Source organism: Dermacentor variabilis, chromosome 11 (assembly GCF_050947875.1).
Source record: "Dermacentor variabilis isolate Ectoservices chromosome 11, ASM5094787v1, whole genome shotgun sequence".
In the NCBI taxonomy this organism is placed as follows: domain Eukaryota; kingdom Metazoa; phylum Arthropoda; class Arachnida; order Ixodida; family Ixodidae; genus Dermacentor; species Dermacentor variabilis.
The window spans coordinates 110,836,569-110,908,657 of NC_134578.1; the positions used below are offsets into that span (position 1 = coordinate 110,836,569).

The 72,089-nt window shown below is 44.7% G+C and overlaps 1 protein-coding gene across 1 annotated transcript; it reads right to left on the minus strand.

The window, feature by feature from the left end:
* Positions 1-33,246: 33,246 nt before the first annotated feature.
* On the minus strand, positions 33,247-34,380 carry LOC142563427 (uncharacterized). The gene has a single exon (XM_075673982.1). The coding sequence runs from the start codon at positions 34,378-34,380 to the stop codon at positions 33,247-33,249; it is 1,134 nt and encodes a 377-aa protein (XP_075530097.1).
* Positions 34,381-72,089: the final 37,709 nt, after the last annotated feature.

The window sequence follows — 72,089 nt, forward strand, 5'->3', positions numbered from 1 at the left end:
GGCAACGCAGACCACCATCCGTTCATTGCAAGACAGTACAGTGTCGATGCATACGGATCACACAAGGTTAACGTTTCATGATGTTATGTCTTATGCGAATGGGACACAACATTGGTTAAGATGCATGACATTGGCAATAAAACCTCATTAGTCTGTGTTAACGGAGAGCGATCGTCAACATGTTCAGAGGTGGTGCAGCTTCATGTAAACACACATGGACATGGCGCTCCCTGAATACGTGCATGCAACGGGATACAGCTGTTCAAGCAGGACAGATAAGGAACTTTTAATGTTTGTCGGTCATTGCAAAACAAGACGCCAACACGTCCTTAATGCGACATGAAACGTCCACCGGTCATGCGAAACGCACAGAGATGATGTATGACTGCTCCCACCTCGCCGGGCTGTTTACGGGGAGGTGGGGCCAATCAAGGTGGCATTATGCTGCTTTTATCCTGCCACCCCCACTGCTTGCATGCATCTGTGCACTTATGTGGTAAGCGAACGTCTCACTTCAAAATGCTGCCAAAGCAAAATTACTAGCTCATGCGACATGTGAATATGTGTGCATACATGTTCATTGCTGCACAAATATAGGCACCGTGGTTTGCATTGATACATAGTGGCAATAACAAATGCAAGGGTTAAAACCGGTACGTACAGTGTGTAATAGTGTGCGCGAATGAATGCAAACTTCACGAAATAATCACAAAGTACAACGAAGTACTCCAAAGCGTCCCGCGCATATGCTACAAACACGCGCGCATGTAAGGCGAAAACTGATTTCATTCATAAAGAAATAATTGCATTTCTGCGGCGCACTGCAGAACAACGTCTATCAGCGATACAAACATTGCATACTCATACCGACCGCTGGGCAATAACACGCTGTTGTTGTGCAGTAATGCAATGTCATTGAGCAGTGTGTACATTGAAAAAACAAACACACTACATGATCGTGCAGCACGAAACTTTTCCACTGCTGTGCCTTCACAAAAATTGTGCGCACGCAATAAACGAAGCGTTACATGGCATGACACATCGCAGACCCTCTTTGCTGCGAATATGGCCCGTGTCTGTGCATTTAGAATTCATTACGAATCTGCAAATCCCTATACGGAAATCTCGTAATGCTGTCACACTAACATGACAAAAACGGGGTGAGCGCGAGACATGGACATTCAATTCAATGAGCATAATGAGAACAAGGTGAGCACAGGAGGCAACATTTTGGCAAGTGGTCGCGTCTTTTTCCAGTACACATATGTTGAAAGCGGAAGCCAACATTTCGACAAGTGCATTTGTCTTTGGTCAGGGCATCATCGGTTTTATATGTTGCACTGCTGTGTACACACACCGCTGTTGTGCAGCGAAAAGGCTCATCCAAGCACTTTATAGTAAAGAACCAACACTAACGTCTGTTTCCAACAATACAAACAGTACAGGCCTATTCGATGTGATACATGAACGAACGAACACGCAAGCAGTGAACAAGGAACTAGTAACACGAAACGAAAAGAAACAATAAGCAATCAATAAATACATAACAAAGTGCTTCGATTCATTGGTAACAAGAATTGGCAAATAAATGGTAAATAAATAAATAAAGCAAATAAATGGCCTCCTGCGTCAGGTCCTGCTGACGCAGGAGGAATGAACGGAAAAGAAAATTACTGGGGCTGCTGCGGCTGGTTCCCCTGCGGCAGGTTCTGTTGCCGCAGGAAAACTGTCAGTGCCGCAGCGAGCGTGCTCACTGGGGCGAGCTGCTCCTGGAGCAGTTGGAGTTGACTTCCCTGCCGCCCCAGGACGTTGCCCAGTCTTTCCAGAGAGTCTGCGATTCTCTCCATCGCGGCAGTTTGCTGTGAAAGGAGGGGGAAAAAAAGGCACTTCACATACGGTGTGTCCTCACGCGGGTTCACTGCTAAGTTCGTTTGGTTTGCAGAACCTATGTAATGTTACGTCATGCTCTTAAAAGTCTACCTTGTCCGATTTGTTGCATTCACACAGAACTAACTTGCACTGTTCCATCTTGCGGCCTCACAGTTATGTTACACGTGTCGTAGTGGGCGTACTTCTGGAAATGCCAGTGTGAACTTTTAGTCACATGTTTTTGCTGTACGGATACCAGTGTGTTCTCCTAAGCGGTACGCAGGTTAAGGTAGCAGGTGTAATACGAAATTTATTCGTGCCACATTTACAGACCGCATCGCAATATTTCACTTCGCTAGGTGCGTATAGGACCACACTTGCCAATGTAAGTTGTTGAACATGTCTGGCACACTTCGGCCAGTAGTTCTGGTTATATGGGGGTCCTGCATATCAAAGGAGCGCTAGTACAGAATTATATTTCATGTTTTTGTTTCGTTTGCAACAACAGCGTTCGTCCAAATGTGAATCGCACATACCAACCCCACTCTACCACAACAGCACAAACTCATTCAGGCGCTGCCCTCAGATGTATCCTGCAGTCTACATAACGTGCTTACAAGTGTACGGCTTGTGGGATACATAAAACAGCAATACAAGCTCCTCGTACAGTGCAACTAACCGCCTAATGCATTCATTCCATGCAGCAAAATAACAGTGCCGTCCTCACACTGCAGCACATCCCGCCATCCAACCTCTCATGCACGCACATACTTCGGTGCCTGTAATTTCACTAACCTCACAGATCTGCTAAACACTGCGCGATGAGAGCACATGTTACGGCTATCCCTGTGGTCTTTCACTTGCCGAATGCCACTACAACCTATTGGCCGCACCACCTACCAATCTTTACGGCACTACTACTGCTCATTACGAACCACTACACTGCCAGTCACTGTCATCCTCCTTCCAGCACACATTCCCTTAAAGAATTGTGCCCAAGGCAGGCACCTAACGAAAGCACTGCTTATGATGGCTGACAATACTGAATGAACCGTTACTCATGAGAAGTGCATACCTTTCTTGACTCCGCAAGCAATTCGCGCTGGATGGTGGCTTGGCTTTGCGCAACATGCACAGTTCGCGCACCATCGAGCATTGCCTGCTGGAGCGGATCGCCTTCTGACCTCGGTCCCCTGCTCCGTGCGCCAGCTGCTTTAAAAACAAAAGTGAAACATGTGGTGAATGCTTGCAAATATAGGGAAAATGAGCATGCGTGGTACATCAGAGGCTCACACAGTGACAGGACATATTTAATCCTTCCAACTGTCGATGCGCATTACTTCTACTGCAAGCGCGACACAAGCGAATTATTTGGTGCCTCGGCTCAGTAGTCCGTTGCTATATGTAGGCAGCGTAGTTCCCTAGCACAAGAGTGTATACAATAACTGAACTTCTTTCTAGCCTGTCAAGGTGGTCGGAAAGCGAAAATGTAATCAACAGTGGCAGTTCCTGCACATTGTTCGGTATCCGGAAAATTGTGTCATCTGCACTGCTACATAGGTTCTTTCATTAAGTGGTGGTTGTGCAAAGCTAACGAGGCTCAAGTTACTCCGACAGTTACTCCTCCCTAGGCTGTCCGCGTTGTTGCAATAAACAGTGTATAATATTGAAGCGTTTCTGAAGAAACAAGTTCCATGCTAAACCATGTACACTATACAAGACTTCATTTTTTGCACTTAACAGATTATCACGATGTGAGCGGCGGCAGTATGAATGAGGCTTTGGCTGTCATGTCCATTTTTTTAAACATTTCCAATTTATACTTTGTGTGCACTCTTCGGTTTGCGCCTACCTCATCTTGGACAGCGGACAACAACTACACATATTGCTAAAGCAAAACTTTTTGCTTCATTTTAACTTCCTCAATATCACTACCCTTTCAGGCTTTTCCTCCAAACAATGCAGCTGTTAGTCGTGCCTGCCGGCATCAAGCACTGCTGGAGCATGCACGACACTGTGCGTACATTTCGTGTAATGCATTGTGCGGACTTCACCATAAGCTCTCCTCTCGCGCAACTGCACCCTACGGCTTGGCCTGGCGAAAAAAAAATTGCATACGACAGCTACGCTTGTGTTACTCATTCTATGTGTCCACAAGTGATACGTATAGTGGCTTACCCTCGCTGGGCCTTGACCTTCGTGGCCGGGCGGGTCTTGACGAACGACGCCTCCCTGTTGCCCCACTGGGGCCCGGCTGCGGCTCTTCGGCTGTGCTGCTGTCCAGCGCCGCAGATGGTGTTTCGCTGGCCTAGTAATATGCCAACATAAAGAAGGAGACTTTATAGCACCTGTACACTGCATTTCACATGGGATATGCTACTACTTTGCACTGTGTAAGACCTGAACCCTCTCTTGGAAAGTGTACAGCTACAGACAACACAATTTCAATTTCAACACAAGGTCGAGTTGCTTCACCCTGCACTACCACTTCATTGGTCGCGTAGTTAAGAGGATCTAGACGGCACTACGCAGGGCATGTGTTGTCCACCACGATGGCATAATGTGCACACCTCAGGCTGCTCTGTTTTTTCTGCTGTATGCAACCACAGTGCACTTCCCTGACCTTCTTAGGCACTGGCATCACCATCGAAAAGCAAAACGCAAGAGTACACTTGCAAAATAGCATCCTCACCTCAGAGCTGCTCGAGACGAGAAAGGGCTCTCCGAGCCCTGTTGCGCAGCCGCCCCCAACAAGTTGGAGGACGCGGCCTCTTATGCCCCCGAGTCGGCCGCCGCCGGTTGCCCTGCAAGGAAACAGTGCGCTCGCAAGAATACGAACCGCATTCATTAAAGCCTACTTTTCACTCACCTCTGCTCGGCCGAAAGATTGCCCGAGTCACGCCTGCATTCGTACACGAACTTGCACCACCGCAGCCTCTACTTTCGCTCTGTCTTAACTGGCGGCCCTTCTGCATTGAGAAGTGCCGCCAGTTGTTTCCATAAATCCTGCCTTTTAGCGGCCGAAAATTCCCCACCGAATTCCCCCGACCTACTAGCAAGCCCGGGGTTACTTTACATAAAATTTACCGCAATTTCCTCTTGCCGAATGGTGATTTGACGCGCAGGCATGGTGCTGTGATGATCTTTGTCCATGTACAAACAGGCAATCTGGCCGTCTGCGAGCAAGACCGCCAAGTAAATGAACACATTTTCTGGGATGGTAGCCTTTATTTCCGACAAATAATTAGCCGCCTGTTATTTCTTCTTACGAAACCTGCAATTTAGCAGAAAAACAACGCTTTAGAACACTGCCGTCTGTTCACAACTCAACGCTTGCAACGCACACTTGCCAAATTTTCGGACGGCAGCAGAAGGGCAGCAGACGACTATACAGCGGGGTCCCGCGCGTCTTCTGCGAGGGCTCCGCTGAAGCTTTGCCATTCTTTGCATGACCTTGGCGGTGCGCGAAAACATTCCACACACCCATTCTCAAGATGAAACGGCCACAATAAAACTGGCACACGCGCTGCGCTGGTTCCTTTCGTGTTTTCTCAGCTCTACCCATTTTCAAAATAGGGCGCCATGTTGACACGGCGCCCCTCTGGCGGTGCTTTATGACTGACATACACACGCAGAAACAAAGACCGTCGGTTTATGATATCACCCAAATGTTGCTTCGCAACTATGTCAGTTGTAGCACAATTTATTCATTGAAATATAACATTTCTCACTTTTTTCTCCCATTCCCTTTACATAAAGCGACCGGGGCCAGTGCCCAGAACCGAGCGACGGCCACTGCACTCGATTACGACACACCCGAGTCGTTCTACACTCGCCAGGCGCGATCTCTCGTGCGATGTGAAGCGTTCGAGAGCGCGCGCTGGTAGTGCACGCTGACGTCACGAGTGAGCAGGCGGTCGGCTTATTGAATGTGACTTTCGCGGCGGCGAACGTTTCAGAATACGTCCCTCACATTGTCACTGCCTAATCACGCCCTCAGTAAACCTCGTCACACGCGGATAAGTCGTTCCCACGGCGCTGTGTGTTAGGCTTAGTGTGTTCTGGAATTTGACTAGTTATGATGAAAGATAGCTGGAAGAGGGCATATATTTGACTCCCTCATTTCCTAAGATAACTTAAATAAATGTGAGGCAAACCTGCACCACCAAAGGTTTAGCATGTTAATAGCCAATTAAAAAAGTCGCAGTTTTTTCCGCAAGGCAAAACACCGTTTGCGATAAGGAATTACTACATACCTATACAAAACAAGGATAGTAGTTTCGTCGGCCATATCAACTTGTAAACATTCGCTTCCTAACTAAATTATTGCGACTGAACGAGCACGTGTAAAAAACAGACACACTGAGACAGCGCTGTCTCTGTGTGACTGTTCCTTTCTACGTCTTCGTTCAATCGCGCTTACGAAATCAACCATAAATTCAAACAAGGTAGCCCGACAATGTCTTTTAACTAAATTAACAAGCACGGTGCCATGCGCGCACAGGTCAACATGAACACATTTCACTCGATGAAATCTCGCTGTAAAAATACTGGAGTGAAGAACCGCAGCAGCAGCCATCGGATTAACTTTCGTGGATCTCTCGCTTCATCGCGAACCAAACATCAAACGCACAGCGCATACGACGGTACCGGCACTACGCGCACTCTGCAAATATGGCAGATCGCTTTGAAGATGAGCCCCGCGCGGTGCGCTCGGGCCTCGTCGCACATTGCTTTCAAGATATGTGCTCGCACGGCCGCACCGTAAGCTACAGCCGCCGCAAAACGCCCCCTCCTCGCCTCACCCTACCTAGCGCGCGACAGGACAGGGCGGGCTTCCGGCCCGCCTTCCTCGCACGCGCCACTGAGCCCAAGCATCCGCATGGGCCGGCTCACCCTCGCACGCTTTCATTCGCGCGTACAACACACACACTAAGGAAAAATTTTACCCTTAAGGGTGTCTTAGTGTCTTTAACTCACTCCCTTACACCATTAGAGAAGGGTGTTTTAGAATACTAATGCACCCGCATGAAAGGTTTAGTTGGAAGTACACCCTTTTTACCAGTGGGTGTTACGCCAGAGTTACATCCTTTCCACCAAATAGGTGTCCTGGCAGAATTGCCGCCAGGTTGATCGATGTTGTTTTTATGAACATAACACCCTTTTTACGTAAGAGTCAATTATGCAGCATTTCACCTATTCATAAAGGTTGTGTATGCGTGAATCAGGCATAAAATAACTATGCATTTACGCACAACCGACATAGCGGTGCAGATATCACATGAGAATGTTCAATTCTTTGATGACGGTCGTCAGATAGCTTGTGACTGCAATACTAACTGCATGCAAACAGAATTGTTCTATGTGGAATGAACAAATGAAAGTGTTTGTTTCGTATGCATGCATAGATGTGCAAAGATCAGGTAGGTCACCCTCAAAAAGGAGGCAATTATTTATTTCTCTCCGTTATAAAATTAACAAATACACAACGATATAAATAAACGGAAAGTGCCTTCGGAGTAGGCATTCGGACAGTGGCATAGGCTGAACTTGCAAGCCACGAAAAAACCCTAGTAAGACACTTTGGCTTGAAAACAACAATGTTTATCTTGCAACAGAGGCCATGTTGCTTTAGCGCAGCCTTATACACGCGCACTGAAATCTCCTTCGTGAAGAGCAATGAAATGATCTGCAGCGCACTTTGGTCTGGATACATCGACATCAGCAAAAAGCTTCTCGAAAACACAGCACAAGCTTTACGCTGTCTTGTCATATCTTATGTCAGAAATCCAATATCCATCCATGACGGCCGTCAATCTTTCTATGTCCATGATGCAAAGCAATCGGTGCTTGTCGATTGAAGGAAATAAATCGTCCGCTTTTTCTGTGCTTTTTCCGATGAAGTTCAGGCATGGTGTACAAGGCGCCTCTATACTCTGCGTAAAGGGGAATGACAGCATTTTCCCATCACAAGATTTCAACAGGCAAATTCATGTATGCTTCCTAATCCCTCTCGATGAATACATCTACAAAATCATCTTCTAAGAATGGCCACAATACAAATACAACTTTTTAAGAAAATTAAGCACAAATGAAATTATCATTTGCAAAAATTACAAAAATACTGACTGGACTTACTATCAGTTGAATGCATTAGGGATTATCACAGAGTATGCTATACACTGCCATTACCACTTTAAAAACTGACACTTTACGGCAATCTGAAAAAAAAAATAGAAATGTGTTCAATGGGGCTGGTTAATTGTTCAGCTTCAGGACAGAGCGCTGTGACAGGGCTCTGTCCTGTGCGCTTTACTCGCTTGTCCTGTGTTTTGCTGTTCCTGTTTTTATTCTGATAAAAAGAAAGCCTATCTATGTATGCAACCTCATACTACCACATAAGCCCAATCGTCACGACAGATTTCATAGTCAACTAGGTTGACAGAAGAAATATAAATGCAAAATTCAATTTTTTTATGTGGAGAGTCTCGATGATGTCACATACATTTTAACTTTTGTTCCTGATTATGACTGTTTTACAAAAATGGCTTTAAACCACATGCGACAATGCGCTTATGGATGTGAAACTGCAGTTTATATTGTGTTGGCACTATCTCTCATTAAGGCAGGCATCACTTTGACGAATGTACATTTTCCACAGGAACGGTGTGCACCTAGCAATAGGCATCGGTGACAAAACCACTGTCATGGTTTACACAGCACAGATTTCTCCCTCACTCTGCTACCTTCTTTGTGTGTGTGTGTGTGTGTGTGTGTGTGTGTGTGTGTGTGTGTGTGTGTGTGTGTGTGTGTGTGTGTGTGTGTGTGTGTGTGTGTGTGTGTGTGTGTGTGTGTGTGTGTGTGTGTGTGTGTGTGTGTGTGTGTGTTTGTGCTGCGGCACAGGCATTTTAGACTATGCCCAGAGCTGAAAAAACAACAGGCAAATCTTCCGCATGCGTGTTTTTCAGCTTGGGCCAAACTAGAAGGTTTTGTGCTTTTGCAGAAAAAAGAGGGCAATTCACTCAGGTAAAAATCTGTTCTCTACAAAGCATTGCAACTGTTTTAGCCCCGTGTCTGTTGAATGGTGTACAACAATCCGATATATTGCGGCAAAACGTTTGATGTTTAGGCTGGTGCCTGTCTTATTAACAGGTTACACTACACAAGCTTTAAAGAGCACGCCTTTGTCACTTTGTTAGTGCATTGTCGGTTATGTGGCTGTAATCTCTCATTGAAAGACGTCATAATCAGGATCATAACCCAAAGCATAACCCAAAGAACCCAAGATGAATTTTGCATTTGTTCCTCCCATGAATCTGCTTGAACGCGAAATCAGTATTCTTGACAAATTTGGCTTACATGAGGTTGTGCATGCAGTCGACATGTTTCTTGCATTTATTCCTTGCAGATAGCAAGGAATAAAGTTCAGCTGTTGTTCTCCCTGCTTTTCTCGGTGTGTTCATCCCTTTTCGATGGCCATCATAAAGAACTTGAATAAACTCGCCCAATTTTATACTCTTTAGCTTAGATTTGTGTCCTACGTATTATTATTGAACCTTTAGTTTAGTGCATGATCAATTCAGTAAGGCCTCTTGAAAAGCCCGAAATTCCTCTTACAAGGTCAAAAGAGGTTTATTTATAAAATGTTTCGCAAGTATCACTTATGTTATAAATTCGAAGAAATTCAAGCATTTTATTATGTTATACTCTAACGTGAGAGAAAGATTCAGCATCTTATCCATTAGTAAAAGCAGCATATGCATTCTTGCAAAATACTTCACTGCTTTTATAAACGCACCAGTGGAAAGAACATTCCGCCTTCAGTTCATGTGGAGGCTTTGCAATCAGTATAACAATGCACACTATTTGGATAGCTGCAATAGAAACCAAAACAATGATTTGTTACCTTGAATGTCGTATGTTTATGATGTATTCCTATGCGAAAATAATGGCTTCACGGGATATGTAAACAGGAATAATTCAATGCTGCGTAGCCACTTTCAGTGAAAGGGCTTTCTTGTAAGTTGAAATGTAAATTTAGTTAGCATCTAACGGCTATATATGGCATATGATTCAGTGTTATTGCAAATACATGGGCTGATTATGTTCACACAAATACTAACTGACTGCGCACATCAGATTGTACACTTAAGTATGTTTATTTAAAACTAGCAAGGAATAAAAGGGCCAAGATGTGAGGTTGATATGTCGCCTTCCGATGCCACAGATATGAAGAAAAACATAAGGGAAATTATTTGTAGTTATTGCTTGATTTATACAAATGATAAGGTAATAACAGTGGGCAAGAAAACAACTTTAGCCATTGGAAGCCAAGTTTACATCCTCTGCACTAGGCGTGTGTTGCACCTCCTATTGTGCTACGGTGGTGGCTGTTCCTGCGTCCAAGGATATGGCCTAGGGAATGCTACTTGGAATGAACGCCTTTTTACATTTACCACAATTTGTGCCGTTTTCTGGTGTAATCGTGAAAGAAGGCAAGTGGACAAATTTTACGAAGGCAATAGTTTTACATATTTCCTTAACTGCAGATGTACTCATGGATCAAAACTTTAATTCCAGTGTTGCAAGCACAGGCAAATCTGAGCAAGACAAATTTATTAGAAGATCATCCATATGTTCTGGAACACAGTATGAAAACAAAGTACAGCCTCAGCCAAATGCAAAATTTTCAAAGGGGCTCTCTTGAAGTGCTACATAAATGACGGTCAAGTTCATGTTATTTTCTTGTTCTCCCAGACTGAACTTCGAACTTTTGCTGAGTTCGAGTGGCATAATTCGCAATTTCTATACCGCGCCCCGCTTACATTTAAAAACAGTCGATTGTGCCGACATCCATAGTACGTTTCTGGCGCCTTGCCCCAAACATTTTGTCGACCACATCCAGCAGAGGAATCAGTTTTTTTTTCTTGGCACCGAAGGCATCCCTTAGGTCTAGGATGATGATCTGTCGGAACCCCTGCTCCATTGCTTTCTTTCTATCTTCCTAATTAGAAAATAAAATCACGAAGAAGCTGTTAAGATGGAGGCACTGTATATATACATATATAGAAACATTACATCTGTTAGTGCTAATACAGTAAAACACTCACTAATAGAGATTTTGCGAACGATAAAAATGTAGATATTGAATAGACAAAAAAGAAAACACATTAGATACAAGTTTTCCGAAATGGAGATGCAGTTCTCAGAAACGAGCATATTCAAGAATATTTCAGTACCCTATCTTCAGCAATATTTCAGCAACACTATTATTCATCACTAGTCAGCAATGCAAGGCGAAACTGAAATGTCGCTTTCTTCATTGGAATGGCCTTCAAAATTGCCTGCCGCTACAGTCGGTGAAACCGAGAAAACTGCTTGCTGTTCTCATTGCGTGCTAGTCGCGCAATGCACGACAGGGAAAGCAAGAGCAAAAAAAAGGGCACTCCTCGGGTTCTTTTTTGCGGGTTGATTGCAGTAACATGCATTGCGCCTTTTCTTATCACATGGACGCAAACGTTGCCTGTATGGCGCAGATCCGCAGCCTTGACTTTTTCTCCACCCTTTTGTTCTTTGCCAAACTACTTGCTGTCGTGTCAATAACCGATGTGAAGATCTCACTCAATCACCGAGACAAATATATGGGAGACTTAGTGCTCATTCAGACAAATTGACAACTTGACAAAGGAAGAAACTAGAAGTTACGGTAATTTAGCCATCTTAAACTAATGATATGCAAGGCAGGACACGAGTAAAAGCAACAACAAATATGAGAAAGCGAGATAAAGGCAGAAGGAGCAGATGGCAAACTGTTGCATCATAGGTGGTGGCCTGTCAAGCACAAATATCATCAGACCACCTACAAACAATTCATCCATTCAATGTTTTGAATGTATGGCTATTAACAGCTGCGTCAACAAGAATTCCGCACCGCGTTTTCACACTTAAAGCATGTGTCAGCTTCAGCCTGCACTGCATTTGCTCAACACTGGGGGTTCTGCTTCAGGTACTCCTCAATAAGCCACGTTTAGTGTTGTGCCAGGCTACACTTGTCCTCTGCGCTAGGTCCCAGCGTTTCTGCCTGTGTTGCGAGTTAAAGTGCGTTCGTCATGGAAGCATGAAAAAATGCACTTCAAATGCATTTGTTTAATTCTATCTGAAGTAAATCATTAGTGGAGAGGCTAAATAAATTGTACACTAAAATATGTTTTCCAACCTTGGCTTGTATCCCGCGCACGGACATTGCCAGTTGTCTTGCTTGCGTTTCCTTTCGCAAAAAAACCTTACACTTGCTATTTTGCTGTCAAGAGTACTATGTCACGCTGATAATGCACTTGTTCGTGATCTGGAGTTGCTGGTTCCACATCGTTGGAGAAAGTATAGGTTGCTTATAAGTTGTAAGTTGCGGTGTGCTTGTAATGAAACACAGGTGTTGCCCTAACGAAGCTATGTGCAACTGCTTTGACCCCTATTGCTTCACACAATTTTCCGGCTTAACAGGCAATGCTCATTCGTCACTGCTTGACGGTTGTCATAAGTACTTTGAGTGGCCAATGCTTGCTTATTTGTCTGCACATCAATGCCTCCCAAATATTTCGCAGTGCACAGCATCATGCCACATGACACAGCCTGACGGTGGTCATATGTACCTAGAGTGGCGAATGCGCGCTTCTTTGTCTGCACATCAGTGCCTCCCGATTATTTAGCAGTGTACAGCTTCATGCAACATGACACAGCATATACCAGGTAATCGCCAGTACAGTTCACTTTTGCGTTTACGCCACAGACAGGTATGCGTGCCTCAATGGGGACTAGTCTATATTGAGAAAGCCAAAATGCACCATTCTGAGGGAACATCACTAAGTATCGCCCCCTTCAGAGGCCAATGGTGCTTGCTCTTAAAGTGTGCCATACTCCTCTTCGCACTATGTGGTCACCAATACTATGGCATCTCCTCACGATAAAAATTTCCTCAATGAGCCGCACGCACTTGTGCACCTTTCCTCATGTCCCGGTTGTGAAACCATATAGGAGTTCATACAAGAATGTCACGTACAATATGTGTGCCGAAATGATCTTTCCATGAGCTTCCAGTTTGCCCCAATTAGCAAATGTACGAAGAGCTTCACACACGCTTGGATGGAAATGTCTGTCTCGCATGTTCTGTACACCTGCTGAAAACAACAATCTGTGGAAACGCATGCATTTGCACAGTGTGCGTTTCCAAACTTATTATGGTATAGGATATGAGCAATCGTGCAATGTTTATGCGCTTCACAAAGTATACATGTAAAGCTGCTGAATGCTGTTGCAATTGATCCCAGCTCGGTTCTGTTTTCTCAGCTATTACAAAACGTCGCATGGGTGGTGTGCCTTCATGATGTCAGATACGTGTCGTGTAGAGGCACGTTTGTTCAAGTAACGTCTGCAGAACCACAAAGCGCCTTCGTCTCCAGGAACTATGGTCGTCGAGGTAGGTGCGGCAGAATTCGAGAGGACAAACGCATTGCTCATTTCCACAGTTTCCTGCAAGTGTGCCATCGTCATGTCCGTGTTGATGTGCTTGAACTCAAGGCAGAAGTTTGTGAGCATCACTTTCGCTTTCCCTCCGTGCAGTTAAGCGATCCGTCTTGCGACGCTAATTTCACGGTCGAGCAGTAGGCGCTGGTCGTCCTCGATGACGCCTTCTACATCTGCGGGTGTTTCGGGACCGACCGAAATAATGCTGGAGCGAAACGGGATGCTTACTTGATCTTCGAGCACACTCAAGGCGCGGTGACTGGGATAGCTCTCCGGCAGTTTCACTTGATCTTGGCTTATAGTTATCGACTTCAGGTCCGTGATAGCGCTGTGTTAGTTCAGGAAGTCCATGCCAAGAATTACGTCTCCTGAACACTGTCGGAAGATAACGAAGGTGACCGGGTAGGTTCGGTCATGAGCGGTAATTCTTGCGGTGCAGCGGTCGGTCTTGTTAGGTGTCCTCCAGCTGTCCGGATTTGAGCGCCTTTCCTTGCAGTCTTAACTTCCTTCAATTAGGCCGCAATGGGCTCACTAATCACGGTGTCCCGAGCTCCTGTGTCGACTAAGGCAGTGACTGCGTGGCCATCGAGAAGCACGTCGAGGTCCGTGGTTGTTTGTCTTTCGTGGCAGTTAGGTCTTGACGCTGGATCACGGCTGCGTAGTGTTGACGTGTGACTGGAACGTCGGCTCGTCAAGATTTCTTTTGTCGGCGTATTCTTTGGTTCTAGGCTTCGCCTTGATGCCGCTTTTCAGCATCTTCGCAGCATCTTTCAGCAAATAGTCTTTTCAGCACCTTCGTCGGCGGTGGGGAATTTTTGACGAAGAGTATCCGTACCTCCATCGGTTGTTACTTTTAGTTTCCGGATATGAGCCGACGAACCAGTCCCAGACTGTTCCAACGTAGGGTTGGTGCTGCGCCAAAAGGCAGCGGCCTGGTGACGGCGCACGGGATGGCCGTCGAGGGCTCCACTGAGTGGCGCCGCGGTAGTCGACGATATCGCGAGGGCGTTTACCTTGCTGCGGGCTGGGAGCGTTGACTGCGAACCCTCGTAGTCCTATTTCGTGGTATAGGCGCCGCCGGTAGACGTGGCCCGCTTCTCCGCAGTGATAGCAGAGTGGCCGATGGTTGAGGGCGGGCCAAATTTCGGCCTTCCTTCGAACGCTGCGCAGTTCAGGCGTGCCGGCAGCTGCGGCGGTGGACGACGGAACTGCGGGGCGCAGAGGGGGATCATGGCGACGGGTGATGGCGGCGTTTGTCATAATCTGGCTGGGGTTGCGGCGATTGCGGCTGACCCTGAGGGACGCCAACTGATCGCTGCACTCACTCTACCATATCAGTGACCGAGGCCACTGGAGATTGCTACGAAGGCAAGATCTTACGCAGTTCTTCGCGCACAATGGCCCTGATGATCTCTTAGGGGTCGTCAGAGCCCGGTGCTTAGATGTCGCACTGCGTCGTATGCGCTTGGCTGTTTCATTGCCTGGTACGCATTTCCAAAGTTTTCTTAATCTTTGATGCTTCTGTCGGAACCTCAGCTACAGTCTTCGGCAGGTTGCGGATCACTCCGCCAAAAAGCTGTTGCTTCACACCACGCATAAGGCAGCGAACATTATTTTCCTCAGACATGTCCGTATCGGCGTGGCGGAATGGGCGGTCCATCTTTTTTAGGTGTGTTGCAATGCTCTTCTTTGGTAGAAACGCACGGCATTCCAGTATCGCCTCATTCCCCTTTTTGCGGACTACACTCGTGAAATTGTTGAAGAAGTAGCCGCGGAAGAGGTAGCACGTTGTCAGGGTGGACTCACGGTTCTCGAACCACGTCCTGGCGCCGCCTTCCAAGAACAAGTAAACATGGCGCAGCTTGTCATCCTAGCATACGTTTCCGGGTCTTTAAGTGACCGCCCGCGGCAGGGCCGTGGTGCCCGGGGCTGCTGCAACACGATCGGATTAGGTGGAACTGGAGCTGTAATCGTGGCTGCTGTTGTGGCCTTGCACTTCCTGGTCTTCTCGCGAGGAAGTCCGTGCACGGTGGATAAGTTTCGAAGGCTGAGGATAGCTTGATTATACGGGTCGACGTTGGTGGTGTCCTCGGGTGTCGGGCTTGGTTCGCGGCTTTGCGGGTGCGTTCGGCACATGAACGCACGAGCAGCTCTACCAGATGTCAGGTTGTAGTGACGGTTAAGAACACAGTAGTAAAACTGTGAATGGTGAAGCTAACCTTTATTGGGCGAACGTGTACCCACAAAAGCAAGTGACAATGAAACTACAACGAAAGCGGCGAACACAGTCGGCGATCATCGTATATCTGATGAGCTGGTGAGGCGCGTCGGCTTTTGTAAATGAGTCAACAAATATGCCAGAGAAATCGCTGGTGCCCGCGTGTCTTCCGGAAAGCACTACACAATTCGCGTCGCGCATGCATGCAAATCAGATTACACAGGGTTCGTTGACTACAGACAGCGGATGAACCATCGATAACATCCCGCAAAGTTCGGATACATGCTATCGCGTCCTGCGCCGACTGACAACATTTACTGGACGGTGAAATGTGGTCACCCGACGAAAGATAAACAAGCATACACATGTCAATATAATTACACGCCCGGGGGATGCAAAGTTAGTGCCTTCATTTCTGGTGTGTACCTCCTTCCACAGGGGTTTTCTACCGCATTAGTCTGCCGATTCGCAACAGTTCCTTAAGGTAGGTTTTCAAGCTGGTGCTCCTTTTTTGCTGCTTCTTGTATATGTGTGCAGTGCTCACGTAGTTCTCCTGCGACACTTCCCATAGCTTCATTCTTCTTGCTATAGCGACTTGCTTTTACAGCAAAGCTGTTTATTGGACGCAGCTGTATGAGTGAGCCGTGTGCCTGGTCACGTTGTGAGCGAGGAGCTATGAGGGGCACCGATAGGCCGCATGGTACACGTGCGTTTGCCTTTTCGAATGGTTTCACTCACCTGCGGTACGATGGCATGCGGCTTCGTCGCTCGAATTTACTTGAGCAAAACCGGTAAGTTCAAAGCGAAGACATCATTGGTGACGTTGACAGTTGGCTGCACGCATCCAGTCTGAATATTTCGTAAAGCTATTGACGTCTACACGCGCACTAAGTTTCCTGAAGGGCCGGCAATTTGCAACTCGCTTGCCGAAGTATCGGTCCCAATATAAATGGTGCGCTCGTTGCTGCCCTCGTGGCCGCACCAGCAGACATGCACGACTGCACAGGCACCAACTGACGCCGTGCTAACGTGACGAGCAGATATGGAGCAAACGTAATCGCGGGTTAGGTTCAAAACGTGACACAGGAAATATTTCCCAATGTAATTAAATACATTCGAATATATTTCATTTGAAAAAGTATTTTTGTAATGCAAGCTGTTTTATGGAACGAGACACGCTGGTTAATTGATGCATGGCATACACGCGAAGAATATCAAAACATACAGGTCGTAATCGCACGTGCTTGTCTACTGTTTATATGCATGGGGAAACATTAAAATTCAGTGCCATTTCACTCTGTGTAGGTGGATGACCAGCGAAGCTTTGTGGGCCCTTTAATGGCAAACTGTCCAGGGCCGTACGTCAAACGCCGTATGCACATAAATGGAAGGCGAGGCGCGACCAGTGGCTCCTCCACGTTGTTGAGCCTCGGAAGATGAGGCACCGGGTGCGGGGGGAGGGGATATAGATGCCCACGTATTGTTGTAGAACGCGGCCCAATGCGCATCTCATCGCACTCCGAGGGAAAACACTGTTTCGCCGTAGCCAAAGCGATCGCGCGTTGGTCGACGTCCCGCAGTGCAGTAATGGTTCTGAGGTCGCTCGAAAAGTACAAGCGGTGACACAAAACACAGGCCAAATGAAATTGATTCCCCACAAATTCCGTGGGAAACCTCGCCGTTGATCCGGTGAAACCTTCTAAGTTTGCGTGATCGGGGCCGCATGGACGGCTCGCATTTGTTTCCGCCTCGCGGTCTTGGCGAGCAGCACGCTTACGGGACGGCCACCACGGGAGAGCAGAAGGAAAGATACGGAAGTGCTTGGAACGCGAGAAAGAGAGGGCGGTGGGAACGTAGACATGGCCGACGCGGGTGAAAGTGTAGTATTTAGTTTTATCATCTGAATAGCTGATACGATTTGTATTTGGACCTGAGATATTAAACCTATTTTTGCAGTTTGGCTTAGAGCTTAAAGCATCCTTTGCCTCCGCCGCTGCTCGGCCGGGTAAAGCACAATCTTCGGTATCGGTCCACGTATGGGGGGAAATTGAATGTCCATCTTAGACTGAAGACTGTCCAAGACTGAAGCTATCCGCGTATTAAAGTAATTCACTGTAGTGTGTGTGGTAGATCTTAGTATATTCGTAGGCCTTGAACTCGCAGAACGTAGGATTTCCATGTACTCATCGCTGTCTTCGATATTGTGATGCATCGACATTAGTTCGATACTGTCATACACAGTATGTTCCAATGCTTCATGAATTACATTGTGTGTTTGCTTTTGGTGGATATGTGCAAGAGCTGTTCTGTACCATTTCGGGGTGGAAACAAAAGTTACGGGAGTAGTTTCCGGCGTAGCCCAGGAAAGTGCATTGAATCGGCACTTGGTTCTGCCATTCTTGAAGCACCTATGTTTATGTGCATTCGTTTGACAATGTGGTCTTTGCGCAAAACCAATGTCGTACGATATTAACTGTTCAACCATTACGATGGTTGCTGATATATCTGGATTGAAATGTTCGTTAGGCGCATCATTTAGCCTCAGAACAAATGAACAAATGACAATTACACTTCCACGATGCTGGAACTGTATGCCGTTTGAAGTACTCCTTCACATAGCACTTTCCAAACGGAGAGATCTGCTTGTTCACGAATATCGACGTGACTCTCACTCATATCCAGCTTTTCCGTACATTGACAACAAGTTGTTGTCAATGTACAGCGCAAAGGTTATGGGATCCTCGCTCACCATTCACATTTGGCAGTAATGGTCAATTCAGCTATGGTCTTCATCACTTAGCCACGATTGATTTTGAAGTTTTTGCAGTAATTCGAGGAGCCCAGTCCAATGGATTTCTGAAGCTGGCAAAATCCGAAAACACTGCGGGTTTGCCTAATTGATGAATCATATCGAACACCTGTTGCTTGCGTCTATGCTAGTAGGTAACCCTATTCCTTATGCCATACATCAATGCCACGTCATGGTGCGCAGCATTCTCCACGAACTCCTTGTCCTGAAGCTGGGCTCCTGTAATGGCTTTCGTTGTCTCACCGCTTCGAAACATCATAGCCATAGATGAAGCAATTTTGCATCGTGTGACCTTCAATCAACGCCATGTAAAGAACGTGACGAGGTGTTGCGCCTCTTCGATCTCGACGCCGACATTCGCTGTATGCAATTGTCACAGTAGTCGGTTTGGCTTCATTGATCTTACCAGCTGGGCTTGCGCGAGATATGTTTGCGAGAATGAGAGCTCCTCAGCATCTCCATCAAAGTAGTATTTAATACTTGCATTCCTTCTCCGGGCGCATTCCTTCAAGAGCGGTTGCTATGCTGAACCTCACACCGTGCTCTATTCTTTTTCATTCTATTTCAGAATTTCATACCCAGATTACTTTAATTCCCTTGATATTACTTTTGTCCCAGTCAAACGGATCCTCTGGTGTTTGAATTTAGTCGTAGATATGGTCGCTGCCAGCTAGCTTTTGCTGCCAGACGTCTCATGGTGCCGCCGACACCATCGCATGCACTTTTGCCATGTGAAGTGGCGAAGAGATTCCATTCTGCCGATAGATCATGTCCCTCCTCGTGCTAGCAAATATTCAAACAGATGTTTTTGTTATGCTATAGTGCTGAAGCTCTATCGGATACATAATGAATTTTTATTTCGATAGCAATTATATGCACACTCCAGGCGGATTTCCGGCGTGGGCGTGCCGTGAGGTTCCGTATTACCGTAATAAAGTACAGGGAAGATAACACTGTAGCCGAGCGCCCTACGCTGTATGTGCGAGTAAAGGCGTGCCAGGGGAGCCGACGATCGGGATGCTGCTCAATGTGGCCCGCGAAATAGACACGAAAGCGGGGAGCAAGCGCGTCGTCTTCCGACGTTCGTGAAGAGCCATGCTAGAGGGGAGAGAGGGGCAGCGGCGTTCTACTCCGGCTGCAACTGAGCATGTGGCGCCTGCGCGCGGTCGCGCGGCCCCATTTTGAGAGCGATCTGCGTTGGGGGCACAGTCGACCTCTTGACAGTGTTGCGCGGGTGCGGTTCTTTCGATGTCAATCGGCGCTGAAAATGTCTAGGCCGTGCACGACTGTGCTACTTTTTTGGCGTGAACGTTGTGATCGAGACACTTTGTCAGACTTTTCGTTTTGGTCATTTTCACCTCCACTGGAAGAATCGTCGGTGCTTCCGAGCAGTAGAGATTCTGGCTGCAAGTTCTCCACTTCGTCGCCCGAGTGCTGTGAATTCTCGGCGTCCACTTTGAGTTAACGTGATAAACACCACAAATGTCAGTTCGCTCGCTGCTGCTGCCGCGTTTCCTCACGCCAGCGTGTTGACGGCGTTTCTGCAGTCATCGAGTGAGAGGTGTTCATGTTTGCTCGTGCGCGCGTGCACCATGCTTGTGAATTTAGTTAGGGTACCTATGTTTTCAACTATATACAGCCGATAAAACTACTATGCTTACTTCGTATAAATGGCCAGTAATTTTTTATCGCAATCGATGCTTCGCCTTTCGGGCAAAACTGCGGCTTTTTTTTTTACTTCAAGCAGATCTTGCTTTACTTCGTCGTGCAATGCAATCTATAATGTGTACTGCGGCTGCATCATGTTCCAAACAGTCAGAAACAACAGCGAGACATCGCGCAGGTTCCTCTCCAGAGTTGCTTTGCACTTTGCGAAAATACAGGTCCATAGAGTGTATTGCGGCGTGTGTACATGTTAACCCATCGTTACGATTGTGGTGCGTCCTGAAGTATAAAAAAAACTAGTTTTCCATGAAGTCTAACACTATGATGACCTCGTGTTCACTTAAGTTACGGGTATTACAACAGCCTGCTTCCTGCTTACTGATGCAATGGTGGATCGTAAGTTACTTCAACGTTTATGTGAACTTCTCAGAAAATTCTTCTGGCATCACAGCAATGGTTTCCAGTCTGCAGCGGACTCCACTTATTATTGCTTGCCATTGTGTTCTCTCTGCTCTCAATGACATGGGCAAGACTGTTGAAGCAGCTGCTCAGCGTGATTTGTGCCAGGGCAGAATGCATTTCCCGAAAATGCAATCTAGGGTGTATCCAAGAGCTCTCCAGTTGTCTCGTTGAGACCACTATAATGAAGCATTAGTTTAAAGTTCTGATGACTCATGCACACAGACACACACACATATACACACTTTGTGTGTACGGCTTCCACTAGGCTAAACAGTGCGGAGGACGCAAAGCGGCGAACGTTGAGAAGACACACTTTATATCGTCATGCATTTCCTTCATGTTCATCAACAATGGTTCCATAACAAGTACTATATATAGCACTAAAGACACACACAATGTAACTACAATTTGATTTGATTATTTGTAATTAATAATGTTTGGATATTACGTATCATACTCTTTTGAATTCCGTGTTGAAACTCACTTTTTACTCTCATATTCTGCGCGTGTAATATTTTAACTCCATTTCTTCATCTGTTCACATGCTCATTGCACTCAACATCGCGGCCGCTAGTGTGAATTTCTCGCTCTGGTTGCAAACTCATTGTAGTGCGACTTGCCTTTGCCTTTTCTGTTGATACTTTTGTGGATGTTTAGGTCTCTGTGCTGTGGATTTCTAACTCTGTGGCGCCGTTTCTTTGCTTTTTCCTACTACATATTTCTTTATATATGTTGTTATTTCTGCAGTAAGAACAGGAGTAGCCGTCACCATTATAGGGTGACTCTCTTTCAACGTTTGACGTTCTTTTCAATACAATAAAAACACAGTCGCTTTTCGCGGCCCTTCAGTGTCACTTTGCCCTTGTAGGCACTAGGACAATGAGTCATCATCGTATAATGCTCTGATCGATCACTTCACTTTTTTTAAACTAAGCGACCACGCCTTCTTTACGGCGTGCCTAGAATCCCACTGTGAGCCTTGGTTTTCATCGCCTCGCAAACTTGTCGTTCCGATGCGCCAAAGAACGCCGTGATTTTTTTCACGGGAATAAGATTGTAGGTTAAGGTTAAGTACGATGCGTCTTTTTCGGCATTGTTCTTGGAAAAACTTTCTTTTTCGGTTTTTGCATCAAGCAGACAATAATTCAGGAGGATGTTCAGCGCCCTTGTGTTTGTCAGAGCTAGATGGTTGGCACAGTTCCGGGGACACAACCGTTATTCCCTTTGCGCTCTCTCGCAAGGTTAACGCTTTAGTTTTTCGATTTGACGCTGTTGCCAACATGCTTTCTAAAGCATCTTTTTCTACTGCGGTAGCACTAGATTTAGGCTCACTTTCACTACCTCCGCGCAAAGCTTCCTGATCTTGTTCCGGTAGTACCAAATTCGCAATTTCTTTAGTACTTTATAACTGCCGCTTGCAAGCTTCACATATTCGATTTCCTGGAACTGGGCTGGGCACCAACAACGGCCAGAGAAATTGCTGTCGACCCCCGGCTGTGTTTCGCATGTCTGAAAGATGGGTCCAAGCACGACTTTGAAGTTATTTTAAAAGTGTGTTGGTGAAGGTAAAGTTGGTTGCGGTGCCTGTCAATTTTCGCGTCGTCATCCAGGATTCTCTTTGAGCGTAGTCCAAGAAGACGCCAACCTAGGTCTGTGAAAGGACGCGGTGTTTAGTTGCTGCTCGCTGCAATGAGTCGCTTTGTGGCAATTCTGTGGCCCGAAAAAGCATGGTAGAAGTTCGCTTCCTGACGAACCTGAAAGCATGGCAAGCTTTTATTAAGCGTGACCTTGCAGGACGCACTAATTTCCCACCTACAAGACTCCAGAAATAAGCGCGTCCTTGTTGCACTGCAACTTGTTGGTCTCATTGTCTAACATTCTGATTCTTCTGACATAATTCACAGCTTGCCGCACTGTAATGAGGTGATTAGAAATGCTGAGTATGTTCATGAAAGCATCACTCAATTGATGTAGTACGCATCATAGAAGGTTGCCCCTTCAAATATGTCTCGTGGAAAAATTGATTCAATTCAGGCGGCCTACCTTAATTGCGCTGATTCAGTTCAGTTCCAACACAATGTTGGGGGTCCTACAGGCAAAAAAGTTTTCATAGACAACTTGACATGACCTGGGGACCATACAGACAGCAGGCAAAGTGATACATTTACAAAAGAACAATTTGAAAGACTTTACATCACAGGGTATTTTGAAATAGTGAAAATAATATACAATGCAAGTAAAAAAAAATAAATACAGATATGGCAACTACGAACATACAATTAAAACATAGAAACATGAAAAAATAAATATGCACTTGTGTTAAAGGGTTCTTCAATCATTCAACAAAAAACGTCTTATTTGCGACTTGAATTTACGGAGTTTCATGCTGAAATTTATTTGGGAATTCACACGCTTTATTAGTGCGGGGATCTGATAAGCGAGGACAGCCCTTCCAAAATTTGTACGTGTTCGTGGTGTTGTTATACGTTCGTTACGCAGTGCATAACGAGCTAACGTTGTGTGTGCTGAATGTAACAGGTTATGTTTATGTATGTGCAGCAGGAGTTTGTAGTCATATGTTTTACTCGCTTTGAGCAACTTGTGTTTAATAAACAAAGGATTAATTGGTAGAGCTTTGGGTTCACCATAATAATTCTCAATAATCCTCAGCACTTTCTTCTTTAATACTTCCAGTTTGTTATAATTCGTAGTAGCAGTACCCCAAACTAGTGTCCACCAGGATAAACGGGAGTAGAAGTGGGCATAATATATCGCTTTCTTTAGCTGCACAGGAATTAGATCTGATAATTTAAATAATAAACCAACTGTTCTGCTTAGTTCTGAGGTTAGTTTGTTTAGGTGTGTATTCCTTCAAACCACACACCTAGAAATTTCTGACATTTTACGCGTGCTATGACGGTGTCCTGGAATGTCAGCATGAGTTCACTGTCACATGTTTTATTAGTGGGTTTGAACAAGACGTAGTCAATTTTTTTAGGTTCAGCGCTAATTCATTTTCATGAAGCCAACTATCAAGCTGCATTAGGTAGTGGTTAATCGTGTTCTGAAGGTCATTAAGTGTACGCGCACAAAAAGATATATTGGTATCATCTGCATAAATTACTAACTTTGGGGAGTTAGGTATATCAAGTATATCGTTTATGTAAAGTATAAGTAACAAGGGCCCTCGAATCGACCCCAGAGGTAGTCCTTGTTTTACTGTAGTAGTTGGGCAAATAACACCACCAATTTTTATACATTGTTTTCTGTGGGAAAGATAACTTTTTAAAAGCCCTAAGGCGACGCCACAAATGCCGTAATCGTGAAGTTTAACTAATAAAATCTCTTCGTTAACACAATCAAATGCTTTCATAAGACCAATGAAGAGACCGACGGTATAAAGCTTATTTTCAATATCATCCATTATTTTATCTTTAACACGTAATAACGCTAGCTCTGTTGCTTTATTTTTCCGAAAACCGTACTGTGCGTCATTTATTACGTGGTGCTTGGTTATAAAATTTACGAGGCGCGTGTTAATGACATTTTCAAAGACTTTGGATAGCACGGGCAGCACCGAGATTGGCATGTAAATACGTATGTCACTAAGGGCCCCACACTTGTGTATTGGGCATATGCGGGCAAGCTTGAGATCGGAGGGCCTGATTGCAGTTTCCAGCATTCAATTAATTATGTGCGTTAGGGGCAGAGGTATAGCATACGCAACATATTTAATTGGTACAACACACAGGTCATCAATTCCTAATGTTATCGTATGTTAATGCTAGCACATATTCCTACCTTTATAATTGGAAGACGTTGATGCTGGAAGGCATGGTACTGAAGCTCGGATTTTACATCCATTATGAAGGTATTGGACCGAGTCCTGTGCCTTGTTCTTTCTGATGTCCTTTCGTAGCAACTTGGCTTGTATGCATTCCGTTGAACGCCGCTCAAAGGGAGCCTTGTCTGCAGCCTTCTGTGTCGGTCAACTGATCAACCTATTCTGATCTGACAAACTCATGAACCTAAGGGTAAACAAAAAATCCGGGAAAGATTGAGGAAAACCTTTGTTCCAGCTATCGAAAGAGTGAGAAACAAAGCAACCACGAAAATTTCCATATGCAGTAGTTTATGTACTAGCCACCCTGTGTGATTCAAAGTAGATTTACTCGATAAAAATTTGCAAATCACAAGCTCACATGTCGGTGGGTATATTGATCTATCTGACATATTTATCTGGAAAGCCTTAATGCTTGAATTGGCCTGAATCTCGCAAAAATAGTCATTTTTTGCCAAGACGGCACGTTATTTGCTCACATATGTCTTAGTATTTTTCAATTAGCTTTAACATACGCTACAGCAACAGGCCAAAATTGAGAAAAATTTTACGCAGTTTATGCAGGAAACTTCTGAAAGAGCAACTTCTTTTTCCTTTCTTTGCTGACCCGAATAAATGTGGAATATTCTAAGAAGCATTCAACTTTGGCGAGATAATAAATAAGAATGCCAATGCAATAAAAAAGTTGGTCTTGAATGAAAAAAAAATGTACCTCCGCCCAAATTTTTCTTATTCGCAGAAACTTCAAAGAGCGCTCACGTGATCAACATTTATTTTCGCCAAAAATGCTTTGGTGAAACCTCATTCACAAAATCGCCATCTAGACCGTTTTTAAAGAAAAGTCACTGATGGTCGCTTTTAAGATATGGGACGTTTCGCGCGGACTGACCCATATGCGAGGCACCTCATCATAGTAATTGGGATAGTGTCCTTGCATTTGTGGTGACCCGCCGGATACGGCGGTTCTTATCGCAGCTCAGAATGAAGGCGTCCAGTCTGATCGAGCCAATTTCCATCTGACGACATGCACCGCCGTGGATGTGACCTTGACCGCGTACAGCGTCTCAAACCCCACCATTGCCTGCTACCTCGTTCGTCCTTTTATATTCCCAGGAAACCGACTTTTTTTTTCTGCAGCGGCATTTACAAAGAAGGCCATCGCCCGCCTACAGCATCGCCAACGCTCGCCGCGCACTGCTAATCGCTGCTGTCTTCGACGCTGCGCGTCAGGCTGCAGCCCTCGTTCCAGCTCGTTCTCTCGTTCACTGCCCAATCACGCGACCAGTAAACCTCGTCACACGCAGATAATTCGTTCACACGGCGCTTTGTTGTGGTTAGTGTGTTCTAGAATTCTACTAATATGATCAAAGATAGCTGGGAGAGGGCATATATTTGAGTCCCTCATTTTCGAAAATGACCTAAATAAATGCGAGGGAAACCTGCACCACCAAAGGTATAGCAGGTTAAAAGCCAATTAAAAGAAGTCGCAGTTTCGCCCGAAAGGCAAAACACCGATTGCGATAGGGAATTAGTAGATAGGTATACGAAATAAGGATAATAGTTTCGTCGGCCGTATCAACTTGTAAACATTCGCTTGCTAACTAAATTATTGCGACTGAACGAGGACGTGCAAAAAACAGACATACTGAGACAGCACTGTCTCTGTTTGTCTGTTTCTTTCTACGTCTTCGTTCAGTCGGGATTACGCAATCTATCATGGATTGAAACAAACTAACCCGACAACGTGTTTTAACATAAATTAACAAGCACAGTTCCATGCGCGCACAGGTCAACATTAACACATTTCACTCGATAAACGCGGAAACTCGCGGTCAAAAGCTGGAGTGAGGAACCGCAGCACCAGTCATCGCATTGACTTTCGTAGATCTCTCGCTTCAGCGCGAACGAAGCGTCAAACGCACAGCGCATACGAAGCTACCGGCACTACGCGCTTAGGCCCGCGCGGCGCGCTATGGCCTCGTCGCAGATTGCTTTCAAGATACGGCGCCCGCACGGCCGCGCCATGCGGGCGACGTATCAAAGAAATAAACATGCAAAATTCAAGTTTTTCTTGTGTGTAGAGTCTCGATGCCATATACGTAGTCATATGAGTCAGAGTCATATACATTTTAACTTTTGTTCCGGACTGTATTACAAAAATGGCTTGAAACCACATGCGACAATGCGCTTATGGATGTGAAACTGTGCGGTTTATATTGTGTTGGCACTATTAAGGCACGCATCACTTTGACGAATTTACATTTTCCACAGTAACGTTGTACACCATGCAAAAGACATCAGTAACAAAACGACTGTTATGGTTTACACAGCACGGATTTCTCCCTCACTCTGCTACCTTCTTTTTGTGCGTGTGTGCCGTGGCACAGGCATTTTAGACTATGCCCAGAGCTGAAAAAGCAACAGGAACAACATGCGCATGCGTTTTTTCAGCTTGGGACAAATTGAAAGGTTTTGTGCTTTTGCGGAAAAAAAGAGGGCAGTTCACTCAAGGAAAGTGCTGCTCTCTACAAAGCATTGCAACTGTTTTAGCACCCGTGTCTGTTGGATGGTGTACAACAATCCACTAAAATGTGGCAAAACGTATGATGGCTAGACTGGTGCCTGTCTTAATAACAGGTTACACCACACAAACTTTAAAAAGCACGCCTTTGTCACTTTGTTAGTGTATTGTCGGTTATGCGGCTGTAACTTCTTATTGAAAGACGTCATAATCAGGATCACAGCCCAAAGTATGTGAAATCAACTTCCTCCGCCGAACCCAACATGAATTTTGGATTTCTTCCTCTCATGAACCTCCTTGAACGCGAAATCAGTATTCTTGACAAATTTGGCTCGAATGAGGTTGCGCATGCAGGCGACATGTTTCTTGTATTTATTCCTTGCAGATAGCAAGGAAGTTCAGCTCTTGTCCTCCCTGCTTTTCTAAGTGTGTTAATCCCTTTTCTGTGACCATGATAAAGAACTTGAACGAACTCGCCCAATTTTACACCTTTTAGCTTAGATTTGTGTTCTACGTCTTATTATTGAACCCTTAGGTTAGTGCATGCCGAATTCAGTAAGGCCTCTTGAAAAGCCCAAAATTATCTTACATGGCCGACAGAGTCATGCTTTAGCTATAATATATTTTGCAAGTTTCACTTATGAGATAAATTTGAAGAAATTAAAGCATTTTATTATCCTACACTCTAAAGTGACAGAAACATTCAGCATCTTCATACATTAGTAAAAGCAGCATGTGCATTCTTGTAAAATACCTCACTGCTTTTATGAACTCAGCAGTGGAACGAAAATTGCACCTTGAGTTCATGCAGAAGCTTTGCAATCAGTATCACAATGCACAACATTTGGATATCTGCAATAGAAATGAAAACAATTATTTCTTAGCTTGAATTTCATATGTTTATGATCTATTCCTATGCAAAAATAATGGCTTCACGGGACATGTGTACAGGAGTAATTCAATGCTTCGTAGTCATTTTCAATCTTGCAAGTCATGTTGCAAATGTGTGATGTTGTTGCTTCTAACGACCATATATGGTATATGATTGTATTTTTGTGCACATAACCACCTCATGCATTCGCAATTACACTCAAGGTGACTGCGCACATCAAATTGTATACTTAGAGTATTTTTATTTAAAACAAGCAAAAAATGAAAGGATCGAAATATGAGGTTGATATGTCACCTGCCGATGCGACACATATGAAGCAAAGTATAGGGAAAATTATTTATAGTCTTTAATTGAGTTATACAAATGATAAGGTACTTACAGTGGACGAAAAAACAACTTCAGCCATTGGAAGCCAAGTTTACATCCTCTGCACTAGGCGTGTGTTGCACCACCTATTGCGCTACGTGCTACAGTGGCGGCTGTTCCTGCGTCCAAGGATATGGCCAAGGGAATGCTACTTGGAATTAACACCTATTTTGCATTTTATCACAATGTGCGCAGTTTTCTGATCTAATCGTGAAATAAGGCAAGTGAACGATTTTTACCAAGACAGCAGTTTTACATATTTCCTTAACTGCAGAGGTACTCATCGACCAAATCTTTAATTCCAGGGTTGCAAGCATAGGCAAATCTGAGCAAGACAAGTTTATTCCAAGATCATTCAGATGTTGTTAAACACAGTATGAAAACAAAGCACAGCGTCAGGCAAATGCAAAATTTTCAAAGGGGCTCTCTTGAAGTGCTACAGGAATGAGGATCAAGTGCATGTTATTATTTTCTTGTTATACCAGCCTGAACTTCCAACTTTTGCTCAGTTCGACTGGCATAATTCGCAATTTCCACACTAAGCCCCGCTTACAATTAAAAACAGTCCATTGTGCAGACGTCCATAGTACGTTTCTTGCGCCTTGCCCCAGACATTTTGTCGACCACATCCAGCAGAGGCATCAGGTCCTTTTCCTGACACCGAAGCCGTCACTTAGGGCTAGGCTGATCATCTGTCGGAACCCCTGCTTCATTGATTTCTTTCCATCTTAATTAGAAAATTAAATCCTGAAGAAGCTGTTAAGAATGAGGCACCCTATGTATCTGTTAGCACCGTATTATATATATTATTGCTCATACAGTAAAACACTCGCTAAGAGAGATTTTGCGAACGATAAAAATGTAGATATTGAATAAACAATAAAATAAAACACATTAGATACAAATCTTCCGAAATGGAGATGCACTTCTCACAACCGAGCACACTAAAGAATACTTCAGTACCCTATGTTTAGCAATATTTCAGCAACGCTATTATTCATCAGTAGTTGGCAATGCAAGTCAAAACTGAAATGTCGCTTTTTCCATTGGGGTGTTCTTTAAAATTGCCTGCCACTACAGTGGGTGAAACAGAAAACTGCTTGCTGCTGTCATTGCTGCTAGTTGCGCAGTGCACAACAAGGAAAGCAAGAGCAAAGAAAAGGCACTCTTCAGGTTCTTTTTTGTCGGTTGATTGCAGTAACATGCATTGCGTTTTTCTTATCACATGGATGCATACGTTGCCCATGTGGCGCAGATCCGCAGCCTTGAATTTTCTCCACCCTTTTGTTCTTTGCCAAACTACCTGCTGTCGTGCCAATAACCGATGTGAAGATCTCACTCAATCACCGAGACAAATATACGGGAGACTTAGTGCTGATTCAGACAAATTGGCAACAGGACAAAGGAAAAAACTAGATGTTGTGGTAATTTAGCCATTTTATAGTAATGATATGCAAGGCAGGAAGGAAGCTATTGTTATTTCAATTTTCAAAGACAGTAAAGTAACCGCCGACGTTTCAAGTTATCGCCCGATAGCTTTCTCAAGTTGCGTTTGTAAGCTTTCTGAAAAAAAAGATAAATTCTAGCCTGTTACACTTCCTTGAATCTAATAATATAATTGACCCTTTTCAGTGCGGTTTCAGAGAGGGTCGGTTCACAACTGATTATCTCGTGCGTATTGAGGCAAATATCGGTGATCCGTTTGTTCATAAAAAGTTATTCTTATCGATATTTCTCGATATGAAGAAGGCATACGACATAACGTAACGTTACGGAATCTTGCGAGACCTGTCGGGAATAGGCATCCGTGGAAACACACCAACCATAACAGAAAGCTATTTGGCAAATCGTACATTTCGTGTCAAAATTGGCAATGTATTGTCGCGCCCATTTGTACAAGAAACTGGTGTATCACAGGGAGCCGTGTTCTGCTGCGCACTTATCGTCAAGATGCACACATTCCGTGCTTCGTTACCACCAACTATATTTTATTCCGTCTACGTAGACGACATAAAAATAGGTTTCAAGTCATGTAACCTTGCAGTCTTCGAGACACAAGTACAACAGGCCTTGAACAAGATCCCTAAGTGGGCAGACGAAAACGGATTTAAAGTTAACCCCCACAAAAGTTTATGTGCTCTTATCAAAAAAGTAAGGCATGCTCCGAGAGCCAAATGTGGAACTGTACGGAGAAGAAATACCTGTGCACAAAGAACACAAGTTTTTAGGCGTAATACTCGATGCGAAACTCACTTCCATACCACATATAAAACATCTCAAGGCATAATGTTAAAAACAATGAACATACTGAAAATGTTATCACACAACATGGGCTAGTGACAGGAAGTGTTTATTGAACCTCTACACGAACCTCATCCGATCACGATTAGATTATGGTGCCATGGTATACCACTATGCCACACCAAACGCGCTAATGACGCAAGATGTAGTGCACCATCCGCCTGGCCACTTGCACCTTCAAAACGAGTCCTATTGAAAGTCTATACGTACAATACTATGAGTGGTCATTCAATCTGCAAAGAACATACGTTAGCTTCACATACCTTCTTAATGTTTACTGTAATCCCGAAAACCTTTCTTATGCTACGGCTAATGATGTGGCGTATGCTAGTTCTGTGACACAGCCTTTCTCACTGCGTGTGAAGGAACTGGCGAAGAAATGGATGTCCCTCTTCTCGAACATCGCCTAATGCCTCCAGCGAAGCTGTTACTGCCTTGGGCGTCACAGGTGGCACAATGTGACAAATCTTTTCTAGAAGTCTTAAAGTGCGGTTCAGAGATCTAAATAGGAATGTATTTCTTCGCGCTTCAGTCGAAGTACTTCTCTGAATACTACACGGACGCATCAAAGTCACATGCCGGTGTATCTTACGCAGCAGTTGGTCCATCCTTCTCACCGTCCGATATTTTACATCCATGAATGGGTATCTTCACGGCTGATGCGCATGCAGTACTGTCCGCTGTTAAACACGCCAAGAAACCAAAGATACAAAAAGCCATTCACTGACTCGGCAAGTGTCCTTAGTTCCATAACGTCCTTCACTAAACAAAAATCCCGCGGTTAATTACCTTTATTCGCTTCTGTGCACAATTTACATATCTAACCAGCAAATCACAATATGCTGGGTACCTGGCCATAGAGGTATTGAGGGCAATATCTTGATGCCGCCGCATTCGCCGCCATGTCTGCCAATTCATTTCCATACACGCCCTTGTGGGCGGGAACGTGATGGATAAGAAAAGGGGCGCTGTTCTCTAGGCGCTGTAGCTGCTGTTTAATGGCTTGAATTCTGGTGTCATTGGTGATAGGGCGCGCAAGTGCCGTGAGCAGTGACAAGCTGTCAGAATAAATATATAACGGTGGCGCGAGATCGTGCGAGAGGATATAGTTAAGCGCCTCCTGAAAAGCGAGCGTTTCTGCACAATATGCGCTTGACGCAACGCTCAGACGGTACCGCCGCACTGCAACTATCCGCTCACGCGGCGTCAACACCACCACCGCAGCTCCAGCCGACCGAGATGTAAACGAGCCGTCTGTGTAGATGTGGGTGCCCGGTCGTCTGGCGGCGCGCTCCGCCTCGTGTACTTGCAAGCGCTCAAAGCCAAAGCTCCGCGCCTCCGACGGGTGTTCGCGCCAAACATCTCGCGGGAATAGTACATCAGCCGCCGCGTAGCTTGAACTTCCAAAAGTAACGGATCGTCGCCGTTGGAAGAGGTCGAACTCGGCGTTGAGGCGATCAAGTTCGAACTCCAGTGGCGGTTGGTCTAGTAGAACCTGCAGCGCCTCCGTGCGCGTGGTGCGGTACGCCTCAGTTAGCGCCAGCAAGAGCGTGCGCTGCACCGTGTTTATGCGCGCTCGAAGTCGACAGTCAGGTTGTGCATTCCACCACACGGGCGAAGCATACGCGATGGCCGGCAGCAGAACCTGGCGATAGAGTTGCCGACGGGTCTTGGCGTCGAGGGTCGCGTGCATGCGGACGAAGGTGATGGACTTCATGGCGAGCGTCTCGGCCTTTCGTTGTAAATGTTCCGCGTGGTCGAAGAACGAGAGCCTTTGGTCGATCATGACCCCGAGAATTTTGACGGAGTTTTTGAATGATAGGCCCTTCTTGCTGTCATCAATCTTGATTGTCGGTTTACTTTTTTCCATGCCCCCCCTGCCGAATGAAAAAAGGACGCATTCAGTTTTGTCGTGGTTAAGACGGACCTTGGTGGTGGTGGTCCACGCCTTTATTTTAGTCAGGGCGGCCGTGGCTCTCGCCATGGTGTCGAGGCGATTTTTCCCCGGGATCAGAACCACCGTGTCGTCGGCGTACGCCTGAATGCGGACTCCCTCCGGCATTTGCAAGCGCAGCAGGCCGTCAATGACAACATTCCAAAGCAGGGGGGGCAGAGGCGACCCCTGGGGGCTGCCTAATGTCGCTTCCGTCATAACGACGCCCGAGTGGCAATGGAATTCGACCGTGCGGTCGTCGAGGAAAGTCCGCAGGAAGTCTACCAGGTTGCAGGGGCACTGGCGCTCCTTAAAATAATTTAAAACAAGGGGGTGCCAAACGCTGTCGAATGCTCCCTGGAAATCCAGGGAGATCAACGTGACCGGCGTGCCCCGCGCTCTGTGATCGTTGATGTAGTGGCATAGAGATGAGAGTGCCTGGACTGCACTCTTACCGTGCACGAAGCCGAATTGGTTTTGGTGGACGTAATTCCCCTTGAGTAGGAAGTAATACAGTCGGCCATACAACAAGCGCTCCAGCACCTTTCCAAGGATTGAGGTCATGCAGATGGGCCGGTAAGCCTGCGGCGAGTCTAGGGATTTGCCGGGTTTTGCAATGAAAATGCCCCTGCCTTTCCGCCACGCCTTGGGGAAGTAGCCCAGGGTGAGTGCTGTATTAAAAATGTTTAATAAGAAGCGCCGGTGGTACGTGCAGAGAGCGACCACAACGTCAGTCGTCAGTCCGTCCGGACCTGGGGCCGAGCTGTTTACAAGCTTGGCGAGCGTCGCCGCCAGCTCTCCGGCGGTGAATGAACGGTCTCGCACACGTGATTCGCAGGGCCGCGCGCTCTACTCCCGTAACTCTTTGTGTTCTGGCAGGTCCGTGCGGGCGTCATCTTTGGCTATTAGGACATTTAAGAGCAGTGCGGCCGACTGTAGGACGCTTTCCGTCCGGCCGCCGTCCGGTGTTGTCAACGGCGGCAAAGGCGGTCGTCCTTTTTCCCTGCCGAAGGCCGCCCGAAATGGTGCCGAAAACAGCGACTTGCGGCTGCACTCGGCACACCGCTCGCGCGCCTCCGACGCCTTCGCGTTTTCAATCCTCCGACGGAACTTGGCAAGCGCCTTGCAGTAACGTTGGCGATGGAACGGCCGCAACGCGTCGTCCTGACACCTTTGGAAACGGCGTCGCAAGGCCCGCGTTCGTTTCTTTTCGATCTGCAGGTCCGGCGTCCACCAACTCTTTCCCGGCCTGTGAGGGAGTACCGGTCTGAGATGCTTGCGACGCGTGTTATCGATGACCTCATACATCTTATTAATCGTCGCCTCGAGCGCCTGCGGCGAGCCGATGTTCGCTCCGCTAGCCCGCGCGAACCAGCGGAGGTCTCGCAGTTCGGCAACGAAGTTGATCCGGCCGCACTTTGTCAAGCGTCTCCCTCGCTCGCTGGCGCTGTGCAGCACGAGATCGATGGCACGGTGCTCGGAAAAGGTGACGTCCGACGACACGCTCCACCGGTACCCTCGACGGACGAGCGCGGGGGTCGCCAGCGTCAAGTCGATCCAGCTCGCCGTGTAGATGTTGCAGTAGGTGGGGGGGGGGGGGGGGGGGTACGCCGCGTCATTCAATATGATCAACTCTCGCGCCGCTGCGAACTCAATCACGCGAGAACCGCGGTTGTCATTGGCGCGCGGGCCCCACATGGCGTGCTTTGCGTTGAAGTCGCCCATGATCAGGATCTGTGGCGTTTTGTGGTTGTCCAGACACGCCGAAATTTCGTCGAGGGTTGGCTCGATGGAGCAATGCGGCGGTGCGTACGCCGCGACGAGGAACCACTCGCGCTGTGCTGTGGTACAGCGCACCGCGACCACCCGCCGGGAGACGTACGCCGGGAAGACGTCGAAGCGCGCACGACGGACGAAGACTGCACTCAGCGGCTCCTCTTCAACCCCGAAGTAGGGGAAGTCCGGCGGCAGTTGCGGCCTCATTTTCCTGGTACAAGGCGGGTCGTTAATAGCGGCTATTGATATGCCGTGTTCTTGCATTCGACGCGTCGCAACCGCCAGCGCTCGCTTCGTATAGTCTAGGTTCAGTTGCATGAAAACCGTCGTTTCCGGCGATGACGAGTCGACACTCGGCGGGTGCGTCCGCGACGCTCGCCAGTCCGCCGCCGCGTCGCCCCGCGCACACCCCCCCAACCCTCAGCGCTCTCGTCACTGGGGTGCGCCGTAATTTGTGCGCGCTCGGAGACGGGCCACCCTTTCCGCGAGGACCGGGCAGCCAGGAAAACCGGTGGGGTGGTTCCCGTCACTGCGGCCCGCCCTGCCGCACTCCGAACAGCACACGGCGACGTCGCCCATCTTCACCTTGCAGGTGACGGCCAGATGGTTTCCACCGCACTTCATGCAAGTCGCTTTGGCCGGGTCCTTCTGGTGCGGGCACGTCATGCGCCCGTGGCCGTATGACGCCCAATAGGTGCACGTCGGGACGTGCAGGTCCTCTCTCACGCGAACCGACGTCCAGCCGACCGACAGGCGCGGTCTCGACGTGATCCTTCGGAAGCCCTCCGGGTCCACTTCCGCCACGTACGCGCACGTGCCCGCCCGTTCGCGAAACGCCACGCGGACCTTACACTGCTCAAGATTGAGCTCAAGCCCCTTATTTCGTTCGTTGAGTAACTTGATAAACTCGTCGGGGCCTACGTCGGGATCGTCGGGATATATATATATATATATATATATATATATATATATATATATATATATATATATATATTGATGAATAACTTATAAAATTTTGTTATATGATGGCTGTCTAGCAGACGATAATGGGATTAATTGACGGAATAATGGTTAGAATACATTTTTAAGGAGATTGTTTGGATTTTGTCTAGTTTTTGGTAGCTGGCGCGTTCACTTCTAATGAAAAATTGAAAAGAATTTTTCTGTAGTTTTTGTCACCTAATTTATTAATTTAATTTTTTTTGATCACTCAAGATGAATGACCTCTTCAATATTTTGTTGTATGGTGAGATCGTTTAAGTTAATAGCATCTTGTTCTTTTGTTATTAAAATGTTTGTGCGAATTTCTTTACTATTATTTACTGACATTTAAAAATGCCTTTGTTAATGATTTTCCTCAATTATTTTCTTTTTGCTGGATTTACTTGCGATATTCTTAATTAAAATTATTTTCATCAAAACTGGGAGGTTGATTGAAGTTATTAGGGTTCGTATCATTAGAGTATTAGAAAGATGTGGTTAATCTTCTTTTGAGTAAATGTGTTTAAATATTTGATTACTTATTTATAGGTACTTTTAGTGATTATTTTATTTATTCCTTGATTTTTTTGTGCAATGGCTGTATATTGTGTGTATACACGTGATCGTTAATTTTACTTGTAATTTTCTCAATTACTTTTAATGCTGCAGGATTACTAATAATGTCCCGTTTGGTAGGTAATTTGTTAGTCTTCAGAATTTTGTTCAGCTCTTTTCTTTCTTCATTAGTTTCGGTACATGTTGATATATAGTGATGAAATTTTTTTTGCAACAGAACCACATTTACATTTATTTCTTTCTCTGATATTAAATCTCAAAAAATAATATGGGAATCTTCCATGGCTCGAGACAGCTTGTGTAGTGTAGTAGCTTAATGGAAAATGTGCAGGTATGTTTGCAACGTCTTCAATCCATTCTGCTGCATATGTTTTATTAGCGTTCTTCCAATAATTATTCCAATTTTCTGTGCGTTGTTTAGATAAGTTTTTAAGGAAGGATTTTGTCATTGGTAATGCTATTTGTACGCCGTATTTCCATGCTGCTTTTGCCAGCTCATCTGCAATTTCATTACCTACTATTCCTGAGTGTCCTTTTATGTATGTTAATGTAATTTCATGATATGGAGGTAGCTTTTTTATCTGTTATCTCGTCTTTTTATTTTATTTACGAATGGGTTTTTATTATACGGACACTTTAGACCTCGTAATGTAGACAGACTGTCAATTAAAATTTGGAAATGATTACGCTCTTTCTGATTTGATATATAAATATATAATATAGCCGTAGCCTTTGCTTCAAAGTTACTACAGTATTCTGGAAAAGAAAATTATTTTTGTTCGTGAATTCTGTTTTGTAATAACTATAAATGCTGCGCCAGTTTTTTCACCATCTTTTGTACCGTCCGTATATATATTGTAATCTGCCTTGATTGATTCAGTTCTGTAGTCTAGTGCGACTCTTTCAGCAGGTGGTGTGTGCCATAACTCCATTTTGTCAGCTGTATTTGATTTGTTGAAAGAGTTTTCTTTACATTTGAAATTGCTATCTTTGTGGAATATGTCATACAAAGCGTTTTCCTTTTCTATTGTTAAGTGTATAGGGGTGACGTTACATATGACTTTAAGAGCCATGTTTGACAGTATGCTGAAACTCTTGCATATTTTTATTAAAGATATTTTCTGTATAGATGTTAGTTTCCTTATAATGTGGGTATGTTGTTTGTGCCATACTTGAAAGCCATAAACAATCATTCTCTCTATGCCTCTTATATAGATTTGTCTTAATTGATTAGGTTTCATTCCCCAATTTATTTTACTAAATTGAGATATTTTGGCTGTCACTTGAGTAATTTTGTTTTTAACCTCTTTCAGATGTAGTATAAAGGTTAGTCCTTTGTCAAAAATCACACCTAGAATTTTTAATTCATCTTTATTCTTTATTATATCATTGCCTAATTGTAGTTTTGGTGGTTTACCTTTGTATATATTTCGTAGAACCATGGATTCGCATTTCTGAGGATCAAAACTTATTTTATAATAGTTAGCCCATTGATAGAGTTTCTGTAATGTTTCATTGCCTATTCTTTCTAAGTGTGCTCTACTAGTGCCTTTGACTGCTAAGGTGACGTCGTCTGCAAATGCTCGTATGGTGACATTATTTGGCATTTTTGTATTTAAAAGTTCTGAAATAGTAAGATACCATAATGTCGTAGTGAGGGGTGATCCTTGAGGAGAACCACTTTCAAGTGTTTTGTTAAAGTTAACTGTAGAAGACTTATACATTATGATTCTTTCTGTCAAAATGTTCGCTATGATTGTAATAAGATATGTAGGTATTTGTTGCTTCTTCATAATCCTTATGATTGTTTCTTTATTAATGTTCGCGAATGCATTTTCATGTCCAAGGAAATTATTAGGGACGGCAATTTATCAAGCTTTGCTTTGTTTGTGACATATTTTATATTATCTTGTGCATTAATTGCGGATGTTCCATGTTTGAATCCATATTGATTTAGTGGTAGTAGATCATTTACCACTAAGAAATGATAAATTCTATTGTTAATCAATTTTTCTAAGACTTTTCCTAGTATTGAATTAATTGCAATAGGGCGAAAAGTTTCTTCTGGTTTATCCGATTTCTTGTTTTTAAGGTATTAAAATGATCTTGGAAGATTTCCATCGTTTTGGAAAGTAACCTAATTTATTACAACTGTTGAAAATTTTTATAAAAGAATGTTTCTGTGAATAATAAAGTGTTTGAATAAATGAGCTTCTTAAATTATCAGGTCCTGGGGCTATTCCTTTTTCAAGATTTTGCATTATATTGTGCACTCCTATAGTAGTAAAAGGTAAAAATTCATGGTTTTCTATTTTATCTGAAATAGTTGGATTAACAGGTGTTTTGTTGTTACTTTCCTCAAAGTTGTACAATTTTCCTAGTAGATATTCGACAGATTCTTCAGTTTCTGTTTGTAGACTATTACCTTTTTCAATAACAGAAATTATCACAGGGTTCTTAATTTTCTTTGTTGCTAATTGTATGGAAGAGTAAATATGTTTTTGTTTTTCACAGTATAACACAATTCTTTCCAAGATGAGTCCTTTGCTTTCGTTATGTTATTGTTGTACTCCTGTAATGCTGCTAGATATACTTGTTTAAAACGTTCTTTGTTGTCCTCATTTGCTTTTTGATACCTTCTTCTTAATGCTCTTACTTTTTTCCTTTCTATTTCTAATTCTATGTTCCACCATGGTTTTGCTATTGAATTTCTTGGTTTTATTGTTTTGGTATATTTCTTTACTAAATTTTCGATTTTTGAATCGAAAGTGTTTATTATGATTTCTATCTGTGTAGGATTGACTATATGCTCTTCTACTATTTCTTGGAACCATGTGACTCGTTTGAGTTTTTCTAGTACCTGATATTCTCCCTTCTCAGGCGTTTTATTGGTTCAGTATGTTTAGTAAAAGCTGTTATTGATATAAACCTATGGTCGCTAAGAGAGTTTTCTTCCAGAACCTCCCATTTTTGTATTTTGTTTGCCATGGTTTTATTAATAATAGATAAGTCAATCCAACTTTTCCCATTTTTACTTTCAAAAGTAGGGAGTGAATTTTCGTTGTTAGTATATTCAGATCGTTTCTGACAATGAATTCAAAAGTTTCTCTCCTCTTGGTTCAGAAGTTAGGCCTCCCCATACTATGTTTTTTTTAGAATTAAAGTCTCCTAGAATTGTTATGTTCTCTTTACTTTTTATTTTAAAATTTCCTCTATCTCTAACAAATAGGGTTCAATGTTATCTTTTGGGGAGACGTAACAATTAATTATGTTGACGAATTCGTCTTGCCATTAAATTCTTATAGCTGTTATATATTGTGTAGTTAGTAATGGGGAAAATAGGGATTTTTTCGTTATGGGTTATGATGGCTGTTTTTGGGAGGACTGAGTGACTTACTATTTTCGACTTTATTGGGTAACCTATTATTTTATTATTTAATGCATAGGGTTTCTGAACAACTGATATATCCTGTTGAAGATAAGTCTAAATTATTTAATTGAGTTGTAGCTTTTATTGATATAGCGTGATTTATCTGAATTATGTTTAATGACTCAGTACACACTTTTGATGGTTAATAAGTACAAAGATTTTTTTTTAAAGAATACACAAGTATAATGAAAGAGGCCTTGAGTGAGCCCAATAAATTCGTAGCGCATCCTCTCTCCAGAGGATGCCGCTGTGATAGCTGTTTTATATAGCACATGCCTCCAGGCCCTTGTGTCTCAAGGGCTCTAACGAGGCCATGGTGCTCTAGTTAATTTTAGAAACCTATGCATTTTTTATATATCGTATCATTATATTGCAATGCACCTTAATGCACATAGTACACGTCATTTGCCATCGCCATAATTTTATTACACGTACATTTTACACACTTTACAGTGACTATATTTTAGGCCCCTTTACAGCCACGTGACATCAACTTCACAGAATTCATAACTCCACTGCGAAATCACTAACACTTGCATGGCGCTCTTTGGCCATACCTGGCCCTTGCGCCAATAAAAACCACACATTCATTCATTCAGAGGCCTTGAGTAGTTACTGTGACACAAAACCCGTTCGTATCCTCTGAGACTCATAGGCTTCATCAAAAGCCAGGCATGTTGCATCCCACCTGGAATATTTCTTATAGTTGAAACCCTTTTCCTTGCATACAGGGCAGGATTTACTCGCTGCCTAGCATTCGCTGTAGGAGTGGGCTCCACCACATTCTGTGCACCTTACCTCTCTGGATCTGCACTGCTTCTCTATGTGCCCAAAACGGGCACATCTCGAACATTTTGAGACGAGAACGTTCTCGTAACCCTGCAGCAAGTCCAAACAATGTTTACGTGACCTCTTTTCACCATTTTATTTGCAAGTTCTCGGTTGTTTATTCTTAAGGTGACAGGTTTTCATGACTCTTTTTTTGTTACCCACACTACTTTGACCTCCTCCTCGTTTCCGATAAGGTTGTTTTGTTGGATGATTCTCTCTTGAATCTCCTTTTCATTGGCTGCGAGGTCCACGCCAACAATCTTTACTTCGGGAGAGAGACCTTCGGAAATTCTAGTAGAAAAATGACACGTCTCTTGGTTAGTCTTAAGGCCTGTCTCTAGGTTCTTGAGATCCGCGACTTTAGCTGCAACTACTGCAACTCCGTCTTAATTGTTCTTGACCTCAACATCCATGAGTCCGAACTCAGTTGGTTCGAAGTTCTTAAGTTTATCTCTTATTTCCTGTTGAGGGTTCTCCATTCCTGTTGTGTCTTTAATTAGCAGAGCCCGTTTGGTTCCCTGCATGTTCTTGGTTTGCTCGCATCCTACTGAAACAGCTTGTGAGAGATTTCGACAGAAGGAACGGCGAGATCATCCTCAACATCCTTTCTGCTGGATCAGTGTGTACCACATGAGACCGCGAGAAGTTTTGTTTCTGGTCGCCAAAAACTGAAAGACTTCTTCGGTGCACCCTTGCTTCTGAGGGCAATTAGAAAGTTTGGGAAATCTCCATAAGTGTATTTCAGATTTCGGCAGTAACACCAGCCACCCACCGTGCAGTTCAACAAGGGCACAGCGCACCATGATGCGCAAAGGTAATGTCAGCACTCTGACGTTAAAAAATAGATTAGTCTCTTGCAATACTGCTGTGTCAAAGGCGTAATACAGAATGAGTTGTTCATTAGCCACCTGCAATGCCTCATTTGGTGCCTTTCTGTATTAGCGAATCTAGTTTCCTAAATAATTATTCCAGACATAATATTGCACATTAACTCATACTCACCATCTGCATCAGTGATTCGTCCCGGCTGTGACGAAGCCAGCAGTGCTGCCACAGCTGGCGTCGGCTTTGTGCCAGGTTCAGTACAGTCGCTGTCAAGTGGGTTGGCAAGGCGTGTGGACATGTGAGTTGCCACCGCACCGACCCTGAGCAATTCATCATTCATATGGCTTCCCGCCGGGGCGCCTCCACCTTTGAAAAGCAAATGTCAGCGTTAGCAAAATTTGGCGATCACTAAAAATTCAATCATACCTCTTCAGTTCCACTGCTTCGAAAACACTGGCAGAAACATATACACACATCATGATCTAGCTGCCTTAAGCCATTTTGGAGCCCTGCTAGCTGAGCACACAGGAAATACAGACACAGGTCGCCGTGCTCACACGCACATAGCACCGGGCATATGCTAATGAACTGCAACTGTGCCCAAGTTTTCCTTGCCCCTGGTATCTCATTACAGCACACGACAAGCCTACACACAAAGCTAGTTGATGGCGTTCGGCCGAGGACTGCATTTGCACGCTTTGCAAACAAATAAGGTAGTGTTTCTTTCATAGCAAGACGTCCTCTGAGGTAGCAAACGACGCCTTCAAGAAACCAAAACATGAGCAAATTTGCCGGTCGTGCAATTGTGACGCGGAAAAGAAACGTGCGTAGGCACATCCTTTGTTTGCCTGCATGTTACGATCAACCAAGTTCACTGCAACGTTATTTTTGGCGATGAATTTATTATGTCCTCGCCACTATTCCGCATGCACGCGCACAAGCTGTTGCAGAGTGGGCTAGAAATCAGCTGTAGCGATGGCTTCCCGTGCTTTCTTCAAATATATATAGAAGCAAGATGGAGAAATTTCGGCACATGAGGAATAATGCTCACCTGTCTTGAATATCTCACGCGTGTCTTCGGCTTTGGCACGGCGCCACTTTTCTTTTAGGTTGTCCCAGCACTTTTTTAATTGCTTGGACGTTCGTGGCCGCACGTTGTGGCGACTGTTAAATTCGTCGGCCAACTTCTCCCACGTCTGTTTCTTCGCGTGGATGGACACCGCATCAGTCCTCTTACCCTCAAGCACATCGCTGTGCCTCTCCATCAGATCCATCAGGGTGGTGCGCTCCTCGTTCGTAAAGTTAATTTTTGCGCCGCTACATTCTGAACGCGGTTTACCAAAAAAAGATAATACCACAACTATTTAAACGACTAAATTGATGAAAAAATGAGTAAAATAATATACAACTAATTATAAATACGCAAGAAAAAGCGAAGGAAGTAATAACAATGCAAAACAAGACGGACGAAGGAAATACAAACACAACGCGGACAAAACCAATCTCGAGAAGACGGTACAAAAATGCGCGCTGCGTCCAGTGGGTTACACCAACGTGGCCAGGCGTAAATGGCGGACTCACCAAAAACGGCGAGCGTTTGATCACGTTTCATCAAGCATTTATACGTTATTTATGTTCAGATGTTTCTGTGCATGCCATTAGTGCTTTATTGAAATAAAAGCAGTTTAAACGTCGTCAAAGTATATATTTCGTAGCGAAACATTCTCTAGCCTCGCTCCCAGGTAAAACACTTAACGAGTGAAGGGTGCCTTTCATAAGGCACACTTATGGCGCGTTAAGGTGCGTTTTCGAAACGCACCTTGTTCTTTCCTTATACTTTTCTCGTCCTTTCATAAGTGGCCTTATCGCGATAAGTTAAGTTTGGTTTGTGACTACGGGGGTAAGAAGCGCATGTGACGATAATGAGCTGCGCACGATGAACACGTGCATAAGAAATGGCCACAACACTTTGTTATCCATTTTCAGTCTGTCAGATCGGACAACACCAATTACAAGCAATGTACAAATACTCTGTTGTAGTGTTGCATGCTCTACAAATTCACATTTGCTGCACGCACGTGATGCACATTATTGCAGTCTTCATGATTTGCCAATTTTATGAGCAGTACCTAACAACATAAGTGATCGTTATACTCTGAAAACGTACTATTTTTCCCATTTGTCCCACCCTTGTGCGCATGCACGTCTTGAAGTATGCAACATTTACCACAGCATGTATATGTACCGGGTTCGCGAGGTATTTGAGAGCGCAGTGTTGTCTTCATGCACAGAAGAGCATATATAGCAAAACACAGATTTTGTAACCAAACTGTGGGCAATACTTCCGTAATGCTTTATTCCCACAATTGTTCAATGGATTCACCGTCCTCAGCAACGACACATTCAACTGCGGAAAAGGCAGCGTGAAGGGGTTAAGGCGCCATTACAAATGTTCCCATTTACGCAACTATGGCAGTCTTCAGCGAGTGTTTCATATTATTTGGCTGTTTCTTGGCGTCTCTCGCAATGCCGCCCCAGACGTACTAGTCGAGTGGATTTAAATGTGGAGAGGTAGGAGGTCTCAAGTTGGGAATGACAGGGTCGTCGAAGCTGTCAGCGAACCACTCCTGTGTAATGCAGACGGTGTGAGCGAGGGGTTAGTGTTGCTGACCGTCGTAACATTTTCCTCTAGAAACAGTCTCTGTCCAGGGCGTTGCAGTGACGAACACTTCTGCCTACGCGGCAGCAATAACGCGGACACCTTCTGCAAATCAGCGTGCCGGCATGATGTTACCATCGTTGCTGACGATGGAAATTTCGTGTAGAACACTGCAGCTAACTCATCGGAACTTGCACAAAGCGACCTGCCATTACGACAGCAAAGTTTTCGGTCGTGCTCAAAGTTATTTTCATCGGAAAATAAATACCGTAACATTTGACGCTCCTCGGGGCTCTCCAGCTTGATCAGCAATCGCTTGAAACACAGCCGAGTAGGTGACCCTCCCGAGTCTTACCGGACGTATGTTGCCCCCTCGTCATCACATATAAATGGTACCGCATGCTGTGCACAGCGAGCCTGGCAGTCGACTGTGCCACCTGGAGTTCCTTTGCAATCTCTTGCATCAGGTTCCATGGGTGGTTACTCGCGATGACTTGCAGACGCCAGAGGAAATCAGGGGGTTCTGGCAGGGCCTGACCACTCACTGTGATTTTCCTTTTAGCCAGAAATGCCACGTCAGTGCAATGACACACACTTCTGTCCGAACCTTCTAAGCGAGACTTCGCTCCATTCAGGAAGGTAACAATTTCCAAGTCGCTGTGGCATGTGGCCACGGTGAGGAGGACTGCATGGCGTTTCGTTTTCTGCGTCAAACTCTGTACACTTCCATTTCTGAGCAGTGTCCGCCTTTTCCTTGATAACTGGGCAACCAAGGAATTGACGCATGCATACATAGTTTTCATAAGCACGCAGCTGTCTGCTGCTATAGGTGTAAGTATTGTCAAATACCTAGCTTACCCAGCACACGAAAAACCGAAAGGCATTCCTTTGGTGTCGCAGCTACAGACTGCAGTTACAGCACAATCTGTAAACAGTCGCACATCATTCGGCACGTTCGAGTGGCAATGATGCGGAATGTTAAATATTGACCCAGGTACATGCCTTCCGTTTACAAGCGTTCAGCAGCGTAACACACTTCGCATTTTCGCCAGTGCTCAGGATTCCGCATTTCTCGAAACACCTTTGTCATTAATGGGGCTCGCACATTCCGAATGGCCGCATTGCATTTCGTACCGGCTATGTTACGTATTGTCTCGCAGAATGTCACTTTCACCTTGATATAATTCGATATTACACGTGCAGTACCTCTCCGTGTTCACGTATATTTTGCTTGGGACTGTGGCATTTCTCTTTTGGTACGCTTCCAACAGTGGCGCACAATTCTATCTGTCGTGTGGTAAAGGCTACGCAGGTGAGCTGAGGGTCGATGCACTGTTCAGCAGTGTCAATTTCAGGATAATGCTAAGACATTGTATTTTTCTGACTTTTTTTGTGTTGTCTGCCCTGTTTGCTGGAGTGCCGTGTGTTCTGCCCTTATACTCGTACGTGTGGCAAGTGTTGTCTGTTTGTGGTGCGGCTTTTGCGTTATTGCTTCTTTATTATGGCCTGTGCATGCGCGCATACGTAGAACTGCTACTCGTTGTGCCGATACCTACAGGACCACAATAAGTCACCCTTGCCTGCCGCTGGCAGTCATGTGCTGAAGTGTTCAAATGATGTAAGTTGTGCTTGCAGCATCTCCTTTGAGACCATGTTTGGCTCGAGTACAAATGCTTAATCAAATCGTGTCATGAGTTGTCGGCAATTACTTTGTCATAGTAAGCACGCTGCATCTATATGCATTACTTCAAATGATCGACCAATAAGGCATATTTCGAACGAAGAAAAAGTATACCACATCGATGTGTATGCACACTGTATCATAAGAACTGCGTTCGCAATGCAGCCACAATAATCCCGAAACATGCCTCGCATAGTCTCCGTGAAGTTAGACGCACTTGTGCATACATGGAACGCTTTGTGAATGATTGCAGCACGAACACTAACTCACAAACTAGGCTGTGGAAGAAATGCCTCACAAAACTAAATAAACCCAATTGCACAAATTCTTTACACATTTAGCCACAATAAACCTGCCTTGAAAAAGTTCAGAGATATGCACACAGTAATTGACATCAGTTCATCTGATATGCAGTTACAGTTGCATGGCAACGCAGACCACCATCCGTTCATTGCAAGACAGTACAGTGTCGATGCATACGGATCACACAAGGTTAACGTTTCATTATGTTATGTGTTATGCGAACGGGACACAAGAATGGTTAAGATGCATGACATTGGCAATAAAACCTCATTAGTCTGTGTTAACGGAGAGCGATCGTCAACATGTTCAGAGGTGGTGCAGCTTCATGTAAACACACATGGACATGGCGCTCCCTGAATACGTGCATGCAACGGGATACAGCTGTTCAAGCAGGACAGATAACGAACCTTTAATGTTTGTCGGTCATTGCAAAACAAGACGCAAACACGTCCTTAATGCGACATGAAACGTCCACCGGTCATGCGAAACGCACAGAGATGATGTATGACTGCTCCCACCTCGCCGGGCTGTTTACGGGGAGGTGGGGCCAATCAAGGTGGCATTATGCTGCTTTTATCCTGCCACCCCAACTGCTTGCATGCATCTGTGCACTTATGTGGTAAGCGAACGTCTCACTTCAAAATGCTGCCAAAGCAAAATTACTAGCTCATGCGACATGTGAATATGTGTGCATACATGTTCATTGCTGCACAAATATAGGCACCGTGGTTTGCATTGATGCATAGGGGCAATAACAAATGCAAGGGTTAAAACCGGTACGTACAGTGTGTAATAGTGTGCGCGAATGGATGCAAACTTCACGAAATAATCACAATGTACAACGAAGTACTCCAAAGCGTCCCGCGCATATGCTACACACACGCGCGCATGTAAGGCGAAAACTGATTCCATTCATAAAGAAATAATTGCATTTCTGCGGCGCACTGCAGAACAACGTCTATCAGCGATACAAACATTGCATAGTCATACCGACCGTTGGGCAATAACACGCTGTTGTTGTGCAGTAATGCAATGTCATTGAGCAGTGTGTACATTGAAAAAACAAACACAGTAAGTGTTACGCACGGTATGAAAGACATGATCGTGCAGCACGAAACTTTTCCACTGCTGTGCCTGCACAAAAATTGTGCGCACGCAATAAACAAAGCGTTACATGGCATGACACATCGCAGACCCTCTTTGCTGCGAATATGGCCCGTGTCTGTGCATTTACAATTCATTACGAATCTGCATACCCTTATACGGAAATCTCGTAATGCTGTCACACTAACATGACAACAACGGGGTGAGCGCGAGACATGGACATTCAATTCAATGAGCATAATGAGAACAAGGTGATCACAGGAGGCAACATTTTGGCAAGTTGCCTCATCGTTTTCCAGTACACATATGTTGAAAGCGGAAGCCAACATTCCGACAAGTGCATTAGTCTTTGGTCAGGGCATCATCGGTTTTATATGTTGCACGGCTGTGTACACACACCGCTGTTGTGCAGCGAAAAGGCTCATCCAAGCACTTTATAATAAAGAACCAACACTAACGTATGTTTCCAACAATAGAAACAGTACAGGCCTATTCGATGTGATACATCAACGTACGAACACGCAAGCAATGGACGAGGAACATGGAACACAAAACGAAAAGAAACAAAATGCAATGAATAAATACATAACAAAGTACTGTGATTGACTAGTAATAATTATGCGTAATAAATAAATGGCCTCCTGTGTCAGGTCCTGCTGACACAGGAGGAATGAAAGGGGAAAAAGAATTATTGAGGCTGCGGCGCCTGGCTCTGCTGCGGCAGGTTGTGTTGCCGCAGGAACACTGTCACTGCCGCAGCAAGCGTTGAAAGTGGGGCCAACTGCTCCTGCAGCAGTTGTAGTCGGCTTTCTTGCCGCCCCATGAGGTCGCCGAGTCGCTCCAACGAGCCGGCAATGCGTTCCATCGCGGCCGTTTGCTGTGAAAGGAGCGGGAAAGAAAGGCACTTCACATACGGCGTGTCCTCACGCGGGTTCACTGCTACGTTCGTTTGCTTTGCAGAACCTATGTAATGTTACATCATGCACTTACAAGTCTACCTTGTCCGCTCGATGTACACATTTCACTCGATGAAATCTCGCTGTAAGAACCGCAGCAGCAGCCATCGGATTGACTTCCGTGGCTCTCTCGCTTCATCGCGAACCAAACATCAAACGCACAGCGCATACGACGGTACCGGCACTACGCGCACTCTGCAAATATGGCAGATCGCTTTGAAGATGAGCCCCGCGCGGTGCGCTCGGGCCTCGTCGCACATTGCGTTCAAGATATGTGCTCGCACGGCCGCACCGTAAGCTGCAGCCGCCGCAAAACGCCCCCTCCTCGCCTCCTCGCCTACCTAGCGCGCGACAGGACAGGGCGCGCTTCCGGCCCGCCTTCCTCGCACGCGCCACTGAGCCCAAGCATCCGCATGGGCCGGCTCACCCTCGCACGCTTTCATTCGCGCGTACAACACACGCACTAAGGAAAAATTTTACCCTTAAGGGTGTCTTAGTGTCTTTAACTCACTCCCTTACACCACTAGAGAAGGGTGTTTTAGAATACTAATGCACTCGCATGAAAGGTTCAGTTGGAAGTACACCCTTTTTACCAGTGGGTGTTACGCCAGAGTTACATCCTTTCCACCAAATAGGTGTCCTGGCAGAATTGCCGCCAGGTTGATCGATGTTGTTTTTATGAACATAACACCCTTTTTACGTAAGAGTCAATTATGCAGCATTTCACCTATTCATAAAGGTTGTGTATGCGTGAATCAGGCATAAAATAACTATGCATTTACGCACAACCGACATAACGGTGCAGATATCACATGAGAATGTTCAATTCTTTGATGACGGTCGTCAGATAGCTTGTGACTGCAATACTAACTGCATGCAAACAGAATTGTTCTATGTGGAATGAACAAATGAAAGTGTTTGTTTCGAATGCATGCATAGATGTGCAAAGATCAGGTAGGTCACCCTCAAAAAGGAGGCAATTATTTATTTCTCTCCGTTATAAAATTAACAAATACACAACGATATAAATAAACGGAAAGTGCCTTCGGAGTAGGCATTCGGACAGTGGCATAGGCTGAACTTGCAAGCCACGAAAAAACCCTAGTAAGACACTTTGGCTTGAAAACAACAATGTTTATCTTGCAACAGAGGCCATGTTGCTTTAGCGCAGCCTTATACACGCGCACTGAAATCTCCTTCGTGAAGAGCAATGAAATGATCTGCAGCGCACTTTGGTCTGGATACATCGACATCAGCAAAAAGCTTCTCGAAAACACAGCACAAGCTATACGCTGTCTTGTCATATCTTATGTCAGAAATCCAATATCCATCCATGACGGCCGTCAATCTTTCTATGTCCATGATGCAAAGCAATCGGTACTTGTCGATTGAAGGAAATAAATCGTCCGCTTCTTCTGTGCTTTTTCCGATGAAGTTCAGGCATGGTGTACAAGGCGCCTCTATACTCTGCGTAAAGGGGAATGACAGCATTTTCCCATCACAAGATTTCAACAGGCAAATTTATGTATGCTTCCTAATCCCTCTCGATGAATACATCTACAAAATCACCTTCTAAGAATGGCCACAATACAAATACAACTTATTTAAGAAAATTAAGCACAAATGAAATTATCATTTGCAAAAATGACAAAAATACTGACTGGACTTACTATCAGTTGAATGCATTAGGGATTATCACAGAGTATGCTATACACTGCCATTACCACTTTAAAAACTGACACTTTACGGCAATCTGAAAAAAAAAATAGAAATGTGTTCAATGGGGCTGGTTAATTGTTCAGCTTCAGGACAGAGCGCTGTGACAGGGCTCTGTCCTGTGCGCTTTACTCGCTTGTCCTGTGTTTTGCTGTTCCTGTTTTTATTCTGACAAAAAGAAAGCCTATCTATGTATGCAACCTCATACTACCACATAAGCCCAATCGTCACGACAGATTTCATAGTCAACTAGGTTGACAGAAGAAATATAAATGCAAAACTCAATTTTTTTATGTGGAGAGTCTTGATGATGTCACATACATTTTAACTTTTGTTCCTGATTATGACTGTTTTACAAAAATGGCTTTAAACCACATGCGACAATGCGCTTATGGATGTGAAACTGCAGTTTATATTGTGTTGGCACTATCTCTCATTAAGGCAGGCATCACTTTGACGAATGTACATTTTCCACAGGAACGGTGTGCACCTAGCAATAGGCATCGGTGACAAAACCACTGTCATGGTTTACACAGCACAGATTTCTCCCTCACTCTGCTACCTTCTTTTTGTGTGTGTGTGTGTGTGTGTGTGTGTGTGTGTGTGTGTGTGTGTGTGTGTGTGTGTGTGTGTGTGTGTGTGTGTGTGTGTGTGTGTGTGTGCTGCGGCACAGGCATTTTAGACTATGCCCAGAGCTGAAAAAACAACAGGCAAATCTTCCGCATGCGTGTTTTTCAGCTTGGGCCGAACTAGAAGGTTTTGTGCTTTTGCAGAAAAAAGAGGGCAATTCACTCAGGTAAAAATCTGTTCTCTACAAAGCATTGCAACTGTTTTAGCCCCGTGTCTGTTGAATGGTGCACAACAATCCGATATATTGCGGCAAAACGTTTGATGTTTAGGCTGGTGCCTGTCTTATTAACAGGTTACACTACACAAGCTTTAAATAGCACGCCTTTGTCACTTTGGTAGTGCATTGTCGGTTATGTGGCTGTAATCTCATTGAAAGACGTCATAATCAGGATCATAACCCAAAGCATAACCCAAAGAACCCAAGATGAATTTTGCATTTGTTCCTCCCATGAATCTGCTTGAACGCGAAATCAGTATTCTTGACAAATTTGGCTTACATGAGGTTGTGCATGCAGTCGACATGTTTCTTGCATTTATTCCTTGCAGATAGCAAGGAATAAAGTTCAGCTGTTGTTCTCCCTGCTTTTCTCGGTGTGTTCATCCCTTTTCGATGGCCATCATAAAGAACTTGAATGAAGTCGCCCAATTTTATACTCTTTAGCTTAGATTTGTGTCCTACGTATTATTATTGAAACTTTAGTTTAATGCATGATCAATTCAGTAAGGCCTCTTGAAAAGCCCGAAATTCCTCTTACAAGGCCAAAAGAGGTTTATTTATAAAATGTTTCGCAAGTATCACTTATGTTATAAATTCGAAGAAATTCAAGCATTTTATTATGTTATACTCTAACGTGAGAGAAAGATTCAGCATCTTATCCATTAGTAAAAGCAGCATATGCATTCTTGCAAAATACTTCACTGCTTTTATAAACGCACCAGTGGAACGAACATTCCGCCTTCAGTTCATGTGGAGGCTTTGCAATCAGTATAACAATGTACACTATTTGGATAGCTGCAATAGAAACCAAAACAATGATTTGTTACCTTGAATGTCGTATGTTTATGATGTATTCCTATACGAAAATAATGGCTTCACGGGATATGTAAACAGGAATAATTCAATGCTGCGTAGCCACTTTCAGTGAAAGGGCTTTCTTGTAAGTTGAAATGTAAATTTAGTTAGCATCTAACGGCTATATATGGCATATCATTCAGTGTTATTGCAAATACATGGGGTGATTATGTTCACACAAATACTAACTGACTGCGCACATCAGATTGTACACTTAAGTATGTTTATTTAAAACTAGCAAGGAATAAAAGGGCCAAGATGTGAGGTTGATATGTCGCCTTCCGATGCCACAGATATGAAGAAAAACATAAGGGAAATTATTTGTAGTTATTGCTTGATTTATACAAATGATAAGGTAATAACAGTGGGCGAGAAAACCATTGGAAGCCAAGTTTACATCCTCTGCACTAGGCGTGTGTTGCACCTCCTATTGTGCTACGGTGGCGGCTGTTCCTGCGTCCAAGGATATGGCCTAGGGAATGCTACTTGGAATGAACGCCTTTTTACATTTACCACAATTTGTGCCGTTTTCTGGTGTAATCGTGAAAGAAGGCAAGTGGACAAATTTTACGAAGGCAATAGTTTTACATATTTCCTTAACTGCAGATGTACTCATGGATCAAAACTTTAATTCCAGTGTTGCAAGCATAGGCAAATCTGAGCAAGACAAATTTATTAGAAGATCATCCATATGTTCTGGAACACAGTATGAAAACAAAGTACAGCCTCAGCCAAATGCAAAATTTTCAAAGGGGCTCTCTTGAAGTGCTACATAAATGACGGTCAAGTTCATGTTATTTTCTTGTTCTCCCAGACTGAACTTCGAACTTTTGCTGAGTTCGAGTGGCATAATTCGCAATTTCTATACCGCGCCCCGCTTACATTTAAAAACAGTCGATTGTGCCGACATCCATAGTACGTTTCTGGCGCCTTGCCCCAAACATTTTGTCGACCACATCCAGCAGAGGAATCAGTTTTTTTTTCTTGGCACCGAAGGCATCCCTTAGGTCTAGGATGATGATCTGTCGGAACCCCTGCTCCATTGCTTTCTTTCTATCTTCCTAATTAGAAAATAAAATCACGAAGAAGCTGTTAAGATGGAGGCACTGTATATATACATATATAGAAACATTACATCTGTTAGTGCTAATACAGTAAAACACTCACTAATAGAGATTTTGCGAACGATAAAAATGTAGATATTGAATAGACAAAAAAGAAAACACATTAGATACAAGTTTTCCGAAATGAAGATGCAGTTCTCAGAAACGAGCATATTCAAGAATATTTCAGTACCCTATCTTCAGCAATATTTCAGCAACACTATTATTCATCACTAGTCAGCAATGCAAGGCGAAACTGAAATGTCGCTTTCTTCATTGGAATGGCCTTCAAAATTGCCTGCCGCTAAAGTCGGTGAAACCGAGAAAACTGCTTGCTGTTCTCATTGCGTGCTAGTCGCGCAATGCACGACAGGGAAAGCAAGAGCAAAAAAAAGGGCACTCCTCGGGTTCTTTTTTGCGGGTTGATTGCAGTAACATGCATTGCGCCTTTTCTTATCACATGGACGCAAACGTTGCCTGTATGGCGCAGATCCGCAGCCTTGACTTTTTCTCCACCCTTTTGTTCTTTGCCAAACTACTTGCTGTCGTGTCAATAACCGATGTGAAGATCTCACTCAATCACCGAGACAAATATATGGGAGACTTAGTGCTCATTCAGACAAATTGACAACTTGACAAAGGAAGAAACTAGAAGTTACGGTAATTTAGCCATTTTAAGCTAATGATATGCAAGGCAGGAAACGAGTAAAAGCAACAACAAATATGAGAAAGCGAGATAAAGGCAGAAGGAGCAGATGGCAAACTGTTGCATCATAGGTGGTGGCCTGTCAAGCACAAATATCATCAGACCACCTACAAACAATTCATCCATTCAATGTTTTGAATGTATGGCTATTAACAGCTGCGTCAACAAGAATTCCGCACCGCGTTTTCACACTTAAAGCGCATGTGTCAGCTTCAGCCTGCACTGCATTTGCTCAACACTGGGGGTTCTGCTTCAGGTACTCCTCAATAAGCCACGTTTAGTGTTGTGCCAGGCTACACTTGTCCTCTGCGCTAGGTCCCAGCGTTTCTGCCTGTGTTGCGAGTTAAAGTGCGTTCGTCATGGAAGCATGAAAAAATGCACTTCAAATGCATTTGTTTAATTCTATCTGAAGTAAACCATTAGTGGAGAGGCTAAATAAATTGTACACTAAAATATGTTTTCCAACCTTGGCTTGTATCCCGCGCACGGACATTGCCAGTTGTCTTGCTTGCGTTTCCTTTCGCAAAAAAACCTTACACTTGCTATTTTGCTGTCAAGAGTACTATGTCACGCTGATAATGCACTTGTTCGTGATCTGGAGTTGCTGGTTCCACATCGTTGGAGAAAGTATAGGTTGCTTATAAGTTGTAAGTTGCGGTGTGCTTGTAATGAAACACAGGTGTTGCCCTAACGAAGCTATGTGGAACTGCTTTGACCCCTATTGCTTCACACAATTTTCCGGCTTAACAGGCAATGGTCATTCGTCACTGCATGACGGTTGTCATAAGTACTTTGAGTGGCCAATGCTTGCTTATTTGTCTGCACATCAATGCCTCCCAAATATTTCGCAGTGCACAGCATCATGCCACATGACACAGCCTGACGGTGGTCATATGTACCTAGAGTGGCGAATGCGCGCTTCTTTGTCTGCACATCAGTGCCTCCCGATTATTTAGCAGTGTACAGCTTCATGCACCATGACACAGCATATACCAGGTAATCGCCAGTACAGTTCACTTTTGCGTTTACGCCACAGACAGGTATGCGTGCCTCAATGGGGACTAGTCTATATTGAGAAAGCCAAAATGCACCATTCTGAGGGAACATCACTAAGTATCGCCCCCTTCAGAGGCCAATGGTGCTTGCTCTTAAAGTGTGCCATACTCCTCTTCGCACTATGTGGTCACCAATACTATGGCATCTCCTCACGATAAAAATTTCCTCAATGAGCCGCACGCACTTGTGCACCTTTCCTCATGTCCCGGTTGTGAAACCATATAGGAGTTCATACAAGAATGTCACGTACAATATGTGTGCCGAAATGATCTTTCAATGAGCTTCCAGTTTGCCCCAATTAGCAAATGTACGAAGAGCTTCACACACGCTTGGATGGAAATGTCTGCCTCGCATATTCTGCACACCTGCTGAAAACAACAATCTGTGGAAACGCATGCATTTGCACAGTGTGCGTTTCCAAACTTATTATGGTATAGGATATGAGCAATCGTGCAATGTTTATGCGCTTCACAAAGTATACATGTAAAGCTGCTGAATGCTGTTGCAATTGATCCCCAGCTCGGTTCTGTTTTCTCAGCTATTACAAAACGTCGCATGGGTGGTGTGCCTTCATGATGTCAGATACGTGTCGTGTAGAGGCACGTTTGTTCAAGTAACGTCTGCAGAACCACAAAGCGCCTTCGTCTCCAGGAACTATGGTCGTCGAGGTAGGTGCGGCAGAATTCGAGAGGACAAACGCATTGCTCATTTCCACAGTTTCCTGCAAGTGTGCCATCGTCATGTCCGTGTTGATGTGCTTGAACTCAAGGCAGAAGTTTGTGAGCATCACTTTCGCTTTCCCTCCGTGCAGTTAAGCGATCCCTCTTGCGACGCTAATTTCACGGTCGAGCAGTAGGCGCTGGTCGTCCTCGATGACGCCTTCTACATCTGCGGGTGTTTCGGGGCCGACCGAAATAATGCTGGAGCGAAACGGGATGCTTACTTGATCTTCGAGCACACTCAAGGCGCGGTGACTGGGATAGCTCTCCGGCGGTTTCACATGATCTTGGCTTATAGTTATCGACTTCAGGTCCGTGATAGCGCTGTGTTAGTTCAGGAAGTCCATGCCGAGAATTACGTCTCCTGAACACTGTCGGAAGATAACGAAGGTGACCGGGTAGGTTCGGTCATGAGCGGTAATTCTTGCGGTGCAGCGGTCGGTCTTGTTAGGTGTCCTCCAGCTGTCCGGATTTGAGCGCCTTTCCTTGCAGTGTTAACTTCCTTCAATTAGGCCGCAATGGGCTCACTAATCACGGTGTCCCGAGCTCCTGTGTCGACTAAGGCAGTGACTGCGTGGCCATCGAGAAGCACGTCGAGGTCCGTGGTTGTTTGTCTTTCGTGGCAGTTAGGTCTTGACGTTGGATCACGGCTGCGTAGTGTTGACGTGTGACTGGAACGTCGGCTCGTCAAGATTTCTTTTGTCGGCGTATTCTTTGGTTCTAGGCTTCGCCTTGATGCCGCTTTTCAGCATCTTCGCAGCATCTTTCAGCAAATAGTCTTTTCAGCACCTTCGTCGGCGGTGGGGAATTTTTGACGAAGAGTATCCGTACCTCCATCGGTTGTTACTTTTAGTTTCCGGATATGAGCCGACGAACCAGTCCCAGACTGTTCCAACGTAGGGTTGGTGCTGCGCCAAAAGGCAGCGGCCTGGTGACGGCGCACGGGATGGCCGTCGAGGGCTCCACTGAGTGGCGCCGCGGTAGTCGACGATATCGCGAGGGCGTTTACCTTGCTGCGGGCTGGGAGCGTTGACTGCGAACCCTCGTAGTCCTATTTCGTGGTATAGGCGCCGCCGGTAGACGTGGGCCGCTTCTCCGCAGTGATGGCAGAGTGGTCGATGGTTGAGGGCGGGCCAAATTTCGGGCTTCCTTCGAACGCTGCGCAGTTCAGGCGTGCCTGCAGCTGCGGCGGTGGACGACGGAACTGCGGGGCGCAGACGGGCATCATGGCGACGGGTGACGGCGGCGTTTGTCATAATCTGGCTGGGGTTGCGGCGATTGCGGCTGACCCTGAGGGACTCCAACTGATCGCTGCACTCACTCTACCATATCAGTGACCGAGGCCACTGGAGGTTGCTACGAAGGCAAGATCTTACGCAGTTCTTCGCGCACATAGGCCCTGATGATCTCTTAGGGGTCGTCAGAGCCCAGTGCTTAGATGTCGCACTGCGGCGTAAGCGCTTGGCGGTTTCATTGCCTGGTACGCATTTCCAGAGTTTTCTTAATCTTCGATGCTTCTGTCGAAACCTCAGCTACGGTCTTCGGCAGGTTGCGGGCCAAAAAGCTGTTCCTTCACACCACGCATAAGGCAGCGAACATTATTTTCCTTAGACATGTCCGTATCGGCGTGGCGGAATGGGCGGTCCATCTTTTTTGAGTGTGTTGCAATGCTCTCCTTTGGTAGCTGCGCACGGCATTCCTGTATCGCCTCATTCCCCTTTTTGCGGACTACACTCGTGAAATTGTTGAAGAAGTTGCCGCGGAAGAGGTAGCACGTTGTCAGGGTGGACTCACGGTTCTCGAACCACGTCCTGGCGCCGCCTTCCAAGAACAAGTAAACATGGCGCAGCTTGTCATCCTAGCATACGTTTCCGGGTCTTTAAGTGACCGCCCGCGGCAGGGCCGTGGTGCCCTGGGCTGGTGCAACACGATCGGATTAGGTGGAACTGGAGCTGTAATCGTGGCTGCTGTCGTGGCCTTGCACTTCCTGGTCTTCTCGCGAGGAAGTCCGTGCTCGGTGGTTAAGTTTCGAAGGCTGAGGATAGCTTGATTATCCGGGTCTACGTTGGTGGTGTCCTCGGGTGTCGGGCTTGGTTTGCGGCTTTGCGGGTTCGTTCGGTACATGAACGCACGAGCAGCTCTACCAGATGTCAGGTTGTAGTGACGGTTAAGAACACAGTAGGAAAACTGTGAATGTTGAAGCTAACCTTTATTGGGCGAACGTGTACCCACAGAAGCAAGTGACAATGAAACTACAACGAAAGCGGCGAACACAGTCGGCGATCATCGAATATCTGATGAGCTGGTGAAGCGCGTCGCCTTTTGTAAATGAGTCAACAAAAATACCAGAGAAATCGCTGGTGGTGCCCGCGTGTTTTCCGGAAAGCACTACACAATTCGCGTCGCCCATACATGCAAATCAGAATACACAGGGTTCGTTGACTACAGACCGCGGATGAACCATCGATAACATCCCGCAAAGTTCGGATACATGCTATCGCGTCCTGCGCTGACTGATAACATTTACTGGACGGTGAAATGTGGTCACCTGATGAAAGATAAACAAGTACACATGTCAATATAATTACGGGCCCGGGAGGAGTAATAATGCAAAGTTAATGTATTCATTTCTGGTGTGTACCTCCTTCCACGGGGATGTTCTACCGCATTAATCTGCCGATTCGCAACAATTCCTTGGGTTAGGTTATCAAGCTGGTGCTCCTTTTTTGCTGCTTCTTGTATATGTGTGCAGTGCTCACGTAGTTCTCCTGCCACACTTCCAATTGCTTCATTCTTCTTGCTATAGCGACTTGCTTTTACAGCGAAGCTGTTTATTGGACGCAGCTGTATGAGTGAGCCGTGTGCCTGGTCACGTTGTGAGCGAGGAGCTATGAGGGGCACCGATAGGCCGCATGGTACACGTGCGTTTGCCTTTTCGAATGGTTTCACTCACCTGCGGTACGATGGCATGCGGCTTCGTCGCTCGAATTTACTTGAGCAAAACCGGTAAGCGCAAAGCGAAGACATCGTTGGTGACGTTGACAGTTGGCTGCACGCATCCAGCCTGAATTTTTCGTAAAGCTATTGACGTGTACACGTGCACTAAGTTTCCTGAAGGGCCGGCAATTTGCAACTCGCTTTCCGAAGTATCGGTCCCAATATAAATGGTGCGTTGGTTGCTGCCCTCGTGGCCGCACCAGCAGACATGCTCGACTGCACAGGCACCAACTGACGCCGTGCGAACGCGACGAGCAGATATGGAGCAAACGCAATCGCGGGTTAGGTTCAAAACGTGACACAGGAAATATTTCCCAATGTAATTAAATACATTCAAATATATTTCATTTGAAAAAGTATTTTTGTAATGCAAGCTGTTTTATGGAACGAGACACGCTGGTTAATTGATGCATGGCATACACGCGAAGAATATCAAAACATACAGGTCGTAATCGCACGTGCTTGTCTACTGTTTATATGCATGGGGAAACATTAAAATTCAGTGCCATTTCACTCTGTGAAGCTGGATGACCAGCGAAGCTATGTGGGCCCTTTAATGGCAAACTGTCCAGGGCCGTACGTCAAACGCCGTATGCACATAAATGGAAGGCGAGGCGCGACCAGTCGCTCCTCAACGATGTTGAGCCTCGGAAGGTGAGGCAACGGGTCGGAGTGGGAGGGATATAAATGCCCACGTATTGTTGTAGAACACGGCCCAATGCGCACCTCATCGCACTCCGAGGGAAAACACTGTTTCGCCGTAGCCAAAGCGATCGCGCGTTGGTCGACGTCCCGCAGTGCAGTAACGGTTCTGAGGTCGCTCGAAAACTACAAGCGGTGACACAAAACACAGGCCAAATGAAATTGATTCCCCACAAATTCCGTGGGAAACCTCGCCGTTGATCCGGTGAAACCTTCTAAGTTTGCGTGATCGGGGCCGCATGGACGGCTCGCATTTGTTTCCGCCTCGCGGTCTTGGCGGGCAGCACGCTTACGGGACGGCCACCACGGGAGAGCAGAAGGAAAGATACGGAAGTGCTTGGAACGCGAGAAAGAGAGGGCGGTGGGAACGTAGACATGGCCGACGCGGGTGAAAGTGTAATATTTAGTTTTATCATCTGAATAGCTGATACGATTTGTATTTGGACCTGAGATATTAAGCCTATTTTTGCAGTTTGGCTTAGAGCTTAAAGCATCCTTTGCCTCCGCCGCTGCTCGGCCGGGTAAAGCACAATCTTCGGGATCGGTCCACGTATGGGGGGAAATTGAATGTCCATCTTAGACTGAAGACTGTCCAAGACTGAAGCTATCCGCGTATTAAAGTAATTCACTGTAGTGTGTGTGGTGGATCTTAGTATATTCGTAGGCCTTGAACTCGCAGAACGTAGGATTTCCATGTACTCATCGCTGTCTTCGATATTGTGATGCATCAACATTAGTTCGATACTGTCATACACAGTATGTTCCAATGCTTCATGAATTACATTGTGTGTTTGCTTTTGGTGGATATGTGCAAGAGCTGTTCTGTACCATTTCGGGGTGGAAACAAAAGTTACGGGAGTAGTTTCCGGCGTGGCCCAGGAAAGTGCATTGAATCGGCACTTGGTTCTGCCATTCTTGAAGCACCTATGTTTGTGTGCGTTCGTTTGACAATGTGGTCTTTGCGCAAAACCAATGTCGTACGATATTAACTGTTCAACCATTACGATGGTTGCTGATATATCTGGATTGAAATGTTCGTTAGGCGCATCATTTAGCCTCAGAACAAATGACAATTACACTTCCACGATGCTGGAACTGTATGCCGTTTGAAGTACTCCTTCACATAGCACTTTCCAAACGGAGAGATCTGCTTGTTCACGAATATCGACGTGACTCTCACTCATATCCAGCTTTTCCGTACATTGACAACAAGTTGTTGTCAATGTACAGCGCACAGGTTATGGGATCCTCGCTCACCATTCACATTTGGCAGTAATGGTCAATTCAGCTATGGTCTTCATCACTTAGCCACGATTGATTTTGAAGTTTTTGCAGTAATTCGAGGAGCCCAGTCCAATGGATTTCTGAAGCTGGCAAAATCCGAAAACGCTGCGGGTTTGCCTAATTGATGAATCATATCGAACACCTGTTGCTTGCGTCTATGCTAGTAGGTAACCCTATTCTTTATGCCATACATCAATGCCACGTCATGGTGCGCAGCATTCTCCACGAACTCCTTGTCCTGAAGCTGGGCTCCTGTAATATCATAGCCATAGATGAAGCAATTTTGCATCGTGTCACCTTCAATCAACGCTATGTAAAGAACGTGACGAGGTGTTGCGCCTCTTCGATCTCGACGCCGACATTCGCTGTATGCCATTGTCACAGTAGTCGGTTTGTCTTCATTGATCTTACCAGCTGGGCTTGTGCTAGATATGTTTGCGAGAATGAGAGCTCCTCAGCATCTCCATCAAAGTAGTATTTAATACTTGCATTCCTTCTCCGGGCGCATTCCTTCAAGAGCGGTTGCTATGCTGAACCTCACACCGTGCTCTATTCTTTTTCATTCTATTTCAGAATTTCATACCCAGATTACTTTAATTCCCTTGGTATTACTTTTGTCCCATTCAAACGGATCCTCTGGTGTTTGAATTTAGTCGTAGATATGGTCGCTGCCAGCTAGCTTTTGCTGCCAGACGTCTCATGGTGCCGCCGACACCATCGCATACACTTTTGCCATGTGAAGTGGCGAAGAGATTCCATTCTGCCGATAGATCATGTTCCTCCTCGTGCTAGCAAAGATTCAAACAGATCTTTTTGTTATGCTATAGTGCTGAAGCTCTATCGGATACATAATGAATTTTTATTTCGATAGCAATTATATGCACACTCCAGGCGGATTTCCGGCGTGGGCGTGCCGTGAGGTTCCGTATTACCGTAATAAAGTACAGGGAAGATAACACTGTAGCCGAGCGCCCTACGCTGTATGTGCGAGTAAAGGCGTGCCAGGGGAGCCGACGATCGGGATGCTGCTTAATGTGGCCCGCGAGATAGACACGAACGCGGGGAGCAAGCGCGTCGTCTTCCGACGTTCGTGAAGAACCATGCTAGAGGGGAGAGAGGGGCAGCGGCGTTCTACTCCGGCTGCAACTGAGCATGTGGCGCCTGCGCGCGGTCGCGCGGCCCCATATTGAGAGCGATCTGCATTGGGGGAACAGTCGAGCTTTTGACAGTGTTGCGCGGGTGCGGTTCTTTCGATGTCAATCGGCGCTGAAAATGTCTAGGCCGTGCACGACTGTGCTACTTTTTGGCGTGAACGTTCTGGTCGAGACACTTTGTCAGACTTTTCGTTTTGGTCATTTTCACCTCCACTGGAAGAATCGTCGGTGCTTCCGAGCAGTAGAGATTCTGGCTGCAAGTTCTCCGCTTCGTCGCCCGAGTGCTGTGAATTCTCGGAGTGCACTTTGAGTTAACGTGATAAACACCACAAATGTCAGTTCGCTCGCTGCTGCTGCCGCGTTTCCTCACGCCAGCGTGTCGACGGCGTTTCTGCAGTCATCGAGTGAGAGGTGTTCATGTTTGCTCGTGCGCGCGTGCACCATGCTTGTGAATTTAGTTAGGGTACCTATGTTTTCAACTATATACAGCCGATAAAACTACTATGCTTACTTCGTATAAATGGCCAGTAATTTTTTATCGCAATCGATGCTTCGCCTTTCGGGCAAAACTGCGGCTTTTTTTTTTACTTCAAGCAGATCTTGCTTTACTTCGTCGTGCAATGCAATCTATAATGTGTACTGCGGCTGCATCATGTTCCAAACAGTCAGAAACAACAGCGAGACATCGCGCAGGTTCCTCTCCAGAGTTGCTTTGCACGTTGCGAAAATACAGGTCCATGGAGTGTATTGCGGCGTGTGTACATGTTAACCCATCGTTACGATTGTGGTGCGTCCTGAAGTATAAAAAAAACTAGTTTTCCATGAAGTCTAACACTATGATGACCTCGTGTTCGCTTAAGTTACGGGTATTTACAACAGCCTGCTTACTGATGCAATGGTGGATCGTAAGTTACTTCAACGTTTATGTGAACTTCTCAGAAAATTCTTCTGGCATCACAGCAATGGTTTCCAGTCTGCAGCGGACTCCACTTATTATTGCTTGCCATTGTGTTCTCTCTGCTCTCAATGACATGGGCAAGACTGTTGAAGCAGCTGCTCAGCGTGATTTGTGCCAGGGCAGAATGCATTTTCCGAAAATGCAATCTAGGGTGTATCCAAGAGCTCTCCAGTTGTCTCGTTGAGACCACTATAATGAAGCATTAGTTTAAAGTTCTGATGACTCATGCACACAGACACACACACATATACACACTTTGTGTGTACGGCTTCCACTAGGCTAAACAGTGCGGAGGACGCAAAGCGGCGAACGTTGAGAAGACACACTTTATATCGTCATGCATTTCCTTCATGTTCATCAACAATGGTTCCATAACAAGTACTATATATGGCACTAAAGACACACACAATGTAACTACAATTTGATTTGATTATTTGTAATTAATAATGTTTGGATATTACGTATCATACTCTTTTGAATTCCGTGTTGAAACTCACTTTTTACTCTCATATTCTGCGCGTGTAATATTTTAACTCTATTTCTTCATCTGTTCACATGCTCATTGCACTCAACATCGCGGCCGCTAGTGTGAATTTCTGGCTCTGGTTGCAAACTCATTGTAGTGCGACTTGCCTTTGCCTTTTGTGTTGATACTTTCGTGGATGTTTAGGTCTGTGTGCTGTGGATTTCTAGCTCTGTGGCGCCGTTTCTTTGCTTTTTCCTACTACATATTTCTTTATATATGTTGTTATTTCTGCAGTAAGAACAGGAGTAGCCGTCACCATTATAGGGTGACTTTCTCTTTCAACGTTTGACGTTCTTTTCAATACAATAAAAACACAGTCGCTTTTCGCGGCCCTTCAGTGTCACTTTGCCCTTGTAGGCACTAGGACAATGAGTCATCATCGTATAATGCTCTGATCGATCACTTCACTTTTTTTAAACTAAGCGACCACGCCTTCTTTACGGCGTGCCTAGAATCCCACTGTGAGCCTTGGTTTTCATCGCCTCGCAAACTTGTCGTTCCGATGCGCCAAAGAACGCCGTGATTTTTTTCACGGGAATAAGATTGTAGGTTAAGGTTAAGTACGATGCGTCTTTTTCGGCATTGTTCTTGGAAAAGCTTTCTTTTTCGGTTTTTGCATCAAGCAGACAATAATTCAGGAGGATGTTCAGCGCCCTTGTGTTTGTCAGAGCTAGATGGTTGGCACAGTTCCGGGGACACAACCGTTATTCCCTTTGCGCTCTCTCGCAAGGTTAACGCTTTAGTTTTTCGATTTGACGCTGTTGCCAACATGCTTTCTAAAGCATCTTTTTCTACTGCGGTAGCACTAGATTTAGGCTCACTTTCACTACCTCCGCGCAAAGCTTCCTGATCTTGTTCCGGTAGTACCAAATTCGCAATTTCTTTAGTACTTTATAACTGCCGCTTGCAAGCTTCACATATTCGATTTCCTGGAACTGGGCTGGGCACCAACAACGGCCAGAGAAATGGCTGTCGACCCCCGGCTGTGTTTCGCATGTCTGAAAGATGGGTCCAAGCACGACTTTGAAGTTATTTTAAAAGTGTGTTGGTGAAGGTAAAGTTGGTTGCGGTGCCTGTCAATTTTCGCGTCGTCATCCAGGATTCTCTTTGAGCGTAGTCCAAGAAGACGCCAACCTAGGTCTGTGAAAGGACGCGGTGTTTAGTTGCTGCTCGCTGCAATGAGTCGCTTTGTGGCAATTCTGTGGCCCGAAAAAGCATGGTAGAAGTTCGCTTCCTGACGAACCTGAAAGCATGGCAAGCTTTTATTAAGCGTGACCTTGCAGGACGCACTAATTTCCCACCTACAAGACTCCAGAAATAAGCGCGTCCTTGTTGCACTGCAACTTGTTGGTCTCATTGTCTAACATTCTGATTCTTCTGACATAATTCACAACTTGCGGCACTGTAATGAGGTGATTAGAAATGCTCAGTATGTTCATGAAAGCATCACGCAATTGATGTAGTACGCATCATAGAAGGTTGCCCCTTCAAATATGTCTCGTGGAAAAATTGATTCAATTCAGGCGGCCTACCTTAATTGCGCTGATTCAGTTCAGTTCCAACACAATGTTGGGGGTCCTACAGGCAAAAAAGTTTTCATAGACAACTTGACATGACCTGGGGACCATACAGACAGCAGGCAAAGTGATACATTTACAAAAGAACAATTTGAAAGACTTTACATCACAGGGTATTTTGAAATAGTGAAAATAATATACAATGCAAGTAAAAAAAATAAATACAGATATGGCAACTACGAACATACAATTAAAACATAGAAACATGAAAAAATGAATATGCACTTGTGTTAAAGGGTTCTTCAATCATTCAACAAAAAACGTCTTATTTGCGACTTGAATTTACGGAGTTTCATGCTGAAATTTATTTGGGAATTCACACGCTTTATTAGTGCGGGGATCTGATAAGCGAGGACAGCCCTTCCAAAATTTGTACATGTTCGTGGTGTTGTTATACGTTCGTTACGCAGTGCATAACGAGCTAACGTTGTGTGTGCTGAATGTAACAGGTTATGTTTATGTATGTGCAGCAGGAGTTTGTAGTCATATGTTTTACTCGCTTTGAGCAACTTGTGTTTAATAAACAAAGGATTAATTGGTAGATCTTTGGGTTCACCATAATAATTCTCAAGAATCCTCAGCACTTTCTTCTGTAATACTTCCAGTTTGTTATAATTCGTAGTAGCAGTACCCCAAACTAGTGTGCACCAGGATAAACGGGAGTAGAAGTGGGCATAATATATCGCTTTCTTTAGCTGCAGAGGAATTAGATCTGATAATTTAAATAATAAACCAACTGTTCTGCTTAGTTCTGAGGTTAGTTTGTTTAGGTGTGTATTCCTTCAAACCACACACCTAGAAATTTCTGACATTTTACGCGTGCTATGACGGTGTCCTGGAATGTCAGCGTGAGTTCACTGTCACATGTTTTATTAGTGGGTTTGAACAAGACGTAGTCAATTTTTTTAGGTTCAGCGCTAATTCATTTTCATGAAGCCAACTATCAAGCTGCATTAGGTAGTGGTTAATCGTGTTCTGAAGGTCATTAAGTGTACGCGCACAAAAAGATATATTGGTATCATCTGCATAAATTACAAACTTTGGGGATTTAGGTATATCAAGTATATCGTTTATGTAAAGTATAAGTAACAAGGGCCCTCGAATCGACCCCAGAGGTAGTCCTTGTTTTACTGTAGTAGTTGGGCAAATAACACCACCAATTTTTATACATTGTTTTCTGTGGGAAAGATAACTTTTTAAAAGCCCTAAGGCGACGCCACAAATGCCGTAATCGTGAAGTTTAACTAATAAAATCTCTTCGTTAACACAATCAAATGCTTTCATAAGACCAATGAAGAGACCGACGGTATAAAGCTTATTTTCAATATCATCCATTATTTTATCTTTAACACGTAATAACGCGAGCTCTGTTGCTTTATTTTTCCGAAAACCGTACTGTGCGTCATTTATTACGTGGTGCTTGGTTACAAAATTTACGAGGCGCGTGTTAATGACATTTTCAAAGACTTTGGATAGCACGGGCAGCACCGAGATTGGCATGTAAATACGTATGTCACTAAGGGCCCCACACTTGTGTATTGGGCATATGCGGGCCTGATTCCAGTTTCCAGCATTCAATTAATTATGTGCGTTAGGGGCAGAGGTATAGCATACGCAACATATTTAATTGGTACAACACACAGGTCATCAATTCCTAATGTTATCGTATGTTAATGCTTGCACATATTCCTACCTTTATAATTGGAAGACGTTGATGCTAGAAGGCATGGTACTGAAGCTCGGATTTTACATCCATTATGAAGGTATTGGACCGAGTCCTGTGCCTTGCTCTTTCTGATGTCCTTTCGTAGCAACTTGGCTTGTATGCATTCCGTTGAACGCCGCTCAAAGGGAGCCTTGTCTGCAGCCTTCTGTGTCGGTCAACTGATCAACCTATTCTGATCTGACAAACTCATGAACCTAAGGGTAAACAAAAAATCCCGGAAAGATTGAGGAAAACCTTTGTTCCAGCATCGAAAGAGTGAGAAACAAAGCAACCACGAAAATTTCCATATGCAGTAGTTTATGTACTAGCCACCCTGTGTGATTCAAAGTAGATTTACTCGATAAAAATTTGCAAATCACAAGCTCACATGTCGGTGGGTATATTGATCTATCTGACATATTTATCTGGAAAGCCTTAGTGCTTGAATTGGCCTGAGTCTCGCAAAAATAGTCATTTTTTGCCAAGACGGCACGTTATTTGCTCACATATGTCTTAGTAGTTTTCAATTAGCTTTAACATACGCTACAGCAACAGGCCAAAATGGAGAAAAATTTTACGCAGTTTATGCAGGAAACTTCTGAAAGAGCAACTTCTTTTTCCTTTCTTTGCTGACCCGAATAAATGTGGAATATTCTAACAAGCATTCAACTTTGGCGAGATAATAAATAAGAATGCCAATGCAAGAAAAAAGTTGGTCTTGAATGAAAAAGAAAAAATGTACCTCCGCCCAAATTTTTCTTATTCGCAGAAACTTCAAAGGGCGCTTACGTGATCAACATTTATTTTCGCCAAAAATGCTTTGGTGAAACCTCATTCACAAAATCGCCATCTAGACCGTTTTTAAAGAAAAGTCCCTGATGGTCGCTTTTAAGATATGGGACGTTTCGCGCGGACTGACCCATATGCGAGGCACCTCATCATAGTAATTGGGATAGTGTCCTTGCATTTGTGGTGACCCGCCGGATACGGCGGTTCTTATCGCAGCTCAGAATGAAGGTGTCCAGTTTGATCGAGCCAATTTCCATCTGACGACATGCACCGCCGTGGATGTGACCTTGACCACGTACAGCGTCTCAAACCCCACCATTGCCTGCTACCTCGTTCGTCCTTTTATATTCCCAGGAAACCGACTTTTTTTTTCTGCAGCGGCATTTACAAAGAAGGCCATCGCCCGCCTACAGCATCGCCAACGCTCGCCGCGCACTGCTAATCGCTGCTGTCTTCGACGCTGCGCGTCAGGCTGCAGCCCTCGTTCCAGCTCGTTCTCTCGTTCACTGCCCAATCACGCGACCAGTAAACCTCGTCACACGCGGATAATTCGTTCACACGGCGCTTTGTTGTGGTTAGTGTGTTCTAGAATTCTACTAATATGATCAAAGATAGCTGGGAGAGGGCATATATTTGAGTCCCTCATTTTCTAAAGTAACCTAAATAAATGCGAGAGAAACCTGCACCACCAAAGGTATAGCAGGTTAAAAGCCAATTAAAAGAAGTCGCAGTTTCGCCCGAAAGGCAAAACACCGATTGCGATAGGGAATTAGTAGATAGGTATACGAAATAAGGATAATAGTTTCGTCGGCCGTATCAACTTGTAAACATTCGCTTACTAACTAAATTATTGCGACTGAACGAGGACGTGCAAAAAACAGACATACTGAGACAGCACTGTCTCTGTGTGTCTGTTTCTTTCTACGTCTTCGTTCAGTCGGGATTACGCAATCTATCATGGATTGAAACAAACTAACCCGACAACGTGTTTTAACATAAATTAACAAGCACAGTTCCATGCGCGCACAGGTCAACATTAACACATTTCACTCGATAAACGCGGAAACTCGCGGTGAAAAGCTGGAGTGAGGAACCGCAGCACCAGTCATCGCATTGACTTTCGTAGATCTCTCGCTTCAGCGCGAACGAAGCGTCAAACGCACAGCGCATACGAAGCTACCGGCACTACGCGCTTAGGCCCGCGCGGCGCGCTATGGCCTCGTCGCAGATTGCTTTCAAGATACGGCGCCCGCACGGCCGCGCCATGCGGGCGACGTATCAAAGAAACAAACATGCAAAATTCAAGTTTTTCTTGTGTGTAGAGTCTCGATGTCATATACGTAGTCATATGAGTCAGAGTCATATACATTTTTAACTTTTGTTCCTGACTGTATTACAAAAATGGCTCGAAACCACATGCGACAATGCGCTTATGGATGTGAAACTGTGCGGTTTATATTGTGTTGGCACTATTAAGGCACGCATCACTTTGACGAATGTACATTTTCCACAGTAACGTTGTACACCATGCAAAAGACATCAGTAACAAAACGACTGTTATGGTTTACACAGCACGGATTTCTCCCTCACTCTGCTACCTTCTTTTTGTGCGTGTGTGCCGTGGCACAGGCATTTTAGACTATGCCCAGAGCTGAAAAAGCAACAGGAACAACATGCGCATGCGTTTTTTCAGCTTGGGACAAATTGAAAGGTTTTCTGCTTTTGCGGAAAAAAAGAGGGCAGTTCACTCAAGGAAAGTGCTGCTCTCTACAAAGCATTGCAACTGTTTTAGCACCCGTGTCTGTTGGATGGTGTACAACAATCCACTAAAATGTGGCAAAACGTATGATGGCTAGACTGGTGCCTGTCTTAATAACAGGTTACACCACAAAAACTTTAAAAAGCACGCCTTTGTCACTTTGTTAGTGTATTGTCGGTTATGCGGCTGTAACTTCTTATTGAAAGACGTCATAATCAGGATCACAGCCCAAAGTATGTGAAATCAACTTCCTCCGCCGAACCCAACATGAATTTTGGATTTCTTCCTCTCATGAACCTCCTTGAACGCGAAATCAGTATTCTTGACAAATTTGGCTCGAATGAGGTTGCGCATGCAGGCGACATGTTTCTTGTATTTATTCCTTGCAGATAGCAAGGAAGTTCAGCTCTTGTCCTCCCTGCTTTTCTAAGTGTGTTAATCCCTTTTCTGTGACCATGATAAAGAACTTGAACGAACACGCCCAATTTTACACCTTTTAGCTTAGATTTGTGTTCTACGTCTTATTATTGAACCCTTAGGTTAGTGCATGCCGAATTCAGTAAGGCCTCTTGAAAAGCCCAAAATTATCTTACAAGGCCAACAGAGTCATGCTTTAGCTATAATATATTTTGCAAGTTTCACTTATGAGATAAATTTGAAGAAATTAAAGCATTTTATTATCCTACACTCTAAAGTGACAGAAACATTCAGCATCTCATACATTAGTAAAAGCAGCATGTGCATTCTTGTAAAATACCTCACTGCTTTTATGAACTGAGCAGTGGAACGAAAATTGCACCTCGAGTTCATGCAGAAGCTTTGCCATCAGTATCACAATGCACAACATTTGGATATCTGCAATAGAAATGAAAACAATTATTTCTTAGCTTGAATTTCATATGTTTATGATCTATTCCTATGCAAAAATAATGGCTTCACGGGACATGTGTACAGGAGTAATTCGATGCTTCGTAGTCATTTTCAATCTTGCAAGTCATGTTGCAAATGTGTGATGTTGTTGCTTCTAACGACCATATATGGTATATGATTGTATTTTTGTGCACATAACCACCTCATGCATTCGCAATTACACTCAAGGTGACTGCGCACATCAAATTGTATACTTAGAGTATTTTTATTTAAAACAAGCAAAAAATGAAAGGATCGAAATATGAGGTTGATATGTCACTTGCCGATGCGACACATATGAAGCAAAGTATAGGGAAAATTATTTATAGTCTTTAATTGAGTTATACAAGTGATAAGGTACTTACAGTGGACGAAAAAACAACTTCAGCCATTGGAAGCCAAGTTTACATCCTCTGCACTAGGCGTGTGTTGCACCACCTATTGCGCTACGTGCTACATTGGCGGCTGTTCCTGCGTCCAAGGATATGGCCAAGGGAATGCTACTTGGAATTAGCACCTATTTTGCATTTTATCACAATTTGTGCAGTTTTCTGATCTAATCGTGAAATAAGGCAAGTGAACGATTTTTACCAAGACAGCAGTTTTACATATTTCCTTAACTGCAGAGGTACTCATCGACCAAATCTTTAATTCCAGGGTTGCAAGCATAGGCAAATCTGAGCAAGACAAGTTTATTCCAAGATCATTCAGATGTTGTTAAACACAGTATGAAAACAAAGCACAGCGTCAGGCAAATGCAAAATTTTCAAAGGGGCTCTCTTGAAGTGCTACAGGAATGAGGATCAAGTGCATGTTATTATTTTCTTGTTATACCAGCCTGAACTTCCAACTTTTGCTCAGTTTGACTGGCATAATTCGCAATTTCCACACTAAGCCCCGCTTACAATTAAAAACAGTCCATTGTGCAGACGTCCATAGTACGTTTCTTGCGCCTTGCCCCAGACATTTTGTCGACCACATCCAGCAGAGGCATCAGGTCCTTTTCCTGACACCGAATCCGTCACTTAGGGCTAGGCTGATCATCTGTCGGAACCCCTGCTTCATTGATTTCTTTCCATCTTAATTAGAAAATTAAATCCTGAAGAAGCTGTTAAGAATGAGGCACCCTATGTATCTGTTAGCACCGTATTATATATATTATTGCTCATACAGTAAAACACTCGCTAAGAGAGATTTTGCGAACGATAAAAATGTAGATATTGAATAAACAATAAAATAAAACACGTTAGATACAAATCTTCCGAAATGGAGATGCACTTCTCACAACCGAGCACACTAAAGAATACTTCAGTACCCTATGTTTAGCAATATTTCAGCAACGCTATTATTCATCAGTAGTTGGCAATGCAAGTCAAAACTGAAATGTCGCTTTTTCCATTGGGGTGTTCTTTAAAATTGCCTGCCACTACAGTGGGTGAAACAGAAAACTGCTTGCTGCTGTCATTGCTGCTAGTTGCGCAGTGCACAACAAGGAAAGCAAGAGCAAAGAAAAGGCACTCTTCAGGTTCTTTTTTGTCGGTTGATTGCAGTAACATGCATTGCGCCTTTTCTTATCACATGGATGCATACGTTGCCCATGTGGCGCAGATCCGCAGCCATGAATTTTCTCCACCCTTTTGTTCTTTGCCAAACTACCTGCTGTCGTGCCAATAACCGATGTGAAGATCTCACTCAATCACCGAGACAAATATACGGGAGACTTAGTGCTGATTCAGACAAATTGGCAACAGGACAAAGGAAAAAACTAGATGTTGTGGTAATTTACCCATTTTATAGTAATGATATGCAAGGCATGAAGGAAGCTATTGTTATTTCAATTTTCAAAGACAGTAAAGTAACCGCCGACGTTTCAAGTTATCGCCCGATAGCTTTCTCAAGTTCCGTTTGTAAGCTTTCTGAAAAAAAAAGATAAATTCTCGCCTGTTACACTTCCTTGAATCTAATAAAATAATTGACCCTTTTCAGTGCGGTTTCAGAGAGGGTCGGTTCACAACTGATTATCTCGTGCGTATTGAGGCAAATATCGGTGATCCGTTTGTTCATAAAAAGTTATTCTTATCGATATTTCTCGATATGAAGAAGGCATACGACATAACGTAACGTTACGGAATCTTGCGAGACCTGTCGGGAATAGGCATCCGTGGAAACACACCAACCATAACAGAAAGCTATTTGGCAAATCGTACATTTCGTGTCAAAATTGGCAATGTATTGTCGCGCCCATTTGTACAAGAAACTGGTGTATCACAGGGAGCCGTGTTCTGCTGCGCACATATCGTCAAGATGCACACAATCCGTGCTTCGTTACCACCAACTATATTTTATTCCGTCTACGTAGACGACATAAAAATAGGTTTCAAGTCATGTAACCTTGCAGTCTTCGACACACAAGTACAACAGGCCTTGAACAAGATCCCTAAGTGGGCAGACGAAAACGGATTTAAAGTTAACCCCCACAAAAGTTTATGTGCTCTTATCAAAAAAGTAAGGCATGCTCCGAGAGCCAAATGTGGAACTGTACGGAGAAGAAATACCTGTGCACAAAGAACACAAGTTTTTAGGCGTAATACTCGATGCGAAACTCACTTTCATACCACATATAAAACATCTCAAGGCATAATGTTAAAAACAATGAACATACTGAAAATGTTATCACACAACATGGGCTAGTGACAGAAAGTGTTTATTGAACCTCTACACGAACCTCATCCGATCACGATTAGATTATGGTGCCATGGTATACCACTATGCCACGCCAAACGCGCTAATGACGCAAGATGTAGTGCACCATCCGCCTAGCCACTTGCACCTTCAAAACGAGTCCTATTGAAAGTCTATACGTACAATACTATGAGTGGTCATTCAATCTGCAAAGAACATACGTTAGCTTCACATACCTTCTTAATGTTTACTGTAATCCCGAAAACCTTTCTTATGCTACGGCTAATGATGTGGCGTATGCTAGTTTTTCATAATCGCCCCTCTGTGACACAGCCTTTCTCACTGCGTGTGAAGGAACTGGCGAAGAAATGGATGTCCCTCTTCTCGAACATCGCCTAATGCCTCCAGCGAAGCTGTTACTGCCTTGGGCGTGACAGGTGGCACAATGTGACAAATCTTTTCTAGAAGTCTTAAAGTGCGGTTCAGAGATCTAAATAGGAATGTATTTCTTCGAGCTTCAGTCGAC

Excerpts from the sequence above, each read along its gene's own strand:
- LOC142563427 (XM_075673982.1), bottom strand. The coding sequence starts at position 34,380 with ATGAGGCCGCAACTGCCGCCGGACTTCCCCTACTTCGGGGTTGAAGAG.